This window comes from Taudactylus pleione, unplaced genomic scaffold (genome assembly GCF_031769625.1).
Source record: "Taudactylus pleione unplaced genomic scaffold, aTauple2 ptg000129l, whole genome shotgun sequence".
Classification (NCBI taxonomy): Eukaryota; Metazoa; Chordata; class Amphibia; order Anura; family Myobatrachidae; genus Taudactylus; species Taudactylus pleione.
In genome coordinates, this window is record NW_028284531.1 from 3,192,259 (window position 1) to 3,264,347 (window position 72,089).

Consider the following 72,089-nt stretch of genomic DNA (forward strand, 5'->3'; position numbering starts at 1 on the left):
GATGCAGACTCTGGTCTCATAAAAATATATCCCAACATGCCTATATTTCAGTGGACTAAAAGGCGTGGCCTGCCAGAAACTGGCTTCACATGGTATGGTACATGATTCAAGGATAGTTTAAGCAGATCAGGACTTGGATTAATGATCATACTGTAAATGAGAAATATGTCTATTGAATATTATTGCAGCCAGTGCTTTCAATGTCAATATGGATTTAAGCCTCTGTGGATCCATAAGGAAAGGTAATTTGGAACCTAATGTTCCTATGTACTATTGCAGAGGGGTTATTTGCCAATATAAGATGTGGCTGGTAGGAAATAGATGGGATTCCAGGATGCCTTTAATTCACTTTCTGAGATTTTTTTTTTTTAGCACCACAACTCATATATTTCTCACTATGGTATTCCCAGCTACCTTACGTCCATCAGCATCAATTCTACCTAATGTTAGGTTTCGAGATCAGTAGAAAATATAAATCAATGAAACTGAAAGGACCATGAACATGTCTTTTGTATGTTTCTATATAAAGGGATCTGCTCTGTTAGCAATGTCAGGGAATAAAAGGTAACCTTTTTTCTGTTTTATTGATCCGGAATCTCTATCTGCAGGTCATTCCGTCTCTTTATAGTAAACAATGGAGATGATCAGATTTGTGCAAGTTGTGTCTTTCGAGCTTTCTACCAGTCTACAGAGAACCTTGTTTGTTAGAGGGAAAAAAAGATAACATTAAATAAGTGTATGGAATTACAATCTTATAGTTGGACAGCCTTGATTTACAGTTATTATTGCTATCCAAGTTGTCTCCACTTCTACATGTAAAGATGTGTCCTCATAAACTAAACCTTAGACACCCAGCAACGTGTAGCGATTTGCGTACTTTTTCCTGAATTTTGCATCATATGCTGGGCATGCACTATATTATTATCTGGCCGATTCACTATATATTGACAAATCACCCAAATAACTGTATAGTGTATTGTTGCCACCGACCACTAATTATCGGTCTGTCAGACATGCTGGAAACTTCCAGCATGTCCAAATGATTGATAAGCCGGCCGCATCTGTCAGTGTATGAGCTGCCACGTCCGACCTCCTGACATTTCTCCTGTTCCTTCACAGGGGAGAAACATATACAGTATATTGTGGCCAATGTGAAAAATCTCACATATATATCTCACATATCTGATGGTTTCAGCTTGTCAGATAAAATGTCTGTCAGTCTGACAGACATTTTGTCTGACAGTGTATGCCCAGCATTAGTCGTATACAAATCCACTGATAGGGGCCTATTCAATTGCAGGCGAAATGTAATCAAAAATTTACGGCACTGGGTTTTTCCCGAAGCCACAAGGTATTTGCTATCCAAATGCCTGCGAGAAAATAAGGCGCAGAAATTTCTATAGAAATTAACATGGATTTTTTTTTGCAGCGTCAGAGCAAGTCCAATTTTTCCCAAAGTCGTTATTTAAAGGAAAAATTGTCGGATTTGCTCTAGAAATAATCTCTCTGTGCTGCCACTGAGAGCTTTATCCCGGCACTACAGTATATAGGCTTTTTTTGTAATATAGGTTCCACTTGTATGTGGTAAAATGTGTACACAGCTGATAGCTCAAAAAGTCAGTTAACCTGCTGACTTAAACCAAAAACTTCTCAAAACACAAATTGAGCTGTGCTAGTGTTAAAATAACTAATGTTGCAAAAAGCTGTATAATATGTTTGATTGAGCATATGAACTTCAAAAGGCTTTCTCAATAAACAACATTTATTTATAATTCCATTCCTCCACAAGAATGCATATTATAAGTAAAAGTGTTATAATATCAAACAATTATAATTACGATAAAATGTATCTTTGCAGTTGCCAATACTATGCTACAGTTTATTCAAGCTACTATCATTCTCTCGGTATCCACCTGGGTTTAGCTCCTTATATCCATATACAGGTTAACCAGTTTGCATATAGTCTTGGTAAGTGTCTTAGCAATAAGAACAAAGTGGTATAAAGATGTTGCTCACCATATTCCACCAAGTAATAAATAGCTGGTCAATATGCACTTAGTATCCCGCACTGGGAACAGATAACGTATTCACTGCTGCTCTGGTCAGTAACACTATCCTTTTTGTGGCTGATCTGGGCCCGGTTCTGCAGTAGGGATGGACAACCATCGATGCTCCTGATTCAATGGAAGTACTCCTTCCATCGAATTGCGGGTATTCAATGGTTGCCAATCATCGGAGGCAGCTTTCCGATGCCCATCCAATGGCTGGCTGTTCTATTTCAGCTGCGGACACCCATTAGCTGAGCTGCAGACACCACTTCTTGGTGGACACATGCTGACTGCTTGTGTTCACAGTAAAATCAAATGATTGCGATGCTGTGGATTTGATGTTGGAAGCCCGGCCAGTGTCGGACTGGGACATGAAGGGCTCACAAGGGGAATGCAATGATAGGGGCCCATACTTAGGGGTGTGTCCAGCCTCCAGAGAGGTTTGGGTAACCATTAGAGAGTGCATGAGTTGGGCCTCTGTAAAAATATACAGTATATATAGTAAATACTGCTGGTGCATGCATGATAATGTACCAGATAAATACCAGCAATGCATTGTACAAAATACATCATAATCCTGTGCAGTATAATGTAAGATATGTATAATGTTTAATTCAAGTGCAGAGATTGGAACCTGATGCTTAGAGGAGGGGGTGGACCCCCAGACAGTGGGGCCCACCAGGGGATTCCCCTGTACCCCTATGGGCCAGTCTGACCCTGAGCCCGGCATCCATTCAATTCTGGGCTTCCCATGTCCATCTTTACTCTGCAGTTGCTGGAAGGCTGGCTCCTCAGCACATTGCAGTGGCATGCAGCGTGTCATGATGTCATTAAGTCACAATCGCTCTCCCAAGGCCTGTCGAGAGAGGAGCTGATTGGCCCCTGCATACCCACCCTCTGAATTTGCCAATGGTTGGCCACACAGTCCAACAGGCAGCAGCTGTGTTCTATTCAGCGGAGTGACTGTGTGCAAGGGAAAAGGTACAATGGAGCCCTGGATGTGATATGGGCTCAGTAACAACCGTTTTTTTCATTTGCTTAACAAATGTCATAGTGGTAAGATCTATAATATTTAAAATGATCCATAGCAGTGGTTGAAGTGGGAATTTTAAAGTGGGGGTATGGAAAATTTAGGGGCATACTTATGCGCATGCTGAAGGTTTTGTGCCACAGGAAAAGGGAGTGTGACCACTGAAAAGGTGCATGTCCTTAAGACACTGCGAGTGCGCAAGCCCTGGAGCGAGAGAGAAACTCTCTCGCTCCGGAGCTCACTACAAAAGGGGGGGCTGTCGATGCTGTTCGACAGCTCACCCTGTTTTGTAGGCGGGGCGGGGGGTGGCTACACAAATGGAGGCATTCCTGATGGAACGCATGCCGTTTTGTGGGCGGCCGCACTGACATCAGCAGTGATGTCAGTGGGGAGCTTCCTGCTCAATCAGAGCAGGAAGCTCCCTGGGGCTTGCGGTTGCCTAGACCCAACCTTAAGGTCTCATCGCAAGCCCCGATGGTCGGGATGGTCTTGACCATCACGACCTTCACCCTGGTCGGTCACTAAAGCTGTGGGTAGTAACCCACAGCTTAGCTAGCGACCAGGAGGCCGCACTTAAAAAATCAAGCGGCCGTCCTCATTCAAAGAGAGCGATCGCTTCTTGCGACCGCCTCTGAATGAGGGCCATTATGCCATACAATTGTATTGCTCCTTTTAACACATTGCAGTAGTAGTGCCCCTTATACATTATACATTGTGCCCCTTATACATTATGCCACACAGTAATGCCCCTAGCACATTATAGTAGGGGAGGGAGAGGAGAGGGGGGTTGCAGATACACAAAATCATTTTGTTGCTTTTCCCTCCTGAACAGTGTGGTGTGCATGGTGAGAGTAGCATGTGCTGCCTATAAGGAGAGAAGATAAGTAGCAAGCATTGCCGCCCATGAGGAGAGAAGATAAGTGGCAGGCATAGTGTGACTCTGCACTGCCTCGCCAAGGCAAAGGCAGAATGCCGACAATAACCTAGTCTGAAGGGGGAGACATGGAACACTGCTCCCTGTGTCTTCAATTAATCAATTCCTCCAGCTCAGTACAAGGCAGTGCAAGGCTGGTATCATCAACAGTGGTAGGCTCCCCGACACCCAACAGTGGCTGCAGTCTTAGCATACTACATAAATGCAATTAGATCCCATAATTTTTCAGGCGAATAAAATGGGATTTTAATTTTTGGGTAAATATGCATAGGATCTGTGATAAGATTCATGGATCCTAAGTGTTAACGCCGGTTACTGAAAACAGATAGTTATCTGGCCTTTTTTTGGAGCCTGCTGAGCTACTGAAAAAATGCCCGATAAGCAGGGGCGCAGGGAATTACCCAGGCTCTGATTTTTGGAGGGGTCAGGGTCTGAAGCTACTGCCCCCACTTCCTCCGCCACTGCTCCGCCCCCTTATCTATCAGCAGCCCAGCACACACTACAATAGGACTAGGGAGACTGCTGTCACTGAGCAGAAGCAGTCTCCTCTCCCTGTGCAGAGGTGTGGCGGAGCGATCACTCTGATTGCACCCCTCTCTTCAGACAGCGCTGGTAGCACTTTTTTTTTCTAAGGGGAGCATGGCCACGCCTCCCATGATTAAGCCAAGCCCCAGTGATGAATGCCGCCTTTGGGGTAATTGAATTACCCCCTAAATGTGTTAACAAAACAAAATAAATTTGTATGCAGGAGCTGACATGGATGACAGCAGCACACATATGTAAGAGTTACAAATAATTTAAGGGAAATACTTTTTAGCAGATTTTTTTAATAGTCTAATTGTCTTTGGTGTAGATAATGTGGATGTAAAGTCACATAATCCTCTGGGGTGGATTAAGGACCTCATGTGTCTGCAGCTGATAATTAAAATAAATTTGAGTTTTTCCAATCTGATATAATAAGCTTTTCTCCTTTCCCATGTTATTACCACTTTTCGGATTTAAATGCACTTACCTGGGAACTGTCAAGCTCTGAGACTTAAGTTAGAATTCAGGGCAATATGTCAGGAATACTCATCCATGAATATTTTATTCTACATTTGTTTAACTTTCTGCTGTTAGTATCATGTCAGTGGGGGTTCTAGGGTTGGGCAAGCAGGGCTATTGCCCGGGGCTCTGCGGCCTGAAAGTGCGGCCGCATTCACCACATTGGCATTGACTAATCTGACGGCACCCACCCGCTCTTGCCCGCCACACCGCCGTCATTAAAGACATCATGACGTCTCTCCCATAGATCCGTGGTGGAGCCGTGGTCGGACCGGCGGCAGCGGACGCAGGAGCGGGGCCTAAGGTAAGTATTGTATTTGTATTTTTTATTTTTCAGAAGGGAGGCATGGGGGCATTACTACTGGGTGCATGTCTATAAGGGGGCATTACTACTGGGGGCATGTCTATAAGGGGGCATTACTACTGGGGGCATGTCTATAAGGGGCATTACTACTGGGGACATGTCTGTAGGGGGGCATTACTACTGGTAGCATGTTTATAAGGGGCATTACTACTGGGGGCATATCTATAAGGGGTATTACTACTGGGGGCATGTCTATAAGGGGCATTACTACAGGGGGCATTACTACTGGGGGCGTCTATAAGGGGCATTACTACTGGGGGCATGTCTATAGGGGGGCATTACTACTGGGAGCATGTCTATAAAGGGGCATTACTACTGGGGGCATGTCTATAAGGGGGCATTACTACTGGGGGCATGTCTATTGGGGGCATGTCTATAGGGGGGCATAACTACTGGGAGCATGTCTATAAGGGGGCATTACTACTGGGGGCATGTCTATAAGGGGACATTACTACTGGGGTCATGTCTATAAGGGGGCATTCCTACTGGGAGCACTACTATAGGGGACACTAATGGGGGCATTCCAACTTTGGGCACTACTATAGGTGGCATTCCTACTTTGGGCACTACTATAGGGTGCATTATTACTGGGGCACTACTAATGTGGGCACTACTATAGGGAGCACTACTACTGTGGGCATTGTATTAGGGGCACTACTACTCAGTACTGTGGGCCTTGTGTATAAGGGGCACTAATTTGTGCATTGTGTAAAAGGGGTACCACTGTGTGTCATAACATGAATAAGGGGACTAATGTGTGTCTTAATTTGAATTGGAGATACTGTATTGTAAAAGGAATTACTGCATGTGGCATAATGTGCTATACAGGGCATTACTGCATGTGGCATAATGTGTTATACAGGGCATTACTGCATGTGGCATAATGTGTTATAAAAGCCATTACTGCATGTGGCATAATGTGTTATACAGCGCATTACTATGTGTGGCATAATGTGTTATACAGGGCATTACTGCGTGTGGCATAATGTGTTATACAGGGCATTACTGCGTGTGGCATAATGTGTTTATAAAGGGCATTACTGCATGTGGCATAATATGTTATACAGGGCATTACTGCGTGTGGCATAATGTGTTTATAAAGGGTATTACTGCATGTGGCATAATGTGTTATACAGGGCATTACTGCGTGTGGCATAATGTGTTATAAAGGCCATTACTGCATGTGGTATAATGTGTTATACAGGGCATTACTGCGTGTGGCATAATGTTTTTATAAAGGGCATTACTGCATGTGGCATAATGTATTTATAAAGGGCATTACTGTGTAAGGCGCATTACTGCACATGGAAATTATTCGCCACAAGGGGAGAGCTTGGGGGAAGCACAGCACCTTCAAAAGTGCTGGGCACGCCCCACAGTGTGATGAATTGGGGGTGTTCCACAAGGACATGCCCCCTTTCCTGAAGCGTGTGTGCTTTCAGCGCGTGCAGAGGAATGTCATCTACAAAAAGTTGTTGTTTTTTTTTTGGGGGGGGGGGGACGCAACTGTGAACTTTCGACCTGAGCTCCACAATGTCTAGAACCGGCCCTGATACTATATACTGGGTGTGTATATATATATATATATATATAAGTTCCAATAAGGCAGCACTCTTCACCATACGTGTAGTTGTTAAATGCAGGTGGGTCAGGGTTACAATATTTACCAACCGGCGGCACTCAATTGGAGATACAGGAAGCGAGATGCATGGTAGATTACCAGCATTTCAATGTTTAATCACAACATTTTCCTCAGGGTGCATCTAAGGAAAATGTTGTGATTAAACATTGACACATTGGTAATCTACCACGTATCTCGCTTCCTGTATCTGCAATTGAGTTCCTCCGGTTGGTATATACATATATATATTTATATATATATATATATATATATATTTTTTTTTTTATTTATATACACACACACATACAAACTCACAAACACACACAGTGTTCTCGCCACATTTATTTCTCTGGCTTGCTGGTCACAGCAGATTGCCAGGCTGCATGAGACTGGAGGGCAGAGCAGATCCCTTCCCCAGTAAAGTAAGGGTGCATGGTTCCAGTGGAAACAGTCACTGGTTAACAGTGAAGAAAGTGGACTGTCTGCGTCCACTCTCTGAGTTTCAGCGGCCATGTCTTTGTTACTGGGGAGGCCTTCTGTTTAGCCAGGAAGTGCGGCAGTATCTGAGATAGTACATATGCGATTAGTAAGGTTGTGGTGACTGGCAGAATGTACACCTCAACCTTGCACATCCCTAATATATATATATATATATATATATATATATATATATACATACATATATATATATATATATATGTAGATCCTGTGAGCAAGGGCTTCAAAATTACAAGTGTTATCTTGCTTTTATAAGATTTCCTGAGCTGCAGCAGCTAATTCCCTACTTACTACTTAGAATTTCACAGGCAGCACATTGATATCAATTAGGGGTGTGCACCGGCCACTTTTCGTGTTTTTGTGTTGTGGTTTTGGATCTGGATCTTTCTTCGTATTTTGGATCTGGATTGGTTTTGCCAAAACCACCCTTCCGTGTTTTGGGTTCTGGGTTTTGTGTTTTGGATCTGTATTTTTTTTTAAAAAGCATAAAAACAACTAAAATCACAGAATTTGTGGGTTTTTCTGCTCCTATGCTATTATTAACCTCAATAACCTTAATTTCCACTCATTTCCAGTCTATTCTGAACACCTCACAATAGTGTTTTTATGTCCAAAAGGTTGCACCGAGGTAGCTGGATGACTATGCTAAGCGATACGAGTGGGCGGCACAAACACGTGGCCCATCTAAGAGTGACACTGCAGTGGCAGACAGGGTGGCAGTTTGAAAAACTAGGCCCCAAACAGTACATAATGCAAAGAAAAAAAGAGGTCCACCTACCCTTATGTTGTATAAACAGGACATGCACACTTTAACAAACCAATCACTTCAGTGCCAGGGTCTGCCACACATGGCTGAAATGATTGGTTCATTTGGGCCCCCACAAAACAAGCTGGCAATTAATCTGTCCCTGCACACACTGGCTCTACGGAGGCAAGATGTCGTCCTCATCCTCCTCATCCACCGATTCCTCACCCTCTTCAGTGTTGTTTACATACTCATCCTCACAGAGTATTAATTCGTCCCCGCTGGAATCCACCACCACAGGTCCCTCTGTACGTTCTGGAGGCTGGTCTCCCTGGAAGAGTTGATAATTCATTTTTATGAACATCATCTTCTACACATTTTGTGGAAGCAAACTCCTACGCCTTTCGCTGACAAGGTTCCCGGCTGCACTAAACACTCTATTGGAGTACACACTGGAGGGGGTTTGTACAGAGGCCTCCAAATTTCCTCTTTTTCCTGCCAGTACAGGTACAGACTGTCTGACATGCCTACTTGGATGCTGTCACAGATGTAATCCTCCACCATTCTGTCAATGGTGACAGTATCATATGCAGTGACAGTAGACATGTCAGAAATTGTTGCCAGGTCCTTCAGTCCGGACCAGATGTCCAAACTTGGTCCTGCCTGCCCTGTGTCATTGCCAGCGGGTTGCTTAGGATACCTAAGTTTTTTCCTGGCAGCCCCAGTTGCGGGAGAAAATGATGAAGGAGCTGTTGACATGTCATGTTCCGCCTCAGCTGAGTGTTTCCACCCGCAGGTCTTTGCACCTCTGCAGGCTTGTGTCGGCCAGAAAGAGAGACACCACATAGGATTTAAACCTAGGATCAAGCATGGTGGCCAAAATGTAGTTGTCTGATTTCAACAGATTGACCACCCTGGAATCCTGGCAAAGCGAATGAAGGGCTTCATCCACAAGTCCAACATGACGAGCGGAATCGCTCCATCTTAGCTCCTCCTTCACTTTCTCCAGCTGCTTCTGCAAAAGCCTGATGAGGGGAATGACCTGACTCAAGCTGGCAGTGTCTGAACTGACTTCACGTGTGGCAAGTTCAAAGGGCTGGAGAACCTTGCACAACATGGAAATCATTCTCCACTGCGCTTGAGTCAGGTGCATACCCCCTCCTTTGCCTATGTCATAGGTGGATGTATAGGCTTGAATGGCCTTTTGCTGCTCCTCCATCCTCTGAAGCATATAGAGGGTTGAGTTCCTCCGCGTCACAACCTCTTGCTTCAGGTGAAGGCGGGGCAGGTTCAAGAGTGTTTGCTGGCACTCCAGTCTTCGGCACACAGTCGCTGAATGTCAAAAGTGACCTGAAATTTTTTGGGCCTGCACGCCCCTGTCACCTTTCAGAAAATTCTGCACCACCAAGTTTATTGTGTGAGCAAAACATGGGACATGCTGGAATTTGCCCAGATGTAATGCCTGCACAATATTGGTGGCATTGTCAGTTATCACAAATCCCCAGGAGAGTCTAAGTGGGGTAAGCCACAGTGCAATGATTTCCCTCAGTTTTTCTAAGAGGTTGTCGGCGGTGCGCCTCTTACTGAAACCGGTGGTACACAGCGTAGCCTGCCTTGGAACGAGCTGGTGTTTCTGAGATGCTGCTACTGGTGACGCTGCTGTTGTTGCTGCGTAAGGTGATACATCTACCCAGTGGGCTGTCACAGTCATATAGTCCTTAGTCTGCCCTGTTCCACTTGTCCACATGTCCCTGGTTAAGTGGACATTGGGTACAACCGCATTTTTCAGGACACTGAGGACACTTTTTCTGTCGTTTCTGTACAGTCTCGGTATCGCCTGCCTAGTGAAGTGAAATCTAGACGGGATTTGGAACCGGGGACACACTACCGCCATCTATTGTCTAAATCCTACTGCACCAATGGCAGATACCGGACGCACGTCTAACACCAACAGTCAAGGCCTCAGTTATACGTTTTGTTTCAGGATGACTGCTGTTGTACTTCATCCTCCTCGCTAAGGACTGTTGGAGGTTCAATTGTTTAGTAAAAGTAGTGGTGTTCCTACTTCCTCTCTGGGATGATGAACGACTCCCAGCAGCAACAGCAGCAGCAGTAGGCATACCAATGCTGGATCCTCCAGAGGAATCCTGGATAGGAGAGTAAGTCATGCAAGTGGCCTGCAGGACTACTTCCGATCCTGACTGAGGAAATTGACGAGGAGGGAGTTGACGGTGTGGTTTGCAGGCGCTTGGATAGAACAGGACAAAGGGATTTATGTGTCCCTGGACTGCTTACGGTCTTAGCCAAAGTTTCTGAACTTGACAGTAACTTTTTAAGAACGCGCTGCAGGTGACGTATAAGGGATGATGTTCCTAGATGGTTAACGTCCCTACCCCTACTTATTTCACCTTTACATATGGTACATATGGCAAGACAGTTGTTGTCCGGATTTGGATAGAAATATTGCCAGACCAAAGCGGTGGATTGTTTGGTCTTCTGCCCTGGCATGACCATGATGGGCTTTTTCATCCCACAGACAACAACTGTCTCCCCCGGAGCCTGATTTAAACAAACCACATCACCATCAGAATCCTCCTCGCCAACTTCCTCCTCAGCGCCAGCTACACCAGTATCCTCATCCTGTTGTACTTCAACAGTGACATCTTCAATTTGCATATCAGCAAGTGGACTGTGGGTGCTCCTTTCAGCAATTGCAGGGGGCGTGCAAATGGTGGAAAGAGCCACCTCTTCCCGTCCAGTGCTGGGAAGGTCAGGCATCGCAACTGGCCCCACACTTGGACTCTCCTTGGGGATTTGTGATATCATCTTACAACGCACAGTTCTTCGCTGTTTTTTTCCCAGCTTAAGTCGTTTGATTTTTTTAGCGGGAGGAGGGCTTCCATCATCATGTGAAGCTGAACCACTAGTCATGAACATAGGGAAAGACCTTAGCCGTTCCTTGCCACTCCATGTTATAAATGGCATATTGGCAAATTTACGTTTCTCCTCAGATGATTTAAATGTTATTTTTAAGGTAATTTTCCTGAACTTTGTCATTTGGCATTGTATGTGCCCTCTACTATGACATTGGGAATCAGCCTTAGCAGACGACTTTGATGGCATGTTATCATCTATGTCATGACTAGTGGCAGCAGCCTCAGCACTAGGAGGAAGTGGTTCTTGATCTTTTCCTATTTTATTTTTATCGGAGAAAGTTTGGTCCTCCATTTATGTTATATTGATATATACGTGCGGCTAAGGCGCACACAAACACAGAAAATAATTTTTTATTTTTGTTGGAAACTAGTGCACTTTGTGGGTTACACCACCCTTTAAGAAATGAGCCAGCCGGCTCTTTACTTATGGGACACAGGTGCACGCTTGGCGCTGCTCCTTTGTTGATGCACGTGCAGCTACTGTGCACACAATTCACAAAGACAGAAAAAAAGAATAATTTTTTTTTGTGGAGTGCACTTTGAGGGTTACACCACCCTTTAACAGACAGATGCATGCTTGGCGCTGCTGCTTTGAGGATGCACGTACAGTGCAGACAATGGACGTGCGGCTACTACGCACACAATTCACAAACAGAAAAAATAATTTTTTATTTTGTTTGGAGTGCACTTTGGGGGTTACCCCACCCTTTAACAGATGATCCAGCTGGCCCTTTGCTTATGACACAGGCGCATGCTTGGCGCTACTTTGTTGATGCACTTGCGGCCACAGTGCACACAATTCACAAACACAGAAAATATTTTTTATTTTGTTTGGAGTGCACTTTGAGGGTTACATCACCCTTTAATGGTCAAGCCAGCCAGCCCTTCACTTATGACACAGACGCATGCTTGGCGCTACTTTGTTGATGCACATGCAGCTACTGCGCACACAATTCACAAACACAAAAAATAATTTTAAATTTTTTTTGGAGTGCACTTTTGGGGTTACAGCACCCTTTAATGGACAAGCCAGCTGGCCCTTTACTTATGGGACACAGGCACACGCTTGGCGCTGCTCCTTTGTTGATGCACGTGCAGCCACAGTGCACACAATTCACAAAAACAGTAAATATTATTTTATTTTGTTTGGAGTGCACTTTGAGGGTTACAGCACCCTTTAACGGTCAAGCCAGCCGGCCCTTCACTTATGACACAGGCGCACGCTTGATGCTACTTTATTGATGCACGTGCGGCTACTGTGCACACAATTCACAAACACAAAAAAATATATTTTTTTATTTTTTAAGAAATGGAGTCCACTTTGAGGGTTACAGCACCCTTTAACGGTCAAGCCAGCCGGCCCTTCATTTATGACACAGGCGCACGCTTGACGCTACTTTGTTGATGCACGTGTGGCTACTGCGCACACAATTCACAAACACAAAAAAAATTTAAAAAAAATTTGGAGTGAATTTTGGGGGAGCACCCCTGATGCACAGATCACCTCCTGGACAACACTACAGCACCCCTCTAGGACTACAGCCTTTATGGGACACTGCACAACACAGTCCAGCCAGCCCCTATAGACTTTGGAGTGGGCACAGCCCTTATGGACTACTGACTGCACAACACAGCCCAGCAGGCCCCTATGACAGCAGCACAACACAGCCCAGCTAGCCCCTATGGACAACATCAGCACAACACAGCCCAGTCAACCCCTATGGACTGAGTGGTCACAGCCCCTATGGACAACAGCAGCACAACACAGCCCAGCCAGCCCTAGCTCCCACCCTCCCTCTTCACTGTCCACAGCCAGAGTGAGAAATGGCACCAACGCGTGGGACCTTTTATAGAATCCCGAAGGTGGGATGATGACGTTTTGCCTCGATTTCAGTTCCGAGTCAGGCGGGAAAAGTCGAGCCTGACTCGTATATGACTCGGATCGGGGGGGTTCGGATTTCAGAAATCTGAACCCGCTCATCCCTAATATCAATGTCAGGAATTACATTTAAAAGAAGAATCAGTGCAGTCCTTCATTAGAGTTCCTGATATATTAACATGTGTGTATGCTTACTAAAGCTTAAAGTTGTATTACTACGCATCACAGAATATTTACATTACAATGACTGCAAAGGGGGTGTGTGCAGGAGCAACAGAAAAAGCAATCTCTGTCATTGTGGCTTCAGTTTGGTCCCCATTCAATGGCTGCACAGGGCAACCCTGGGGCTTAAGTGAATGGTGTCATGGAACCATCAACTTTAATATAAACTCTGGCTCCAGTTTAAATGAACTATTGAGTTCTCTCAGAAAGTTTCACCGTCCTCCTTTGCAGATGACCTGATATGCTGTATTTTAGAGCCCAATTTATACCTGAAACTCACTCTAATTAATTTTAAACAAAATGGGCCACATGTCCTTAGCTTTGAAACAAGCTAGCAAAGACTAAGAGGTCTAGTAATTATATTCTAGCTGATGTTTTTTTGAAGAAATTGCCGCATTATTTAAGCATTGAGGCTATTTAAAATTAGGGTACCCCCACAAATGTTAAAGATATCTGTGGAGGTCCCTCAGTTTTCGGCTGCAAAAGCGACAGTGGGCAATATACAAAGTTCCAAAATAGTTTTCTTCATTGCGGGGGCAAGATTTCATTCAATTTTGGAGCCCCTAAATTGCTGAATTTCGCCCCCCTTGGGGGCAACTGTAGTAACATGCCACACCACCTACTTGATGACAGAGATCAGTAAGCCTGAGGGGTCTTTGCTGTTTCTGATTTGGCCTCTGTATGCAAATATCAGTGCTCTCTCCCAGTCTTTTCACTCACAGTCACAACACAAACACAGTGCTACCGCGCAGGTCTGGGAACAAATGCAGCCAAAATCACATCCCTGTACAGGCAATTTATCCAACCAACACCGAGAGAGGAGGATGGTTACCCTCGTGCTGCCGGTAGTTTTGGCATAGGCTTAGGAGCTTATCGCTATAGTGCACTGAACCTCGCTCTAGGACTACAGAGACCATCAATGTGATTTCACCATGAGAACGGCTCGCAGGACCCTATAGTTAATAGGATCGAGCTGACTATGCACTCTGCTTTTCACTATACTGTACACACACCCACCACTGCAAATATTCTGTAGGTATAAAATAAGAACTCCACCCAAATACAGACATAGGGATGCTCAATCCTTCCAAACCAGCAATTCATGCAACAACTAATAATGTATTACATTTAGCACAGTAAGTGCAGTACACATTGCATTAATGCCACACCTAGGAATTATTATGATACACCAGTGGCGTCACAAGGCGGGTGCGGGGGGTGCGGCCCGCACCCAGGTGTCACCCGCCGAGGGGTGACACCAAGGTGCAGGATCCCCCTCAGTGACAGGAGCCGGGTGCTGCACTATAGCATTAAGTGCAGCACTCGGCTCCTGTCAGTGAGGGAGCCCGCACTGCCCATGCCCGCACCTCCTGCACCCCCCGCCGGGCATCACCCCATTGATACCTAATGTATCATTTTGTTAACCACGGCCACGAGCCGGGTTCGCGCTGCGAGGCCACGCCCCTCCCGAAGGCCCGCCATGCGACGCCACGCCTCCAACACACCCCCTCCCGAAGGCCACGCCCCCATTTCGGCAGGTGCCGAGCGCATGGCGTCCCTCCCCGCACCGGGTGTCACCGTGGGGAGGGACGCCACTGTGAGACACCACTACACACACTTTGCTGAGCTGGCTACACTCAGAAGAGGGGACATGCTCAAACTTCACCTTATAATGACCAAATACCAACAACAACAAAACTTTGTTAAAAAAAAAAACAGATTTCAGTAGGATACAGACATGCTACATACAGCTGTATATGTGTATACAACATAGTAATTACTTCACTGTTCATGTTCATTATAGGGGCTCCATTTTATCTCTGCATTCAGCAAATATTACACAGACCCAGCAGGAACTGTTGCCTGGTTTTGATGAATCCTCCCATGAGTCTGCTGCTGCAGGGGCGTCTTAAGAGAGGAGGGGGCCCGTGTGCTTTCCCCATGCTGGGGCCCCCTCCTATCTCCCCGGCGGCCGGTAGCCGACTGGCGCGGCCATTTCCCGGTGTTTTGTGCAGCACTGACCTCCTCCCCCCTTGTTCCAGTGCCTATGCTAACACCTATTGCATATGCTACATTTTCACATTTGTGCCTTCAAAGAGAGATCTTCAAATCCATGCCCAGGCAATCTGTACTTACACATGCACGGTCTGTGGCCAAATACAGTATGTTCAAAAGTCAAACCGGATCCAAACCCGGCAGTAAAATAATAGCACAATAGCTGTCAGTTTAGAATTTAGGGCCTGATTCAGAGTCGCTCGTAAGCGGCCGCTCGTTTGCTCCAAGCGATGTTCGCACAACTGCGCATGCGTACGGCTCGTAATACGCATGCGCAAACCAGTCAGTGCGGTCGAAATTCATGTGCTCGCAAAATAGCGAATGCCTGCTAATTTGAGTGACAGAATGAGGCGTTTGTGGGTGGTAACAGGGGAAGGTGCTTGAAAACGGGGAGTGGTGATCCGAACGCAGGCGTGCCAAACGGTCAGAACGGGCTTTTTAAGGGTGTGCATAATTAGCAAAGCAGCGTCATCGGCCACGTCACTTGGTTGTTTCTTAGCCTGAACTGCTCGCATGATTGCGGTAGGAAAATGTTACCACAAGCACTGCGAGCAGTTCATTCGCCTTTCGATGTACTCGATTAATCAAATAAATAGCGGAGATGACGTAGGATGCGAGCGGCCAGGGGGCGTTTTTTACAAAAAAAGACCGCATGTTTTGTTCACTCGTTCAGACACAGAGGCGTCAACAGACCGCAAAGAGCGAACGGTCAATTTAAATAGCCAGCCCCTTTTTCTGGACGAGCGAGCGCAAATAGCGTCCGGCTCTGAATCAGGCCCTTAGTCTTTGCTATGACGGACTCTTATCAGGGCCACTGTGCCGGCAAGAGAAATTTGATAAATAGCCAAAAAAATAAAAAATTGTATGACCATGATATGCACCAATATAGTTTATGGGGATATTTTACAAAAATTTTTAAAAATAGAGCCTTATATATTTTATACTGTATACTGTATTTACTGCAATACTTTTCACACTGCAGTATTCAACCCAGCATGTTGCTGCACTGCTGATATGCTTTATTCTGAATATTAGAAGACTCTGTTTACACTGTTTTTTAATTGTAATGATGAATGTCCAAGAAAAGTACTTCTTTTTAATTAAACTAATGCCAAGGCAATTTTGTCATTTTTTTCCTAGGTAAGACAGTTTGGTCCAGATGTGAGATTCTCCCATTTTGATGCCAGTACGTTTGTACCTGTTTGAAATGTATGAGTTACAGGAACATTTATTACATTTTTCAGTCTGTTTTAAGCATTTGATTCAAGATTGGCAGTAGCAAAAAAGACAATTGGAATATTTTTCTTTGCTTTGCATGTTTAGCCAGAGATTGACGTTTGGTGGGATTAGAAGAATAACAAATAAGCTTAAACACAAGATTCTAATTAGGGGCTGCAAAACATTTTCAGGTTTAGCAAATTGACGACAAGTCTTATCAAATATTTTGGCGGAGTATGGTTAGAGATGTTTATTTTTTCTAAGTTGTTTTTTCTTTTAAGTTGTTTTGAGTTAGATAGTTTGAGTGTTTATTATGTAAAATAAATTGTATTAATAAAAACAGCACTCATCTGCTAAACTGAATGCTATCTTTGAAGTTCATTGTTTTTATCCATTGTGTATGTTTTTCTTTCTGCAGAAAAGATAATAAAAAACTCAAATTCAGGAAAATTGCTTTTCTAGGGAAAGTATTTTGTTGGTAACTTTATTCTTTTCATGTACTGTACATCATTCTTCATCATTAGTACCACAGATCACTTTAGGCTGTAAAAGATCAGCTCCCAAATACAGTAAGCTTGATGCCATCTTCAATATCCTATGCATGACGGAACAAGTCATAAGTGTCAGTTTGCATGTTACTTCCACATGAAAGTGGCCTCCAGTGCTGAAGATCATAAAGTTTGAAGTCAACTTCACCACAGCTATAATGTTCTGTTTTACATTATATTTTGAAAATAAATAAATATCAAAAAAAGGATTGGTATGTCAGTCAGTGCATCTAAATAGCTGTAAAACACTGTACTGTGTTAGCCAAAGTAAAAAATAAATAACTGGAAATCAAGTTATACCCCTAGTTGGTTGATTTAATAAATATGAGTTAAAAAGAAATATCTATAAGCTAACTGGGATATATGACTTTAATCATTTAGTTGAAAAGCAGGATTTAATAATCAATAGAGACTGCACTACAATGGTAATCACATTCCCACAAGGGAACTTAAGAAAAAATTAAAAGCACCTGAGGCTTGAAAAATAGACAACATACTGCTGCCTACATATATTTCATCCTACATACTGGGATCTTATGGACAAGTAAAATGTACTTAAACAATAGGTATTGCCAAAGCATATCTCACTTCAAATGATAGCAAATAAATAATATTTTTTTTGAATATACATTTTTACATCAGTAACAAAAGTAGAAAGAATTAGTGGATACATAGTTGAAATGTTGTTGAAAGCTTTATTTCGCCCAAGGAAGAGTGTGGTGAATGACCTTTGCGTTCTCTTTCCTTGGATTTGGACTGTTGACTGAGCAGCACCTGGGAAGAGAGAGGAACAAATTGCTCATTCTCTCAGAGACACATACAAATCACTTTACCATATTATTCATGGATAACATATACTGTATCAGACAAGCTTGACACCCTTCTATCTCTATCTTACTTCTCAGAAGTTGAGCAAAGAATTAAAGTGCCACAGTAGAGATATAAACTAGTTTATGACAAATGGCTGCATGTAGCCTTATAAAAACATAACAAATGTAACTCTAATAAATAATGATACAACAGTGTTGGTGTTAAAATTTAGGTATTCAAGTCTGTTTGATAACAATTAACTAGGAAAGAGCAAAAATTATGTCAAGTAAAACTGGGCCTCAAAAACTGACAAATAGGGGAATATCATCCTGGCCACAGACGCACAGTACAAAAGTCACATTACCCTTTTCCATCTCCATGCCTAATGGAGACCCATCTGGCTAGATGATGAGGATGCCACTGTGAAGGAGAATGTACATGCTATACATGACTAATATTTCTGATCTGCCAGACACCCTCACACCCATCACAGCAAGGCTCCCTCCATGAGCCATAGCCACTCCAACAGGAAAAATTAGCTAAAAAAGACCAATTAACACCCTAAAGAAAGCTCAGAGAAAAAGCCCAGAGGAAAACAGAAAGACTGCCATTAGTCAAGTGTACTCCTTAATGGTGAAAAAAGGTGAGTGTCACAACAGCAGATCTTGTCATGGTGGACCACAACTTCCTCCCCAGGATGCTAAAAAAATTGGCGACATCACGTATAACTTTATGACAAACCAAATCAATGGAACTGCCCCACAATTGCAAAGTCAAAACCGCTGTGGAATTATGTGAGACCAGTCCTGGCTAATGGCACTTATTAATGCTAAGGATGTCTATTTACCAAATTCATTACCCCTAAATGAACAATAAGGACATCAAGGACCCCAAGTTCTCAGCTGCCTCAAGCATCGTCCTATGAATGGCATCCCAGCACAAAAGACAGAAACTTAACTATCGGATATGAGCAGAAACTGGGAATTTAGTAGTGTCTGAGGTAATGGGAGAGTTAGACACCCAGTACACAAAAGAATGACCAAACACCAATATGGACCTACAATTCAAAAAAACACCTGTAAAGTAAAGAGTAAACGATAGTCAGTCTGCCAGGCATAAAATAACAACAGCAAAAGGTAACCAACATGTCAAAACAACAAGGGAAGGGAAAGAAAGGGAAGAGAACAGGAGAGAGAAGTGAGGAGAGAAGGGTAAGAAGGCAGGGACCTGATAAGAGGTGGAAAACTCTTGAAAATCCTATTGTGTACCTTTAATTATTTTTTTCATTATGATCCCATATAGAGCAAAAAAACATGTAAAAATCCCTCAATACACCTGTCATGAGCTCATGCTATCTAACAATGAGTTGCTACAGCCTCAGGTCCTTGCATGTGGGGAAAATGGACATATCACTTATACCAGTCTGAATTCCAATGGCCTACCTACCTAATGTCTGAATGTTCTGAACACATAACCTGCCGCAGCCATGGAAGTAGCAGTGCCACTGTGAAATGAGTGTGTGCCATACTCAGAACGAGAAAGCCCCAGGGCAGCAATACAGTGCTTCAAAATGCAAAAGGAACCTCCTACGTCCAGGCACAACATCAAATAAGCTGCACATTGGCAGATGTGTGTGTCACTAGAAATCTGCAGAGAAACCAAATGCCCCCGCCCTAATTGATTTATTTATGAGCACTGCAATCTACACAAAAGAACAGCAGAACCCAAAAGTACATCGCAAAAAGGCATGACAGAATCCATATCAATGGATGGGCCACCAATTCCCACACTAAAAACCCCAAAGAAAATCCCTGGCAACTGCAGGATTAGAACTACCCTACAAATAATGGTTCCAAATGAAACACAACATGGTCTGCTGACCACTCACCTCTTGAACCAAATTCTCATTTTAACTCTCCCACATGGCACAGTAGTTCTTCATAGTATTGGGAGGGATGGCCCATTGGGCAAGTACTTCCATGCTGGCCTGATAACATGCCAAACATAAGATGGACTGGGGTTTACTCGACTCGCTCACGGCACAGCAGTTGAAAATCACTGCTCTAGGGCAACCACAATAGGGAACAGCTCCAAAAGCAGGAGGTAACTTGTCAGACCCTCCCTAACCCTGTCCAAGGGCAAAGGAGCAATGCAGCATGGGAAAGTACAAAAAGCCGCATCAGTTTACTAGTGTAACTGGCTAAGTTCAGATTCAGACTAAGTTTTTTGTCTGCTGGTCCACTCTGTGTACACTTTGACAACTGCCATCCTCGAACAATTCACCAGTGCAGCCATTTTACTAATGCTCACTCCACTGCTGCAAGCACCAAAAATCATTCCATGTTCAAAGTCCATCAGACAGTGTTGTTTCCATTATTTCATGAGTGATACACTTTGGTTAGTTTTTGGATCCGAACTTGGTGGGAAGTCCCATGTTGGGACACGGATACACTTGGAACTCCTAAGTTCAGGTGTGTTCAGTTTCCGGGGAAACCAAACTGCTCATCTCTAGTATACATGGATGCAGGTGTAAACAAATATTATGTAGATCTTAAAATTGTCCTAATTTATGAGAAAAGACATCACCCTGATTATTTCATAGGCCCATATTCAATTTGAGGCGAAAAGTCCGGATCCGCGATACTTTTTCGGTGATGACGTCATTTTCACCTGTTTTGCTTTTACCCCGTATTCAATTTGAAAGCCTTTCCGCCTAGACGGAAAGTCAATGCAATGTATAGGCGAAAAAGTTTTGCCTATGAATAGCAGGTGGAAAAAAGTGCAGAATTGGGGTTTTGGGGTGCAACTTTGCGGGAACCCCCGTGCAGCCTTCAGACAGTCTCCCAAAGGTAAACTGTGTAAAATTTTTTTTTTTAAAAACTAAAAATTACTTTGAAAAAGGGGGCAAAAAAAAAATGTTTGGGGGGAAAAAGTTAAAAACTAGCGAACTTGACTCTGGGGGGGTCCCCAAGTATGCCCCAAGTGTTTTTTTTATTGCAGGTGCTTGCGGCAGGTGGATTTTTCACGATTTTTTCAGCTTCACTTTAGCAACTTTTAAATATGCCGACCCCCATTTTCAAGTACCCCAAATTTGCTGGGATAAGTTATTTTCAGGAAAAAATACTCCTGAATACTATTCTTCACCACTTTTATAGAAAAACGCTATTTAGCAGCTATTGAGTCCGTTTAAAAACACCAAATACCTTCAGCAAGCCAAATCGGGGGGGTACAATAGCTAACCCCCATGTCAGAGCATCTTTTGGGTGGTGTCAGGCTAATTTCCCCAAATCTGACAGTACTTTCCGCCTGTTCAAGTTTCGCCGGGTGCCGTTTTCGCGTACTTTCAAATTGAATGCGGGGCAAAGCGGGCACGCGCGCGATACTTTTCCGCCTACAAAACAGGTGAAGTAGGCGAAAGTATCGCGGCTCGGCTCAAGTTGAATACGGCTCTATATGCAGTATATTATTTTTGTAAAATGTGAAGCCAGGTTCTTTTTAAGGTTTTTTTTTTACAATTGAATATAACTTTTTCCAAACCTTAAGAAAAGGTAATAACTACCTGCTAGCCTAGCCAAATCCTACTGGGCAACAGTGTAATGACTGCCGTATTCATACAGAATGACTTGGCTAGTGACCAATTTATATGAAAATTATTGTGTGAGCTGCCACAAAGTAAGGAAAGTGTGCTGTAAACGTGAATGCACTCAATATTTTAAAAAACATTGTGCCAATTCATTATAATATTAGAATGCTTTTGGTATAAACGCTATGCACAATCATAGCTCCCTATTATTTTGTAATAGAAAGAAAGTTGTACATTGATTCTCCTGTCTGCCCAACTATAACTACACATCAGAAATTCATTAAACAAATATAAAAACTCTGTATTATATTTCTTGTAGTTAAAAAAGGTAAAGCACTTTAGTAGTGTGGTATCTAGTACATTTATTTATTTTTCAACACAGTTGTTTTAAAAAGTGAAATATGTATAGTTCATGTATTGTAGTAACCTCATAGTTATATAAACTAACTATAGTGTTTTCCCAAGGCATAGAGGGGCCTATTCATCAACACTAAAATAAAGGTTTTAAGGACGTTTTCGTTAATTACTGTTTTTTTAGTATTCATTAACACAGAATTACCACAGCTGTAATCAGTGCTGCGCTTGCACCACTTTCGTGAACATTGCGCAGCACTGATTACAGCTGTAGTAAATTAAAGCAGATAGGGAAAAGTATCTATTTTCTGATAAGCTGTCATTGCAAAATTGACAGCTTTTTGGAATAGATACTTATTAAGAGGAGGAATGATGAATTCCTCCGGTAATTAGAGATGTGCACTCACCCCCCGTGTTTTGGTTTTGGATCTGGATCTCCCCTGGTTTTGGATCTGGATTGGTTTTGCTAAAACCTCACCTCCGTGTTTTGTTTTTTCGGTTTTGGATCTGGATTTTTTTTCTTAAAAATCATAAAAACCGCTAAACTCTCATAAAATTAGCCTTTTTTTGTTCTTACAGTATTATTAACCTCAATAACATTTATTTCCACTCATTTCCAGTCAATTTTGACCACCTCACAGCTCACTATATTGTTTTCATACAGTTTAGGCCCAAAATTTGCACCAAGCTAGCTGGTTGATTAAGCTAAGCGGCAGCAGTGGGCAGCACAAACACATGACACTTCAACTTCAAACATGGCATATCAGGAAACACTTTTATTATTCAAGAGAGGCCTGAGGGAGTTGGAGTATGTATGTAGTTGAAGGCAGGGCAGGGACAGGAAGGGTTAATTGGTAGTAAATTGAATTTAATTTTTTGATTCCAAAGAAAATTTATGAGGGAGAAGGGGAGGGGAGGAGGCATTTAGGAAAAAATTTTATACAACCCAGCGCTGATGACAAGTGTGGCTAACATACACACACAATTTTTTTTTTCACACTGGGGGCGAGTGAAGAACACCCCTGAAGGACAGAGAAACCCCTGGACAATGCAGCACTACAGCCAACCAGCCCCTATGGACAGGACAACAGCCAGCCAGCCCCTATAGACAGGACAACAGCCAGCCAGCCCCTCTATAGACAACAGCACAGATCCCAGCTCCCTCCTCCCTCTTCACTCTCCACAGCCGGAATGAAAAAATGGCGACAATCAAGAGACCTTTATAGAATCCAAAACCCACAAGAATCCGACAGTGGGATGATGACGTTTTGCCTCGTTTTCAGATACGAGTCAGGCGGGAAAACTTGAGCCGACTCGGATCTGACTCGGATCCCCGTAGTTCTGGTGGGTTCAGATCTCTGAGATCCGAACCCGCTCATCCCTACCGGTAATTAGGTAGAACTTCATGCAAGTTCTAAAGCTAATTACCTCCATCTAATTTTTAGTAATGATGAATAGGCCCCTTAATAAATTAAGGAGGATCCTTCAAGTAGTAAATAACAGGAGGTTAAATATAATGACAGAGCAAGTCACAAATATGAAGATGGCTTCTGCTTTAATCTGCTTTAATCTGACATTGGGCCTCATGAATATTGGGTAGAGATCAGAGTCGCAGTTCTGATCTCCTGAGGAGAATCGGACAGATCCAAGTCATAGTTCTGATGTTCATGAGGTTCAGAATTTGGATTTTAATTCCCAATTTTGGGTTTTGGATTGCAAAAATTACATTATTTTAGCTGTTTTTAAAAACATTTTATAATTTAAAAAAAAAAAAATCATGAAGATGAATCCAGACCCAAAACCAAATAAAAAAATCAGTGCACATCTCTAATATTAGTAATACAGCATACAGAGCACCAAGCTCAGTGGTCATTTATATAAATGGAAGACTGTGCACATGTATTAAGAGAATGAAACTAAATGTATGTCAGCAGGATCAATGTCGAACACGGAACATTGAACTGCACAGTACTGTTTTAGCATGAATCCCCCCCAGGGACGGACTGGGGCTCTAAATCAGCCCTGGTAATAACTTTTCCAGTGTGCGTTTTTGCAAAAGGGGCCTGACCTTGCCTCACGTGGGCGTGACCTCACCGCATAGGGGACATGGTTAAATCTAAATGGGGCGTGCCACTAGTCACAGGGGCTGGCCTCATGGCACACTCCCGTGTCTCAGTATCCCGGCCGAGCAGTGCGCCAGGAGGCGGAACTCCTTGGCCAGGTTTCAGACCGGACTGGCCCATCAGGCTTCTTGCAGATGGTCAGTTTGGCCCTGAATCCCCCACTCAGCCCTCTTATGGCGCACATCCACTAATAGATATAAATGGATGACTGAACGATAACGACATCGTTATCGTTCAGTCGTCCATTAATCGTGCATGAATCAGGCACTAAAATGTCGGATACGACCAGCGAAGCGCTCCCGACATCAATCATCGCCCAAACATGCCGGTCAATCTGCCGATAATGACAGATTGACCATGTTCGGGGATGATGGAGGGTGCCTACACTGAACGACATATCGCTCAGTGTAGGCACTGCAGGGGATGGGGAACGACGGTACGATTACGATGTCTTAATCGTACTGTCGTTGCCTCAACTGCTAGTGGATGTGCGGCATTAGTTATTAAAGCACTGTAGTTTGATGCTGACATCTACAGTATATCCCCCTATATGTATAATGCTACCCAGATCTGTTGCTTATTCTTAGTAAAACCGTGTTCCTCTGCAAAGCACAGCATCGGGCCACATGAATCCATGGCAGCATTCATAATTTACCCCCTTTGTCTTAACCAAGATAAAATATAATATATTAGGTCAAATTAATCAAATCTCTTCTAATAATTTTTGGCTTTCTGTCATTAAGACACTGCAGGAACCTTTTCATAGTATAACTAATAAGTGGGCAGCAGCTTGCGGTAATGTAAACTTGTTTACAATAAAGTCAAATATCTTTTATCCTGTAGTAGAAGTATATTTATATAATTTTCCTTATAAATTTGTTTTCTTTCACAGTGGCTATGTTTTTGGTGTAGCGATTTAGCAGGGTTTTTTTTTTTATTGGCTAAATTGCTTGAATAACAAAATACTGTATAAGGAAGCTAGAAAGCTAATATTTATTTATTTACTTATCTATTATAACAATGTAAAGGGTAAGTAACTGAAACTGTATTTTGGATGATACAAAATGTACAGCTTCTGGTATACAATGGTATCACAAAATGTTCCTCATAAAAAGTTGAATCAAAAGGCATACAGCACAATCTTTTCTGACACAACAATAAAGCATTATACAGCCAACAGCAGGTAAAACCCATTCAATCACTCGATACCGCAGCAATCAGAACCCATTGATCCAGAAGTTCAACATTGTATGAAAGTGACAGGGCGACTAATCTGTTTTTTTATTTTTCTCCATTGCCTGTAAACAGTATAAGAGCTTTCATTGGCAAGGCCTAACGGTATGTCTCTATACAGGACATGAAGGCCTAGTGACAGCCTGAGGAGCCCAGAGAAGTGTACAAGTGTCATCTTTTATGATACTCTTAATAGGCCAGCGTGATATTTATTTCAGAGATGTAATAGTTTGTTCAGGAAGAGTGTAACAGTGCGAGTTCTCAATAAGATTTTCTGAGCACTGACTGATGACTGAGCAAGCTGCAGTGAACTTTTCCTGTGTCCTGCAGAAACAGCAAAGGCAATGCTCATTTTTCAGGTTAATTGAATGTGGGTGACTACTGTAAGGTTACATAAAAGGGTACGTCAGCTTTGTCAGGTCTAACATTTATGAGTGAGGACAGAATAAAGGGATTAAAAAAAAAATCCCTTATGTCAGCAAGGAGTATGATGTCAATTACAAAAAGCACTTTTCCTATGGTCATTGACTGCCTAACAAGCTGCACCTACTGTAGGCTCTGTCCAGCACTCAGTGGATATAGATAAAGAATTGCTTATATCAATATATTTAAAGGTCCGTCCACTTAAACTGTGTTCTGGTGTATGCACTGCAGGACGACACACCGCGGGCAACAAACATTATTAACTGACGCTATCAAGCAGGCACTCATAAGAACCTCAGCTATCTCATAAGGACCTCAGCTATCTCATAAGGACCTCAGCTATCTCATAAGGACCTCAGCTATCTCATAAGGACCTCAGCTATCTCATAAGGACCTCAGCTATCTCATAAGGACCTCAGCTATCTCATAAGGACCTCAGCTATCTCATAAGGACCTCAGCTATCTCATAAGGACCTCAGCTATCTCATAAGGACCTCAGCTATCTCATAAGGACCTCAGCTATCTCATAAGGACCTCAGTTATCTCATAAGGACCTCAGATAGCTGTAGATAAAGGAAAAAAAACACCACCCTTTGTATATTTTTTACTGACAGTATTACCCTGTAATGTACAGAAGATTTATAATGATGATGTACTTGTGTAGTCGCAATGAAATTTCACTGTATATACCAGGATGATGATGATGAATCTATCTGTATTATTATTATTATTCATTAGGGATTCCTGTTTGAATCATTCACTGATGCACATTGTATACTCAAACACTATACAATGTTCTAATGTGTCATTTCTCAGTGTAAAACCACAGAATATACATCCCAACTGACACGATTTCAACAGGACTGCGCCAATTTAAGGAGATGGTTCCACATGTCAGGAATTTTGGTCTTGGTATCAGGACAGGTGAAAGATATGTCCAGCTGATGGGTGCCCTGGCAATGTCCTGCATACTATTGGCAGGTGCATGTGGCATTAATGCATTTTATGGGAAAGGAAGGGGACAGAATGCTTCCGAAGTGCTGAGCACTCCCCCAAGGATATGTGACATGCCCCAATATAACTCGGCCATGCAACAACATATTGTGGCCACATTTTCGTGTAGAGTGGTCACACCCTCGTCACATGCCTGCCTGATTTGGGACAAGGAAAAAGTTGGGAGGTATGACGCTGGCAAATCCTTTTCTCATGCTTTGTTGGCTACTTTCCTGTTTTTTACCCAGAAAAATTGTTACTCCAGGTCCAAATTGTTACAACAATGATTTTATTAGTGTGCTTTGGCCCAGGATAAAGAAAACAACAGAGCCGTTTGGAGAAAAGGCAGAGTGCCACGAGTGCTACGTTCTGTGCCATGCATAAGGTGCGCTTGGCATGAGGTGCTGTATAATCATTTTCTACCCTCTATTAAATTAAACTGACTCCCTTTGTAGCAACCATGTACACACAGTGGGGGCCAGCTATTTTATTTGGTGAACAAGTATTTATCAGACTGCAGTCAATCAGTTCAGAAGAACGTAGTGACATTAAAAAGACATATACAATAACAAAACATACAGAATGCTCCATTATCTGAACGTTTTTGGAAGGCAGAAGTTTGGCATCAGATCTAGCCAGCATCAGAGGACATTAGGGTACAACTTTGATAAAATAATAAATGGATCTGAGATTGTCTGTTCCGTTTGATCTGTCCTTTTGTTGATTTTACTCATACTGCCTTTGACAATTGATGCTTTTCCTGCTTCCAAGTTCCAGATACTTCTGTCAACAGGAACATGGGGATTGTACTTTTAATGGCGTTAATCTCTGGAATTAGAAATTTCCACAGCTGCACTTTATTTGAACAAAGAACTCACCACATAGACGTTAACTACTTCTTTAATCCTCTGACTGTTGGAGGGCCTGGAATAACTTTGAATTAGGTGCTTTGATAGTTCATTGCTGCCTGTATTCTACTACACTATTAATAAATGGATTTCTTGGCTAATACTATGCCTTCTGTCCCCCGCCTCTCTTTACATTCCATCTATTCTTAAATTGTTAAGTACCACTAACATATCTATTCATCTTTTCAGCTATGTAAAGCATATTAACTGAAGCCGATAATTAGGGCTGGGTGACCGTGTACTATATATTTATCAGCAGCTACCAGTGGGATCTGGTATTATATTCAAATAAATTCTTTAAAGTCATTGTTAAGCAATTATTACATGGGTACTTATTTAAGTGCTTTAACTTTTTTAATGGTCACTTTATACCCTAAACGTGTATATTAACTATTGTTTATCATGAGAACTAATTATTTAGGTTTGAGAGTTGTTTAAAAAAACTAAATAAAACTTAAATCTTGTTGTAATTATGGAACATAACCATTCTCTGGTTCATGTCCACGATTCTTTGGTTAACCATTTATTGGCTATGTGAAGCTGCTGAGGGGAGATTTATAAGTGTGTTTCCCGTGTCACTGGAAGGAATGTGTTTGCAGCCTAGCGGCATAGCCAGGTACTGATAACTGTAATCAGGTGCAGATCTCAGTGGAATAAGCAATAGAGGGAGCAATCTGATCACACAGTATGTATGTTTGCTCTCATTGATAAACATACATATCCACACCTGCCTTTTCAAGGCACTGCAACTTAGATGAGGTAAAGAGGTTTATACAAAGGTTGCATACAATGCTAATACACTGTACTCCAGAGACTTTTATTCCAAGCAAATTCCTGTAGTAAGCAGTGCCTCTAAATCAAGCTTTTTAATTATACGCTGCCCAATACATTATTTTGCAAGTACTCTGATACTTTTTTTAATGGGCAGTTTGAGAGGTATTTTAGCAAATTAAATGTTTGTTTTTTTTAAACTGTAGAGTCGACCGTTTTTTCCACATTCATCATTTTCCCATTAAGCAGATCATTCGTGCTCTGTGGGGTTACAGCTCTCAGTAGTAATACATTTGTGAAGGATCTCTGGAAAGTGAGATACCTACTGTAATATGTTCCTATTTTCAGAGAAGGGGAAAGCTTTAAAAATGAATAAATAACAGTGACTAATGGGTGGGGGGTATACTGTAAGCTTTCCTGCTAGAATCTGAATTAAGAGCAGACCACATAGTAATCTCAGTGACAGGCAAGTATCGGTCGTGTGTAGTCAAATATCTAAATTATAATTATACTGTACTCAGTGGCAAACGCAGGATTTTGAAAGGGGGGTTTCCAAACTGACTGAGATATGTATATATATATATATATATATATATAGTACTTGTGTACTTTACAGACTCATTACCTTATTAAGTGTCCAGCGTCATTCCTTACCACCCAAGTGAGCACAGAGAGGGAATATAACTATGTGGCGAGCGCCCGCAACGGGACAACTTTCACCAAAAGTTCTCTATAATAAGGTAATGAGTCTGTAAAGTACACAAGTACCATATATATATACACACATATATATATATATATATTTTTTTTTTATAGACAGTTCATCATTGCACACACACTGACTACATACTGACACACACACACACACTGACAGACTACACAATGTCACACACATAAACTGACACACACACTGACAAAGACTACACACTGACACACACACAAACTGACAGACTACACAATGTCACACACATATATACTGACACACACACACTGACACACACAAACTGACAAAAACTACACAATGTCACACACACATCTACTGACACACACACTGACACACACACACTGACACACACAAACTGACAAAGACTACACAATGTCACACACACATCTACTGACACACACACACTGACATACACACTGACAAAGACTACACACACACACATCTTTCACTTAAAAAGTTAATGCAGGCAAATAAATAGAGCATAATTTATTAAAGATTCCCACCTCCCCCACCAACAACCCCCGTCCCCTCACCCGGTAGCCACCCCGCACTGGCATAACACCACAAACACATCCCCGCCGGCACCTCCTTTCCTCTGCCGCGCATCCCCACATGTAATAAGCACACCTGTGGGGCGCCAGGGGAAAGCGCCATGGATACAGTCACTGGGTGCAGCCTCTCACGATGCACCATCGGCATAGCCTGGGAAGAGCTACACACTGCAGCTACAGCTCTCTCTTCATCAGCTCGCCCAGCCCAGCCAGTGCAAAAAGCCGGCTGCTCCTTCTTTGCACGCTAATAGAGCGGCGGCCTGGGGGGGTTTCTAGGTACTCGGAAACCCCCCCTGCGTGCGCAGGTGGTACTGTATGACACCTATCTCTGAAGGTCATTTATGAAGAGCATGACTTGTACATCTATACAAACTCAGTACTGCATGTCCTTACAGGTTTTCTTTATAACAGGTACATAGATAGGCACGGGCAGGGTACTTTTTAGGGATATGCATGGTGTAGCCACGCACTCAGGCTGTCCCATCCCCAGACAGCCATGCCTCAAACTCTGCCCGTTCACCTCTTCCTGGCGGCCGGCTGATGACACAACGCTGGATTGGAGCACCCACCAGCCTCACTGCCCCGTCTCCAGGTACACGGCTGGAATCGGTGTCTGCCGATCCCAGTCTACATTGATAATTCGGTTTGGCTCTACGTGCGTGATACGTGGGCTCACACCCCATACGCACGCCTTTGGGTACATGTTTCACTGGTCTAGTTTCTGATCTATCTGCACATCTGATGTTCGAAGACATTGCAGTTCAGCTTGAACATTAGTCAAACTGGTTTTGTCTTAAAACCAATTGCTGTTTTAAATATGCGGCTATCTCATCGAAACTGCACCAGTGCTTGCAAATGGCAGACTACTACTATATATTGTACCAAATGGTTCACGTTTAACTGAAGTGAAATCATTAGTACAACAGGCTTGCCTACCCTCCCGATTTGGCCGGGAGCCTCCCGATTTTCGGGTGCCGCTCCCGGCCCCCTGGAAAGGCAGGCAAGCCTCCCGGAAGCTTGCGACCCTCCCTACCTCCCCCCTGAAAAAAACGGAAACCCCCGTAGCGGGGGGCCCGGTGACGCGATTCGCGCAGAATCGCGTCATCGTGGCCCCGCTCCCTGCTTCACAATGCTGAAAATAACAGCATTGTGAAGAGGGGGCGGAGTCACGATGACGCGATTGTGCGGCCCCGCCCCCAGTGTGCCACCAAATGGTCGCCCCGTCCCCGGCTCCGCCCCCAATGGCCGGCCCCGCCCCCTGCTATTAGCCGACAATCAGCTCCCTCCCGGAAGGCTGGAGCTGATTGTCGGCAAGTATGTAGTACAAAGCACCATTTACTACCAAATATGGATGTTTGCATACGTTTAGTAAGTTTACTTATATCACACCCCTAGTGGTAGGTATTCGTGTGTAGTGTGGATCGTACCTGGTCTTAGAAGGCTCTTTTTGGCTATTTTCCTGACAGAGGAACAGAGAATTCCGAATCCCAAGTACAGGTACAAGGCGAAATAAAGTGACATTTAATGTAACACCCTTTTGGCGCTTACTAGCATGTTAAGGTGCAGCATATGTGAAAAGAGACATATACACTGTATATTTACATGAATATGTATGACTTTGGGTGGAGGCACCTAATTAAATCCCTAGTGAGAGGGTTACATTAGCTTTATTAAACTGCAACATTACATCACTGTAACTGTTTAAGGAACATAAATAGTCAACATGTATATGCACATTTTGCAAACCTGTGTAGGCCACTGTTACTGTAATAATGTAATAGTAATAAATATACAATACGATCCACTAATTAGCATTCACCTTTCACATACATTGTATTATAATATAATATAAGGTCTCGTTAGATAAACAATAGTATATCTCAATACAATTATAGTGGAAGTTGATTTATAGTAAAAAGCAATCCAATAAGCTGCAAAAAAATAGAAACATAGTCTCCACCTAAAATACTTTTTTGGTATACCGGGGTAGTCGTAAGAAAGTATCTGTACTTTGGGCAGTTGGTATATTATGTACTCTATCAATGTAGTTATTGAAAAATAAAAAATAAAAATCGCCTTAGGTGTAATCTACTTACGACCGCAAACTCTCTAGAATTCTCGGAGAACCCCCGGGGGTGGGTGAGATTTTGATTGGTGAGTCGGTTCTAATAACTTGCTGCTAATTGTCAATGGTGGTTCTTAATTATAGTTTATGAGCGCCGGGAGTTGGGTAGATTTCTACCAATTGTGGTGAGTCGGTAGTGCTGCGTGGAGGAACGATGTCAGATCTAAGTGACCAGCAAAACGCCAAGTTGGTTGCACTGTGCCCTCGGTCTGCCAAAGGTTGTGAATGATAATGAAGGCAGTCAGTGCTGTAGAACTCGTTATTTTGCTGACTAGTAATATCCCAAGTCAGTAGTGCTGTGCTCCCGGGCTCACAGGGACAATGGATGGTACCAGCAGAGTTCGTTGCTGCAGGGGCTGTATGATCATCTAGGTCTCCCAGGCTCGCAGTGGTGATAGAAGCGGTCAGACTACCTCGGTATACCAAAAGGTCTTTTAGGTGGAGACTATGTTTCTATTTTTTGCAGCTTATTGAATTGATTTTTACTATAAATCAACTTCACTATAATTGTATTGAGATATACTATTGTTTATCTAACAAGACCTTATATTATATTATACTACAATGTATTTGAAAGGTGAATGCTAATTAGTGGATCGTATTGTATATTTATTACTGCCTGATTTTTAATAGAATGTGAAATTTTACTTTTCTGTGGGACTTCAAGTGATTTTGAGCGTGCAGCCAATTATTTTTTTCTTTTACAAATGTTTTGAAGAAACGGCTCTTTCTTCCCCATTGGCAGCTGCACTCAATCTCCAGTTTAACCCTGATAGCGCTAAGCGTCAACATTTATACATATATTCCTGTAATAATGTAATACTTGAGATCCAGGCCATTGCTATGGGCAACATTATTGGGACTTATCTAGATAAGCTGTGTTTTATCAAGGATGCAATATTCAAAATAGTTTCTAAAAATAAATACTCTTGATACCGTACACTATAGAGGTAACTTTGATAATCTTCATCCAGAATACCGTGTCACGTGACTGTAAAGCCCTGCAGCTACATACACTGAGGCTGTAATACACTTAATATATAGTTATCAGCAAACACAATAAAGACCTATTAGCGCAATAATTCAAATGCATTCAATAACAGTATAAATACCATTCACTTTAAATAGATAATGGAAGGCAAACAAATACTTCACACTATGGGTTTATTCATCATATCTTAATTTCTTCTAAAAGAAGGTGAAAATTAACATTTTCACCTGCTTTTGTAGAAATTACGTTTTCGGGCCATTCATCAAAAAGGTAATGCAGGAGATCTCACAGATATCTCCTGCTTACCTTTCTCTCCCAAAATTGCTCGCTGTCCCCTGCAATCCTAAAAACACCTGTCTCATCTATGCAGCACACCAAAATACCTGACCCAATACTTTAAACCCATTTTCAAATACTTTTTACATTTTCTCCCCAAAAATGACATGACTATTTTAGGGGGTATTAAAATAAATGTGTAATTTTATTTGCATAATTAGTCATTAGGGGGGGGGTGCCCAAAGGGTTCTGAACCAAGTCCCCACTTTTTTACTTAAAAATAGGGATTTTGCACTTTTTTATCTATTTTTGCCTATGCAGTTTTCTCCTAGGTGAAAACTTCCTGGAATTGAATAGGGCGATACTTTGGAAACAGATGAAAACCGCGCATCAGCGAAAAATTTTCACCGATCGCAGCTCTTCGTCTCTAATTGAATACGGCCCTAGGTCGCTAAACTTATTGGTCGCTAAACGGGGAACCACATATACTTAAAACAGGTAATCATTTTTATTTATTCTGAATAAAGAAATGGAAACTCAAACTTCATGCTGCAACTGTGGAGGCTGCCAGGTTGGTGCAGCAGAGAGGGTGGGGGAAGTTTAAGTGGGCGGAACGGGGGGGGGTGTTGGCACGATCGCATCATCGCAGCCACCCCTCCTCGCATTATAATGCTGATATTACCGGCATTGTAAAGCAGGGGGCGGGGCTACGATTACGCGATTCAGCACAAATCGCATAATCGCCCGCCGAACCACCCACTTTCACGGGGGGCTGGAGGCCATTCCGAGGGACTTGCCTACTCCCAATTTTCAGGAGGCTCCCAGCAGTCCCAGGAGAGTAGGCAAGTATGGTGAGGACACATCAGTAAGTACTGGATTTTTTTATTTTTTTATGTGGATCTAGCTTTTTCAAAGTATTTATATAGAGCTGGCTTTTTCAAAGTATTTCATGTGGAACTGGCCTTTACAATATTAAACACTTAACTGGCTAATATTTTTTCCAAAAACCGCTCAGAAATTGTAATTTTTTTTATGATTGAATTAGGCAAAATACATCTATTTAACACTTATCCAACACAATTTAATTTTTTTTTTATGAAACACAGTATACCATAAAAATAGCCATTTTTTAGTGTATACTGTGCATCAACTTGAACTTTAAACTATTTGACCATAATCAAAGAGATTAATGTAATTATTAATATAGCATCCTGACAATAAGTATTGAGGTTAGGGGGAGGGTTAGTATTAGGTGCTAGGGGGAGGGTTAGGTACTCGGGGGGAGGGGTAGGTTTAGGCTTTGGGGGAGGAAGGTTAGGTTTAGGTACTAGGGAGGGAGGGTTAGGTTTAGGTTTAGGCTGCGGGGAGGGAGGGTTAGGGGAAGGGAGAGGAGAGTTTACTTACCTCCTTCTGTCAGGATTGTGACATTGTTTGGATACCGGCATCAAGTTTTAGACTGCCAGGATTCCGAGCACCGGTATCCCGTACCCAACCCGCACAGACTGCTATGTAGCCTATCCTATTCAAGTGAACGCGGGCAAAAAGCACCTCACCCCCCACACCTTACTGGCCGCACAAATGGTGCCACACCCATGTCTTGCATTGACGACAAAAACATTTATTTTTGTTTTTGTTCAGCTTTATCTTTGTGTATCAAGATGAAAGAAAGTGCAGGTTATTTCTAGGAGTTTCCACTACAAAATAATGTCGTTTTCATGAAAATCAGTTCAGTAGTTTTTGCGCCAACCTTAGAACAAACAGGCAGACACAATGTTCTTATAATATTAGCACAGATGATAGATTGATATGTTATAATAACACCAACTCCCACAACTTTGCAAGCCACTGTCACCCCCTCAGGACTGTAACTAGGGTGGTGCGACCTATGCCATGGCACAGGGCACCGCAGGACAAGGGGCACTGTTTGGGACTGTCAATTTTCTATTTATTATCATTCTCACTTCTAGTTTCCTCTTATTTTATCCCCAGCATCTCCTAGCCTCCCCTATCTCTTCCCTGGCCCTTCCCCATGAGGCCATGCCCCTTTTTTGGGTGCGTTATTTCCCTATTTGAAATATAGGGGGGGGGGGCAATGCTCTTTCTGGCACAGGGCACCAAAAAGTGTAGTTCCGGCTCTGCACCCCCTCCCCCCGCACACACACAGCTAGGTGTTCCTGAACCTATTTTAATGAAAAGAAAGCACTGACCATCATACATTGCTTAATCCAACATGGATAACATTTTGCAGAAAAACCACATAAATTGACACATGCAGTTTCTAAGCATCACAAATGATTTCAGAAAACAAATAGTATATGCATTACATCCCATCTGTTCACTGTAATATTTATTATGAACTAGTCATATAAAGCTGTAGGCATGTCTGCAGCACTGGGTTGCCAAATTTGTTCAATACATTTGACAGTTGTTTATAGGAATAAAATAAAATAAAAAAATATATATTTATACATTTATGGTACTGTCCCCTCAAGGGAATCCCCAGGCATATTGTGGTGTTGGATGTAGTTGATATTTTGGCATTTGGGATAGCAAAATAGACGATGCACAAGGAAGTAGTGCTACTGTAGCAGTAAGTATTTTTCTTTTATTGTAATAAACACATACAGTTCATGTATTCTTCATATAGTTTCCAGATAAGGTATCTAATATTAAGAATGTTTTCCAAATAAGGTTTTTTCTACATAATTTGGAATACCATACATAAAATATGCTAAAATAACATTTAAAATCTATCCCAGTATTCCACCACATTCCCTAGCAGCAATAATGTATTTTTTCTTGTTTATGGTTTCCAGAATAGTATGTATAAATTGTTTATATACTGTAGGGTCAGATTACCCATAAGGCAACATATCCATAGAGTTATTTTGTGTATAGAGCAGGGGGTCTTGGAACATCCACCTGTTCTGTCGGTTTCACAAAGCACATCTGTACAGGGGTACTGACAGGCCAACAACATAAGAGTCAGCAGTGCTATTCAGATTTTGGTTTGCACTGGTAGGCCTGGCAGATGAAAATGAGATTGATGTCATCCAGAGTCGTAACTAGACAGTTTGGTGCTCTATGCTAGAATGAGCAAACACACACACACATTTTTTAAATAGGGATATTATACGCATGTCCAAGAAAAGGACATTGCCTCATAGGGAAGAGGCATGGCCTTGTGACATGTCCCCATTTACATCACTTTTGGGTCGTGCCAGGCTCCCCTTGTAAGAATGTAACAGCAGAGTTTCAAATACAATCTAAACTTAAACAGTCTTGATGAATGGCAGTGTCTGCATGAATTAAACTTGGAGAAGGATTCTCTAAAACAGTAGGTAATAAAATAACTTATCGGTCCAATGAATACCAGCAACTCTTGCGCAGCAATGTCCAGAGATCCTCTTCTTGGCTAGTCTCTGCTCACCTGCTTTTCACCAATACCCAGAGACTCCCTCTCTGGCAAGGGACTTGCTATAAAGTGTCATAATCTACATTAGATGATGGCTAGGTCTAGAATCATAGGGGTATATTAACTAAAGTGCAGGTTTTTAGAAGTGTAGATGTTGCCCATAGCACCCAATCAGATTCTACTTAACATTTATCTAGCTCCTCCTAGAAGATAATTGATAGAATTTGATTGGTTGATGTGGCCATTATCTCCACTTCTAAAAGCCTGCACGTTAGTAAATATACCACATACTCTCTTCCCGCTGAACACTTACAGATCAAAGGTAGATAGGAGTTTGCTGAGCCGTGCAGTTCCACAGATATCACTGCATCCTGGCTCAAAGCCTTTCTCCTTTCACTCTCAGTAGTGGATACAGGAAAAGGCACGCTAGATCTTGCATTGCCACTGACTGCAGGAATGGGTAGCCTCAGTGTATTTCTTTCCAAGTTACACTACAGCTCTCCTTGATCTCCACTGATGCTCACTAATACCCCTTTTAAACTGACAGAAGAATCCCAGGTTGATGCACGTGTACATGCATCAACCCTGGATTTTTGTCAATGTAAATGGATCCACCCGGATCCAGAGACCCAGTGATCTAACTCAGGTAACTTGCAGGGTTGAGCACGGGTCGTTCCCGTGTCACTCTGCTGTGTAAACGTTGCGGTCCGGGATGACACAGATCGTGCCACATGCTGCCCAATTGGCTGGCTTCAGAGGCGCTTGGAGATGACATAATCTCTAAGCATCCACTGCAACCAGGGCCGGCCCTTCCAGAACAGAGCATCATTTTTAATGGCATAATTTGATCTTGTGTGATTATTTTTAGTTAAGTATAGTTTAAGTTTATGGGCACATCTATCATCTGACGATAGAAAGTTTACAAATTTTTGTATTAAATGTATTTGCACTTTATTGCACACATCCTTGCAGGAAGATGCTCTGTGCTGCTGCTCATATTTCTGGTCACCCACCATCTACATTATCCGGTTATTCCCCTTAGAGTCACCTATATACAAAGGAGGCAGGCATTTATTGAGCTGAAGCATTATTTATAACAGCCTATCAATTCACCAAGGTCCTGGGGCGGTTGGGCAGGAGCAATTAAAAAAACTGGGTACATTTGAAAATCTACCATGTTTTGCCCACCCCATTAACTTGGTGGTTCTGAATTTTTTTTTTAATTGAAAGGGGCAACCAGGAGATGCTGTCTGTGGCCACAACAATTTCGGGACATTTTTGGGATTCATCAACCGCATGTAGAAGATTTCAGCAGCTGTGGCAGTGCGAATTCCAACATGGCACATTTAGGAAACAAGAGTGGCACTGCAGTGGCAGACAGGATGGCAGTTTAATAAACTATAACAAATATGTTGTCATCTATGCAAAAAGACAGTCAGCAATGCCCCAAACAGTGCATATTGCAAAGAAAAGAGTTGCAAGATGGAATTGTCCTTGGGCCCTTCTACCCACCCTTATGTTGTATATATTAAACAGGACATATACAGTTTAACAAACCAATCAATTTTGCGAAAGGTACTGCCAATTGCGGCTGAAGTTATTGGTTTGTATGGGCCTCCACAAAACAAGCTACCAACAGACAGCTGACAATGCTGGCAATGATCTCTACGTGCACAAACTGGCTCTACAGAGGCAAAATGTTGTCGCCATCATCATCTGATTCCTCATCCTCATCAGTGTGTACATTATCTTCACACAATATTCATTCGTCCCCACTGGAATCCACCATTACAGGTGCCTCTGTGTTTTTTGGATGTAATTGGCTGTAAGAGTCATTCTCATGGAATTTTTAGTTCATTTTGGAGAACATCATCTTTGAGGAAGTAGCCTTCTACGCTGATCACTGACAAGGTTCCCGGCTGTGCTGAAAACTCTTTCTGAGTACACACTGGAGGATGGGCAACTCAAGTAGAGCAAAGGCAGTTCGTGCAAGGGCCTCCAAATTGCCTTTTTTTCCTGCCAGTATAATATGAACTGTGTGACATGCCTTTTTGGATGCTATCATTAAAATAGTCCTCAACCATTCATTGAATGGTGACCATTTCAGATGGAGTCACAGTATAGGTGTCATTAACTGTAGGCAATTCTTTTAGAACCAACCAGATGTCTATACTTGGTTGTGTTGACTCATCTGCATCAGCAGTGGTTTTTGGGAAAGTTTAGTTTTTTCCTGGCAGCCGCACTTGCTGGTGAAACTGAAATAGGAGCTATTGCTGCATCACGTGCCGTTTGACCTGACAATTTGCTTACCAACAGCTCTTTGCATCTTTTCAAATCTTTGTCCATTGGGAAGAAAGACACAAAATATGACTTAAACCTTGGATCAAGCACGGTCACCAAAATGTACAGTATTGCTCCAATTGGAAAATCCTGACAAACCTTGGATCCTGGCAAAGCGATTAAAGAACTTGATCTACAAGTTTGACATGCTTAGCGGAATCGCTTCATTTCAGCTCCTCCTTAAGTTTCTCAAGCTGCTTTTCCAACAGTCTAATTAGAGGAATTACTTGACTGAAGCTGGCAGTGTCTGAACTCATTTCACAGGTGAAGCGTTTTAGCTCCTTGCACAACATGGAAAGTATTCTCCACTGAGCTTGAGTAAGGTACATTACCCCTCTTCTTCCTAGGTCATTGTGTAGCTTTGGATGGCATTTTGCTGTTTCTCCATCCACTGAAGCATATAAAGGGTGGAGTTCAATCTTGTTACTACCTCTTGCTTCAGCTGGTGGCAGGGCAAATTCAACATTTCTTGCAGGTGTTGCAATCTTTTATTACATGCACCTGCTTAATGGCGATAATGTCCAGAAATTTTTGGTGCCACAGAGAGCATCTCCTGCATGGCCCTGTCATTTTAACAATAAAATTGCACCACCAAGTTGATTGTGTGAGCAAAACATGGGACATGTTGGAATTAATCCAGCTGTAATGCTCTCACAATATTGGTGGCATTGTGAGAAATTACAAATCCCGAGGAGCATCCAAGCAGGGTTAGCAATTTTTCCATGGCTTCCCTGAGTTTTTCTAAGAGGTTGTCAGCAGTATACCTCTCAGTGAAACCTATGATACACAGAGCAGCCTACCTCCGAATGATCTGCTGTTTCTTAGATGTTGCTGCTGTTGGTGCTGGTGAAGGTAATACACCCAACCAGTGGTCTATTACAGTCATGTAATCTTTAGTTTTCCCTGTTCACATATCTATGGTTAATTGTATTTTGGAGGACACTAATTATGTTTTTTTAATGTCCCTGTACAGACTGGGAATTGCTTTTCTAGTGAAGTGGAATCTATATGGGACTTGGTAGCGGGGACACAGGACCTCAATTAACTGTCTAAAACCCACTGCATTTATGGCAGATATTGAATGCACATCTAATGCCAGCATAGATGTTTTGGCATCAGTGATCCACTGTGCAACTGGGTGACTGTTGTCAAACTTGCTCCCCCTTGCAAAGGATTGTTTAAGGCTGGGTAAACACCTAAAGATTTTCTGTCCAACCATCCAACTAGTTGATTGGTTGGAATAAAAATCTGGTAAGGTATGAAAGCAAATGACAATCAGCAATTTTGTCCCAAACGCCGGAAAATGTACAAAAACTGTTGTTTAAACAAATTGTTTAGATCAAACATTTAACAAACTTGTCTCAATGACCATTTTCATCTGTTTTCTGGCATTTAGAAGCAAATTGCTGATTTACTCCCATACGTTACCAGATTTTCATTCCAACCAGTCAACTAGTTGGATGGTTGGATAGAAAATCTTTAGGTGTGTACCTAGCCTAAGAGTAAATTTTTTTTAAAAAAAACTACTACTTGTAGTCTTCTTGGTCCCCTTCTGGGATGAAGATCCACTCCCAGCAGCAGACATAGTGCTCAAGGATTCTTCTGAGGAATCCTGGATAGGGGAGGACTCAGTTAGCCTTATCAAATTGGATCGGGATTCCGATCGTGATTGAGAATTTTGTTGATGAAGGTGTTGGTGGTGGAGATGGCAGGTGCTTGGATCTAGCAGAGAGAAGGGAGCAAGCTGACTCTGGACTGCTTGTTGTTACATTTTTAGCCAAAGTTTCTGAATTTGGCAAAACCTTTTGATGAATGCGCTGCAGATTACGTAACATGGAGGAGGTTCCTAGATGGTTAAGGTCCCTACCTCTACTCACTCTGGCTTTACAAATGTTACAGATGGCTTGACAATTGTTGCTGGATTTGGGTAGAAATAATTCCACACATAAGAGGTGGATTTTTTGTCTTATGCTCAGGCATGACAATGGCCCTTTTCTTATCATGAGCAACAACTGTTTACACTGGTGCCTGATTTACACAAACAACATCCTCATCAACGACTTCCTCAACATCCTCAGAATCAACATCCTTATTAGCGTTAGCTACACAAATATTCTCCTCATCCTGGTACACTTCCACAGCAGCATCCTCAGACACACTTAAACTTTCCTCAGGGATTTGTGATGTTACTGAGCGCACAGTAGGTTCCTGTGCCTTAGTGGGTTTAATTTTTTGACAACTCTTCTAGAGTGAGAAGGGCTTACATCATCATAAGAGGCAGAAGAACATGCCTCATTGATAGTTGCAGAACCACCACTCATAAATATAGACCATGGCCTTAGCCTTTCCTTGCCACTTCATGTGGTGAATGGCTTATTGGCAATTTTATGTTTTTCTGCAGCCAACTTTAATGTTTTTTTCTGTACCACTGTAAAATATTGATTCTTTGATTTTAGATGCTCTGACTTAAACCCTCTATGCCCTTGGGCATCTGCTTTAGTAAATGTTGAAAGACTAGTATTGTCATGACTGGTGGCAGCAGCTGCATCAAAAGTCTTTGGTTGTTGCTCCTGCTCTTCTCTTCTAAATTGATCATTATCTATTTTTTCATTTGCAGCTCAGCTCACAGTGCTGGGATTCAAAGGGTTTTGTTGTAAGTGAACAAACTCACAGTGGTACACTGTGGTAAAGCACACAGAACAGTGCAAGTAACAACAGAACCAAATATATTATTTTAAACTTTATTTTATACTTTTTTTTTCAACTGACATCTCTTGGAGTCGCAGTGCTTATGCAAAGTTAGTGAGTGCAGTGGGCTATGGCCTGTGGAGTCACTGCAACACCAGTCTGTGATAGGACATGGAGTGGTTGGACACAGTGGCTGGATGGACTACACAGCGCAGCCACTGGGTGGAACTGTACAACAAATATATAAATTTTTTTAATTTTTAATAACTTTTTTTAAACTTTGTTTGTAAATTACACTGAGGTGTCACACCACTTGCAGTGTGATACAACCTGCAGCATCACAGTGCTTATATGGGTACAGTGAGATACAGAAGCATACACTGGGGTACGGCCTGCAGCATCATAGTGCTTATATGGATACACTGGGGTACAGCCTGCAGCATCACAGTGCTTATATGGATACATTAGGGTACGGCCTGCAGCGTCATAGTGCTCATATGGATACACTAGTGTACGGAAGCACATGCTGGGGAATGGTGTGCAGCCTCACAGTGCTTACATAGATACACTGGCGTATGGCCTGCAACACCACAGTGCTAATACGGATACACTGTGGTACAGCCTGCAGTGTCACAGTGCTTATATGGATACACTGGGGTGTGGAAGCATACACTGGGGTAGGGCCTGCAGCATCACAGTGCTCATATGGATACACTGGAGTATGGAAACATACACTGGGGTACAGCCCGCCACGTCACAGTGCTTATATGTATACACTGGGGTGGGTTACGGCCGGCAGCGTCACAGTGCTTATATGGATACACTGGGGGGGGGGGTTTGGCTGGCAGCGTCACAGTGCTTATATGGATATACTGGCGTGCAGCACAAAAAAAAAAATACTTTTTACTTTTTGTTACTTATCATTTGTTTTAACTTTTCTTGAATTTTTTTAACAGCCCCTGGATGGACAGCACAGCCCTGTATGATCAGCACACTAGATGGACAACACACCCCTGGATGGACAGCATACTGGATGGACAGCACACCCCTGGATGGACAGCACAGCACACTCCTGGATGGATGGACCCCTGGAATGGACAGCACACCCCTGGATGGAAAGCACACCCCTGGATCGACAGCACACCCCTGGATGGATTGACCCCTGGATGGAAAGCACTCCCCTGGGTGGACAGCACAGCACACCCCTGGATGGATGGACCTCTGGATGGAAAGCACACCCCTGGATGGACAGCACAGCACACCCCTTGATGGACAGCACACTAGATGGACAGCACAGCACACCCCTGGATGGACGGATGGACAGCACACTGGATAGACAGCACACCACTGAATGACAGCACACCCCTGGATGGACAGCACAACTCTGAATGGGCAACACAACACACACAGCCCAGACAGCACAGCCCTCCCTGCACAGACTCAGCAAGCAAATGGCAATCACCGCCTGTAGGGATTTATATGAAATCTAAATCCTGCGAGAATCATAAGCGGGATTGATGACATTTTGCCTCGTTTTGGATTTCGAGTCCGGTGGGAAAACCCTAGCCTGACTCGGATTCGACTCAGAATACCAATGTTCTCTGAGAACCGGTCCGCTCATCTCTAGTATAAATGTGATACTCAAGTAAGCAGTATCATGGCATGAAGTGTCTTCCACACCAAAGCGTATTATTCTATTCCACCGCTTCAGTGCAGGTTTCACTGTTATTCAACAGAGAAGTAAAGCAGGATCGTTGCACACAGAATATATTACAATATCTAATAACTTTCACCACAATAATGTTTTATACAATTTATTTAACTGGAAACTTGACTGGGTAGACTTCTTTTGCTGAAACAACTTCTGGTTAATCAGCATAAACAATTGTACCTTACAATAAATGCTTTGTAATGTTACACTTATGCAGTTGTATTACCCCTATGATAAAACACTTCTATAGCAACACAAATTTCTTATACTTACAACCAATTTAAAGCATTACACAATAACAGATCACAGTGTCAACAATATTTTACATGGAACAAGGCAGTTAATATATTAACTTTAACCTGGGGCCCCATAAAGTAAGATATATCAGTTCAGTACGATGGAGCTCGGTGGTGCACTCGCCAGAACATATTTCCTCCTTCTAGACTCTTTATCAGATTTACGGAGTCTGCAATTTATATATGTTACACAGCACATACTGTGTTTGCTAAACTGTGCTGAATTAAGGACTTAAAGTGTCTAATGGTTCTTATCCACTAGTAGACATAGAAACGACAGCACTATTACGACATTGTAATCGTGCTGTCGTTTCACAGTCTGTGACGTGCCTATACTGAACGTTCAGTCGTTCAGTGTAGGCACATCCATCATCCCCGTTCGTGATCGTCAGGTTTACCAGCATGTACGGACGATGATAAATGCCGAAAAAGACCAGCGGGCGCGCACATCGCTGGCTGTTTCTGACATAAAAGTGCCCAATGCATGCACGATTTGCACGCGACTGAACGATAACAACGTCGTTATCGTTCAATTGCCTGCATATATCGCTAAATGGAATTACCCCTTTAGTTTTGCATAGAAATAGTCGGAACACACTGATGTGATCTCAGTTGTTACTTTGTAAACATCCCAGCATTAGCAACAAAGTTTCATTAGTACTGTGCTCTAGTAAGTCTCTGAGAATATTATTACTGGAAAGTTTGCTGGCTGAAAAGATGTTAATAAGACTCTGGCGCTGATCCTAGGTTAGGGCTGAACACTATACCCTCCTTGTTTTGACGGATATTTATTTTCATTACACTGCCTAGTCCTGGCTCCTCCTAAAAGATGCAGCTATTAGCTCTGTGCAATCAGCTGACTGACTCTCTATATTCTTTTCTGACACTCTCAGAGGAACTATATATGTGCTCCTGGGAGTTATCATTTTATGAATAAATATTGCTTATTATTGTATTTTTGTCTTAGCTCATGAACACCTAGCGCCTTTGCGGTAATTTTTGGTTTAACTGTCAGAGGAACTGTCTGTTACATTATGGCAGTAACTCGGTGGTATTAACAACACTGTTTTGGGAAGCGACAAATAGTTGAGGCTAAGCTTTGTTCAGCTAAAGGGTTACACTGTCTCTGGCGTTGTCCCTCTCTAATATGGACTTGGGCTGTGTCTGGATAGTAATGCAGGACTACTGACCTGTACCATACACTAACGCTGGCTCCAACTGATAACTGAGGGCTGGCAAGATGTCCTCTTTATCTGCAGCCACTGCTCTCACCAACTGACTGGATACCTTCTTCTGCCACCCACCAAGTGTCTCAGTGTCCGTCACAGAAGAAGCCCTCTGGTCACCGGGAAAAACCACTGGGAATCGTGTGAAACATACACAATGTGCAGCTCCTTCCCCCCACAGTTACCTCACCACAGCGCAGCCGCCAACTGCTGTTTTCTCTAGTTCAAATCCTTGTGCCAGCCACAGTACTCACTGGTCCCCTAATGACCACCACTCCTGAGGGGGTAGTGCAAAAAGTCCCTGAACTCTAATGAAAATAGTTATATCATGCCTTATATTAGAAAATGTCAGGAGTCACATTCTAACTTTACATATTTGTAGGAACACCTCAACATGGGTATGCACACAGGGTCTTGGTGGGGTGCCACATAAAGCAGAAGCATTACTAGCTAACAATGATAAAGCAGTCTTTGGCAACTAGCATTTTGTGCAAATTCTGGAGAGGTTGTGCAGTTGTAATAATGAGGTATAGTGAATGGTAGCAGTGGTCAATCCAAGGGGTTGGGCATGATTAGGGTAATTGCCCCCTCCTACCCGGAACACTACTCTCCCATCCACTACCTCTGTGTCTGCTCTAGCAGCACACAGAGTGCCAGTGTGCAGCACACCAGAGGTGCTGTTGATGGGCTGGGGAAGGTCCAGGGAGATTGTTGCGCTGAACAGCAGCAGTCTCTGCTCTCTCCCTCTCCCTGCCCTGGGCACGAGGAAAGTGTTATGGAGGGAGACTTATTATAAGTCAGTCTAGTGTCTGTAATTGATTAGTAAAGATGTGTTTTCTGCAGCTCCTCTTCCTGTTATTTCGTGCTGATCTGGCATTATCTACTTGGTGTAAGATGAGTGGCAGTGATGGCATTGTGCATCCTTCAAATCAATCTTCCGGTCTTCGATAAGTACCTCTCGGACTCTTGGGAGTTGGCAGTTTGGCGTCAAGCCCAAGAAGTTACAAACACCCTTCTGCAATGAGGCTGTTGATAAGACATGGCCCCTACACACGGAACAATATAGGCAACAATACAATCTTGTTAACGATTTCCCTTGAGCTCCTGAACACTCCTGGACACATGGAACGATTGTACAAACGATTAAATGATATAGATGGGTTAACAACTGCAAATCGTTAACAATATATCATTTGGCAGCAAACAAACTCACGATGCATCGTCTGTCTCCCCCTGTCGGCTGGCACACAATGGTGGAGGGGAGTGGTCAGGAAAAGTGATGACCGTTCATCGTCCATGAAATTGTTCATCGTGTGTATAAATGGAATGAAGTGTGTCAAATCATGAAAAACAGGTTGTGATCTTTCTGCATGTTCAAAAGATCACAGACCCCAACCAACAACTAGCGGGAGCACGCATCGGCACTGTTATCGTGCCTACGCATGGCAGACTTTGAACAATTTGTCGTTAAAAATAAGTCAAACGGCAATATCGTTTCAAATATCGAACCATGTATAGCCATCTTAACACTTTGGTGATTGATTAGGAGGAGGGTAGAGAGGACCCTGTAGTATTGACTGCAAAAGTATATGAAATCTGTCTCCCTGTAAAGAAAGTGATTATGTACAGATATGCATTCAATACAATATGCAGGGCCCTGCCGAATGTATTCAGGCATATGTGACACAACTGAAGTTGTTATCAGTAAAAAGTGACTGTGGAGCAATCACTGATGAGTTAATATGGGACAGACTAGGTTTGTGCTATATCATATACAACAATACCACATGCACTTACCTTCTAAGGGACTGGATCTACCATACATATATGTATGTTGCACGAACAATTCATTAAGAACATGCAGGGGTATAAAAAAAGAGACCATCTAACATCAAGCACAGCCACAACAACGTTGTTAGAATTGTGGTAGCTGCCATTACTTTAAACCCCCCAAAATGTCCCATGTATAACTAGCACTATAATGCTTGTGGCAAATTATTATTATTTTTTATTGCCAGTCATTTATATAGCGCACACATATTCTGCAGCGCTTTTGCAGAGAATATTTGGCCATTCACATCAGTCCCTGCCCCAGTGGAGCTTACAATTATTATTATTATTATCATTTATTTATATTGCACCACAAGTGTTCCGCAGTGCCTTACAAAGTACATAAAAAATAAGTAAACAGTGACTTACAATACAATACAAAGCAGGACATGGACATGTATAATAAACATTGCTATATTAGCGACCTTTACGCCCACATAAGCAGTCAAGTGTTAGTTGCCCTAGTGGGGAGTAAGAGATAAATTAAATTACAGTAGGGAGAAGCACAAGAGGGTAGAGGGCCCTGCTCGAAAGAGCTTACATTCTTTAAGGGAGGGGCAGACAAACAGGAGTGACACTTCCTTTGTGAAAATGTGGACCTAAGAGCCATTAAGGGTGAGATCTTCATCATCCTGACTGGCAGAGATTCACAATGCCATCAAAATAAAAATTTATATGGGCACCAAGGGCAACATATTGTCCAGAGACCACCTGTTTCACACTCAAATGTTGTGAATGATGTCTCAAGCTCAATGAACATTATAACCTATGGTGGTCAGGTGATCAAGATCCGAAGTGTGGCTATAAACAACATCACCAACTGTCCATTAACCTTTAATATTGTTGATGGTGATGTCAAATCACTACTAGGTCTGCCAGACAGCATCACGTTTGGTTTGATAACATTAGGAGCTGATGTGCATGTTCTTATTCTACATATCCTTGAACTTAAAGACTGTACTGATTTGTATGATAACTCTTCCATTGGAAAGCTACCTGGGACATATCATATACATCTGAATAAAGCCGTGGCTTCCACTATCTTTGCCCCAAGGCGTGTACCATAAGCGATAAAGGAAATGGTCGTTGATGAACTCAATTGCATGACTGCACTGAGTGTTATAACACCTGTGGAGAAAGCTACTCCATGGATATCTGCAATGGTGGTGACTGTGAAATAGGATGGATCCGATCGCATCAACATCTAAACAAGTGAAAATGCGTCCGTATCATCCTTTAAAAAACATTTGAACATGTTATTTCTCATATGCCCAATGACAAAGTTTTCACTATATTAGATGTCAAATTGTGTTTTGGCAGATCATTTTAGACGAGGAATCTCCCATACTGACCAATTTCAAGACGCCACTGGGGAGATATGCCTATCTATGCATGACTTATGGAATTTGCACTGGCATTGAAGTTTTCTAGTTTTATATGGAACATTTGTTTGAGGGTTTTTCTTACAAGATTATTGTGGATGACATACTGGTTTGGGGTTCTTCCATGGAGGAATATGACCAGTGCATTCTCCTGGTATTACGCAGATGCAGGTCCCTCCACATGACATTTAACCCTGACAAGTGATGTTTATATGTGGCCAAAGTCCCTTATATGGAGCTACTTCCTCACATCCCATGGTGTTAAGCCAGACCCTGCAAAGACTAGGGCATTAATTTACAACTAATACCCACACTATCGTTCCAGCGTTTCTTGGTCATGATCAACTAGCTCTCTAAATTTCTGTCTCACTGCAGTGAAGTAACTGTGCCCCTGCTCCAGTTGTTGCATATAGATGCTGCATGGTAATGAGAATCCGTCAATGCTGTTGTGGCCTATTTAATATGATCACGAGCAGTCCAGTATTGCATTTCCTGACATTTACCTCCCAGTGTTGATGTCTGTGCTTCTCATGGATATAGTACTATGGCCATGCAGCAAGATAAAGCTGTCATTTTTGCCTCCAGGGCCCTCACTAAAACAAAGACACAGTATGCACAAATTGAAAAGGAGTTCAAGCAATGATGCTTGAGCGCAAGAAGTTCCATGATTTTATTTATAGTCATTCTGTCATTGTAGAAATAGATTACCAGCCTCTCGTTACCAGAGCCGGCCCTAACCAATTTGGTGCCCTAGGCACAATTTTGGCAGGTGCTCCCACCAGCAAATATATATATATATATATATATATATATATTTATATATATAGGTACAAGTCCTGGTCGCACTCCATTAACATAATCCACAGGCTGGATTGCTTGGTACATAAACATAGGTAGAAATAGTAAAAAAGGAGCCAGCACATCCGGTTAAATGCAAAAAGTGTATTAATATTCAATAGCAGCAAAAAGCATGAAAATGTTCACCATAATGGCACATACACATACAGATGGTCAGGTACCAAACAAAAAGAACCAGGGTGGTCAGATACACTTGCCAAAGCCATCATAGTACATGGGAACATGAAATCAGTTGTCCATCCGACAGCTGTTTTGGCGCATCCAGCGCCTTCATCAAGGACATCATAACTGACATACCTTGGTAGCATATATACCCAACATCATATGAGACAATCTCACTCACCTGCGGGGAGGCGCACACCCGCAGGCATCTCCATACAATCCAGAAGTAACCGCTCAATACACGTGCAGCATGCCACGTGTAAACAATCAGAACACCAGACGTCATACCATATGAAATAGAGTGGATAGGTATTTTTCTGACATCAGTACATCAGCCAGTGACTCAGACCAGTCTCAACCTAAATCTGGTTTAGGAGGTTCGGTGACGAGGAGCAGACGCCAAGAACCAAAAGGCCAATCAGAAGGGGTGGTGGAGGAGGTTCCCAAAAATGTAAAAACAGGGACAAGGAGCAGAAAGAAGCAGTAATATTTAATTTATCTACATACCCATTGTCCACCACTGAGATGGCCGTTTTATCTAGTGGTCTTTCTTTTGTTAAGACTCATAAACAACAAGTCTTTGAGTTTGAGGTAGAGCTTTAACGTTTTCATCGCTCCCTCAAACTCAAAGGCTATTTAAACAGACATAAGAGTACGTCTGTTGAAAATAAGAGCTTTAAGCCTAAAAGTTGTTTTGACCCTCCTGGGACTAATGCCTCCATTGAGACGTTTATTAACTTGGTGAAAAGAGATACACTGCCATTTATCAGTAAACAGAAGATGTCATATTCTAACTTGACATGAATAGAGAATCAGGCATTGATGTCTTTGAAGAACAACTCTGAGATAATTATCCGTTCTTCAGATAAAGGTGGATCGATAGTGGTTCTTAATAGAACAGATTACATAGGAGAGATCAAGAGACAACTATCATATGATTTGTGCTATAAGGCACTTAGTTATGATCCAACCTATGTATACAAAAAGGAAATTGATGGGATTATTAATCTCGATCTTTTAAATGGTTGGATTGATGAGTCTACAAGGCAATTTCTTAAACAGTCTCACCCAAGAATACCGTTGATATATGTCTTGCCTAAAATACACAAGACCTTGGTGAGGCCGTCTGGTAGACCCATCATATCCTCCGTTGGTTCATTATGTCAACCCCTCTCTCAGTATATTGATTTCTGGTTGCAGCCAGTGGTTCAAAATACTAAATATTACCTTAAGGACACAACTGACTTCCTTAAAAAAATTGGACAAGTTAGGCCCTATACCTAAGGGTAGCCTATTGGTTACTCTGGACATAACAAGTCTATATACCAACAGTGATCATGTTGATGGTATTGAGTCTGTCAGGAGTTTAATTTCCAACAGTCCACACTACACAGGTCCTTGTGTTGAGTTTTTATTATTATTAATGGATATAGTTTTGCGTAAAAAATATTTTTTGTTTTAAAATTCTTTTTATTTACAACTCAGAGGGACTGCGATGGGGTCCAATATGGCCCCATCGTATGCAAATTTATATATGCATATGTATGAAAATCAACACATCATGTCGCATTCCATTTTTTCAGAATTTATTTTCTTTTATGCACGTTATATAGATGACCTGTTTGTAGTGTGGACTGGAGAACTGAACTCCTGACTCAATTCATAGACACTCTCAATTGTTTGGACACCAAGATTAGGTTTACATTGGCTTTTAGCAATATTACTATCAACTGTCTTGATGTTTGTGTGTCCAATTGTGATGGTATACTGTTTACTAAAATTTATCGTAAGGAGACTGATAAAAAACACTCTCCTTATGGCTGATAGTTTCCATCCAGCACCATTGAAGAAAGGGCTTCCTTTCTCGCAGTTGTTGCGAGTAGTGCGCATTACCTCTGTTGCTGATGACTTATCTTCAGCATTGTGGGAGATGGGACAGAGATTCATTGATAGAGGCTATCCAGATGTTGAAATTGATGATGATATTACCAGATGCCTGAATATTAACCATGAGGACACACTGGTTACTAAACAACCAAAATCTGAAAAGGATCGGATGATTGTTTCATCAACATATTCAATTGCTTCCAGACATATTCGGGACACGATCTTATGCCACTGGCATATATTGCACTGATGAAATTATTGGTCAAAATTGTATGAATAAACCCCTCTTTTGCTATAAGAGAAGTGAGAACTTTAAAGACGTGCTTGCCAAGTCGGATATAGGGCCCATAAAGAATAAAAATTGGTTACTCGCTAAAAATGCCATTATGGTACCAAACATGAAATCCGACACCATCTTGACTGTAATAGTCGATTTGTGGTATACTTGATCAGGTGTCCCTGCAATTCTTTCTATGTGGGAAAGACCATTCGCGCACGAAAGGAGAGGATCGCTTTACATACAAGCCCTTATCTTAGTGGATCTCAACACACCACCAGTGGCGAGACATTTTGCCACACTTGGACACACACTGAGAGACTTTAAATGCATGCCAAATGATCATATCCCCCCTCTGAGATGTGGGGGTGATAGGAATAGGGCATTGTTACAGAAGGGATGCTATTGGATTGACCGCTTAAACACTGTTGTACCCAACGGGCTTAATGAGGGACAATACTTAAATTGCTTTCTTTAAAATAACTTATGCGGTGATATATGGTTCTAGATTGTTTTCAGATTGATTGATTATTATCTGTATATGTGTACATTTGTTTTGCTGCATCCATGTTCTATGTTATCTATGTGTTTGTATATATGTATGTTTGTATTTTGTATTATAATGTGTTTATCGTGGCATCATTTATATCCATTCATTGACCAATTCACTGGTAAGCGCTGTTTATTATAATGCATTTAATGGTTAACGGTTAATATGTATGCGGCTGTGCCAGTTTGGCACAGCGCATTACCTGATGGACTGGTTGTTTGCTTAACAATGCTGGTTGCTATTGTTTACTGCTGTCATGACTCCCGCGACATCACTTCCTGGTATGACTTCCGGTGTTCCGGTTGTTTACACGTGGCATGCTGCACGTGTATTGAGCAGTTACTTCTGGATTGTATGGAGATGGCTCCGGGTGCAAACCTCCCCGCAGGTGAGTGAGATTGTCTCATATGATGTTGGGTATATATGCTGTCATGGTATGTCAGTTATGAAACAGCTGTCGGACGGACAACTGATTTCATGTTCCCATGCACTATGATGGCTTTGGCTAGTGTATCTGACCACCCTGGTTTTTTTTGTTTGGTACCTGACCGCCTGTATGTATATGTCCCATATATGGGAGAAGCGGCACTCCAGGGGTCTTATATAAGCAGGTAACAAAGATGCTCAGTCAAGGCAGTGTCATTAGAAATGTCAGATTTATTAATCTTTTTCATTCATGAGTGCCGGATCCCTGCAGCGATAGATAGATAGATAGATAGATAGATAGATAGATAGATAGATAGATAGATAGATAGATAGATAGATAGATAATCCCGGATGATGGGCTGTGGCCCAAAAACATTGGATTAAAATGTATTGAATTTACATTAAGACTCTGAGAGCCACCATTTCCTTACTGCACTACATAGGACTCTAGGGTCCAAGGAGGGCACTAGTACTGTACATGCTTACATGAGAATTACACAAAGGAGTGCCAGAACTTTGCTAATATATCTATATCTATCTATCTATCTATATTATCTACTTTTATATTTTTATATCTTGGCACCCACTGTTGTTATTTTTCTTAGAGTGCCCATTTCTCCTACGAATATATATAGATATAAATAGATATATCTATATATATATTGTATAAATATATAATATGATATATAAACATATATATAGGATTGATATATATATATATATATATATATAGATAGATAGAGATAGAAATTATGTATGTATGGATAGATAGATAGATAGATAGATAGATAGCGAAAAAAGATTTTGGCACCCCTTGATGGAATAAACCTTCATATTTCTATGTTCAGATCACATTTCATTTAAATGTGGGCCTGGAACATAACTCTTGGCATGCATAACCGATATAAATAGTTGTGTTGTATAGTTTGTAATAATCTAGTTCTAGGTGGAATAGTAAATTTGGGCTTCCTTTTCAAAAGTGTTCCATTATGCATCAGAACATACAGAATCCTTAGTAATAAAACACAATGGCCCCCGACAGAAAAATAAACAAACACATTGGCCCCAACAGGAAAAAATAAAACACATTAGCACACATAGGAAAAAAATAACCAAACACATTGGCCCAATAGGAAAAAAAAATACACATAGACCCCTGCAGAAAAGAAAACAAATACATTGGTACAGATAATGTAGGATTTTTTTTTTTAAATGGCCCCTACAGTACTTAAAAAAAAAAACACAGGCTTCGCATGAAAAAGACGAATACACACATACTGGCAGGTTACATATAGAGACACACAGAAGGGTTACATATAGAGACATACAGGCTGGGTTACATGAAGAGACACACAGAAGATGGATGTTCTGGTCAAGTAAACTGTGGAGGTATATAAGGTGGGTGAGTGCGTATGTGGATGGTGAGTAGAGGTGGTATGTAAGAAGCTTTTTGGGCATAAAGCCCTGCCTAGACCATCTATTAGATCAAGCTGAACACCATCTGTCTCACATGCCCACCCCCTTCAATCGCATGGTACAGTACACCTTCCCACCAGATTTTCCTTCAAAATTCTGTCTGACCCACATGGCCCCAGGTTCCCCATAACATACCCCTCTGTAGCCAGGTATTTCCCACCTGCATGCCCTAAATACCCACAGCATCTGCCACCTGCCAGTAGTGTTTGCATCATGCCCCCAAGTGCCCAAAATGCTCCCAAAATTTGCCCCCTGGCAGCATGTTAACCACATGCCCCCCTGTGCCCTAAATGTTTGTGACATGCCCCACTTTGTGCCCAAAAATAACCACAGCATTTGCTCCCCAGCAGCATCCTCCCCACATACCCCTTGGCCCAAATACCGTATGCCCCCAGTATCTTTGACATGTTCATTCCACAGCAAGTTTTTCACCAAATGCCCAGTGCCCAAAACTCCCCCAGCATCTGTCTCCCCAGCAGCATCTTCCCCACATTCCCCCCTGTGCCCAAATGCCCCCAGCTGTCCCCTAACTGCATGCTCCACCTATTCCCCAAAACTCTATAACATGCCCCTTACACATCGGTGTGTTCTCTGCATGCCCCACTTTTGTGCCACAAATGCCCCCAGCATTTGTGACAAGCCCCCCACAGCAGCATGATTCCCAAATACCTAGAGTCTCCCTGACATGACCCTATGTGTGCCCTATATGCTACAACTATTTGCCCTCTATCTGCATGTTCCCAACATGTCCCCCTGTGCACTCTCCACAGCAGTGGGCTCTCCACATGTCCCACATCCCTGTCAGCTTCTTACCTTACTCTTCTCTAGTGATGAACTTGACAGCAGTCCGCAAAAACTATGCTGCTGCAGCTGGAGGATCCGGGGACACTGTATGTACTATATGAGATCGGTCACATGAACTGATCACATGATCGGATAACATGGGGTATATTTGCTAAAAATTATCTATCCGTTACCGCCCCCTGAGACCCGGCGCCTGTCTGCCACCCCATGGCATTCCCTGCGGCATGACGATGGTGGTGCGGCCTCCTCACAGTGGCACTCTGCAGAATGCGTACCCAGCGTAGTGATTGGTCCGGTCCTCACCGCGATGCCAGAGTCACCTGACCGGCTGCGCAGCCCGATTGTGGCAGTGGAGTATCAGGAGGAGCTGCAGAACCATGGATGTCCCTAGGCATTCCAGTCGCCCCCAAGGCATTTGCTGAGAATGCCTATGCCTAGGGCCGGCTCTGCTCAATACCATTCTAAGCAATACCAACAATGTAAGAAGGAAAAATCCTCCCCCCAGGGAAGCGCTGCTCAATCAGATTTTAAGCAATAATATATTTAATTGTATACAAATACATATTAAAACAGTAAAAAAAAAACATATGTATAAAAAAAGGAAAATTGCAATATCAAATATCCATAGCTCCACAATGTAATGCAACCTTCTCAGTATTCAGGATAGTTATCTTATTAAATCCATGTAAAATGTTAATATTTGTCCATGTTAGTGGTTTAATCATGCAACTTTAGTAAAGTCCATCCTTTGTTAGTAATGTTAGAAACAGAGCTCAACTAATATTGAGGCTTAGTTAGTGTACAGTCATCATATACCATGGTCATATATCAGGCTCAGGAAGCCGCTGACAGGAACAAAAGGCAGAGAAATGCATTATCCTAACTTTCCCGTGGTCTGAGGAGTTTGCATAATCATTTACTACTGCATGCTGGAAACAACTAAAGGTACCGGTACCTAGGTTCAATGAACTGCTTATAGGATTGGATCCCCTGCAAGGCTGCAACACTAACAGCCACAGGTTGAAGTTTGTAGCAAACGCTGAGTGGGAAGATTACATAATCACATAATTGAAACCCCCATTTAGTAACGAGTTTTATAACCAAAACGAGTGATACATTTCACTGTGTATGATAAATTGTGCTCCAGCCAATCAGCTCCCTACAGTCATTTTTCTAACAGTTGACAGTTGGGAGCTGATTGGCTGGAGCACCATTTATCATACACAGTGACATTTATCACTCGTTTGGTGATAAAACTCGTTACTAAATGGGGGCCTGATCCTGATATATGACCATGGTATATGATGATTTTACACTAACAGTCCAATCAGCAAAGCCAGGAAAGTGTTCTAGAGTTGGGTCTGATCTTTACTTATCTCAACTTGAGAAATACTCCCAGATATGTGCTCCCCTCATCTGCACAGCATTTGATATCTAGGTGCACCCCCATGGTGATTCATATTGCAAAGTGTAAGCTTCAACCACAGGTAGAACAAAATGTGCAAAATGCTCTAACTACAGTACTTCCCTGGTCAACCAGTGCATATGGAAACCCCAGAAGGGTAGAACAAAATGTGCAAAATGCTCTATCTACAGTACTTCCCTGGTCAACCAGTGCATATGGAAACCCCAGAAGGGTTTGACAAACTTGGCCCAACAGCTACATCATCAAGGCTGATAGTGTCCTATTAGGTCGCAACAGGCGCCAATTACTGAGTGTCCCTGAAGCTCTGTCTAGGTCCAATTTACCAGTCAATCATGACAGAGATTGTGCTACTCCATGCAGGGACTCAATACCCAACACTCCTACCATGATCTCTTATGATCCCATACTTACACCTTGTGCATGATGATTCGCAGGATGAGTCTTCCCAATTGGCCTCATTTTTCATTAACAGATCTAGCAGGATTTCCAGGCCCAATCCCAAGTTCAAAGACTTTGACCCCTGTTCACCTTAATCTTGGCACTTATATGCATATATATTTTTAGTTATGTGGCTGTCAAACTGATATCACTGAGTGATCCCTGTCCCTTGTCCCAGAAGCTATTTGGTTATCAAGAACTATCTACAAGTCTGACCTAAAGTGCAGCCATCTGTAACTTCTGCCCACTTGTCACTTCATAGTACATGATGTGTAATCATATTGTCATTGTCTGTATATGCTCATATGGGCCATGCTGGTATAATAATATTGACAGAATGAATTGGTAGTGCCTGAGGATACCAGGATGTTGGTATAGGTTAGGGATCATTCCAATATTTAATCTATGCAATGTATGCACTACTGGTATTAGATATACACCTTATGGTATATAGTTATGCACTATGAGCTTGGTACTTTGTGATCTTTTTTAAGTGCACATGGAGTATAAGAAAGTAAATTGCAATGTTGTATACAATAAAAAATGGACATGTAGCACCAGGAGCTAGTCCTACTGTCTAGGACTAGTTTTGGTCTCATACTTGTTCTTATGTGATTATTGTGGCCGAGTATACAATTTCCCTACTTTATCTGATCAACTAGTGCATATTTAGTGAGAAGTGATGAAAAAATAGTAGACTAAGGTAAAGTCCAATGATTTTCTATTAAATCAGCAAAAAAAATTTTTTTTTTTCCCTTGTTTATTCTTGGGAAATGTCAGCTTCAGAGTACTTATGCATAGCTAAAACAAAGGAGCCAATTGATAAATGCTTTGCAGCAAGGAAAGAGGTTACATGGTTACATAGATATAACCGTGAAGACTGCAGGTTTGGTTCTCTGTCCAGCTGGCACACAGCCACCAGCTACTCTACATGCACATTGCCTCTAAACACAGCTGATCTAAGCTCAATGAGTGTATCTCCATACATCCCTCTAGTATTAGTGAGAGTATGGTTAACAGGCCCAGGACAACGCTGCAGTGCTAATCTGCCATTGTCCTATAACAAAAAAACTTTTCCGATGCTTGGTTACCAATTAAACATAATCCCTTAGAGAATGAGTTCTCTGTGCAATCTACCCTGCCATCACCATCTCATTCATAAATGAATCCAGGCTGAATTTCTAGACTTTAGGGAACAAACTGTAGAAAGTTTAGAAAGAAAATATTCTTGACAAAAAGAGACCTTGAAGCTGAGACGTGGTTTGATTGCCATTCTTTTAGACAAATCTATTGTGACATCTTGTTGTATTGCTTGCCTGAAGAATACATTTCTCTCTGTTTTTAGTCTTCTTTCATATAAACTCTTTTCTTCAAATTGTTCCCTAGTACATGGAAGCTGAAGAGAATTGTTTACCATGAAGGATGTTTCCTATTTTTTTATTCCATTAGATACCTAGAGGTCTTTGCAGTGGCAGGAATTCAGTTGTCCTTCCTGTAACATGTTGGATAAGGAGTGCTCTGCTCTGCCTTATATCCAAATAGCAGCAGAGCTGGCGGTCTCTAGAACCTGCTGTGGCTCAGCAGGAGGCTTGCGCCTACACTCCCTGTTGACGTGTCTTTCCACCATAACGTTCCATGAGACTGGATGTGCCCTCTGAGATTTCCAGGCATAAGAGCCATACAGAGCTCTACAGAGTACCACAAGTACCCTATACTATCACCACTATTACTAAGGGGCACAGTGCCACTAAACACCGGAGCATACACCATCCGGCTGCCCAGCGCACTACAATACCCAACCAGAACATAACTTGGTGTAACGGGGTTTAGAGGGTACTTGTTGGTACTCTCCAGTCTATGTGACAATTGAGGCCTTCTCCGGGAGAACTACCTCCCCAAGCGGCATTTTACATTGGTGTGATCTGATTTGCCACAGTGCTTCCTCAGAATAGAGGACCTGGTACTCAAGGCCAACTCTTCATCCAATCACCACCATACTTGGGTTAAATCAAATGTTAAACACTATGGGTCTCATTCAGACTCGCTCGCAAGCGCTATACGCTCACAAGCGGGTCGATGGTTGTGCATTGCGCACACGCGGCGTGCACAATGCGCGTGCGCAAGCCCCTTAGCAAGTGAGAAATTCACTCGCTCTGGTGCTCGCTACAAACGGGGCGGCTGTTGATGTTGATCGACAGCTCGCCCGTTTTGTAGGCGGGGTGGGGGGGTGGCTGGACAAACGGAGGCATTCCTGAAGGAATGCCTGCCATTTGTGGGTGGCCCTACTGACATCACAAGTGATGTCAGTAGTGAGCTTCCGGCTCTACTAGAGCCGGAAGCTCAGTGGGGCTTGTGGCAGATGAGACCCTACCACAAGGGTCTCGTCACAAGCCCGATGGTCACGATGGTCGTGACCATCACCTTGCCACTCACAAAAACTGTGGGTGGTCACCCACAGCTTAGGGATCGGCCAGAAGGCCGGCTTTTAAAAAAAAGCGTCTGCCCTCATTCAGAGAGAGCGCTCGCTTTTTGCGAGCGGCTCTGAATGAGCTCCTATATAGAAGTCTGATTCCACTCATGGATGACATCATATGGGGCAATTCTAGGCTAAGGTTCAGTTACGAGAACTCTATTCATGACTACATTTTTTACAAATACATTGTGAAATTCTATCTGTTGAATGGCAAAGCAAAAGTATAGCTCAAAAATTGTATCATGGAAATGTTGCACCGCTGCAATGTGTCTAGTTACTTCAGTAAGTATAATCTATTTTCAGTATTGTACTCTAAAATATTGAATGTCTGGGTTAGTGTTACCTGGACAGACCTGTAGGGGTATACAATTTCTGCTAGTGATGCATAGATGAGTTCATTTCTGGTCACAATTCACTTATCAGCCATGCGTAGTGTTTGGGTTTTCCTAAACAGCAGCTGAATATATTTATGAGTACATTAGCTCCAGTATTATACATTGTTCATCACTGCTGTTACTTAAAATTAAGCTCATAAGACTCCTATCAGCTTTAATATGTTCCCTAACAATGCATTTGTACCAGCTTGCCTTATCTATAAAACCGCATAGTTTCATTAGACTTTAAAAAGGGATTTTGTTTTTTACCATTTATCAGTTGAAAACAAGTCCAGGTTTCCAGGTTTTGTTACTAGCTTGAAATACATATACTTAATTGACTAGTTTCTACTTTGATGTATGGGGCTTAAATAGAGCTACGAAATTGTATGATCCAAATGCCTTTAATACCATTTGCAGCTCCAGGCAGCGTTAGTCCAAGCCTGATGGTTTGGTAAATGGCTAATTTTAGATAGAGGCACAGCTGTATCTGTATGTAATCCTGTGTGACTCACACTGTTATACAGACAGACATGAAGATTGCGGGAACTCTAAATGGCATCGTGACCATGCTCTACCAGTTTCAAATGTGAGATAATGACACCCAAATAATGACATGATGGTACAAGGTCAGCTAACTACTGGTAGCACAAAATATCCTGGGCTTGCACAGATTTGTTCTCAGTACTTGAATATTAACCAAATGCACAGTGTTTTATTATACTGATACAATATATTAAAGATGAGCAATACTGTAGCAAAATATAATGCAAATTAAATATTGCTGCAATATAATCTGCAACTTTCATTTAGATTTGCCATTTGGTGGAATGGGCAGTGCACACTGTGGGCCTGATTCAGCAAGGATCACAGTTGCTTATGCACAGCAATTGTTCTGCGCATGCATACGCATCGCAGTCCGTGTGCATGAACCAGCCGCTGCGATCAGAATTGTGAACGCAGTGGAGATGCAGACCCATCTTAGAGTGATTGACAGGAAGTGCCGTTTGTCCGTGGTGACGGGGGAGTGGTTGGGCGAACGCAGGTGTGCCAGTACGTTTTTCAACGCCGTTGCATGGGTGTGCATGAATGATCCACTGCGATCCCAGATGCAGCCTCAGGCCTCATAGTGTGCGCTGAAGTAAGCAATTCCTGAGTGAGGTCCGACCTGCCTCAACTGTGCGCCTGGGTCCGATGTTACTCTATGTTACTGATTGTTTTGCTATGTTGCCAAAGTATACGGATGTGAGTAAAGGGAAGTGGGCGTCCTTATGTTAGGCTGCAATCGCAATGCGAATGCAAACATTTACATATCACCACTGATATTAGCAACTGCGTTGCGTGCGTATAAGCAGAATAGCGATCCATGCTGAATCACGCCCTGTGTTTGTCAATTTACATTTGCCACAACAAAGGTCTATTTCTAGTTCTGTATGGTGTAGCAAAAATAATAGGTGGACTCTAAGCACCACATATAAAGCCAAAGTATGCCGATTGGGGAATGAGGAGGATATGCCGCTAGATACTTTAGACAGTTTTGTTAAAGTTCACTTCATAAAGGGTATTTTCAACAATTAATATATTGGTTGGTAGATATGTAAAAAAATAATTCTACAGCCAAAGGGTGTGTAACCACGTGGACCAATGCAAAGTAAGCAATTAGTATATCCAATCACATTCCTCCATCTATAATTTGTCAGATGAATCTGTGTAGAGGGCACTGGCAACATCATTTTCACTGCCGGGCCCCCGAAGATGTTGCAAAAACTTTGTAATAGACCCTAGCCCTCCATCATAGCAACTCTAGTCATGGCTGAAAGACACAATTGTCATGCCCGGATGTTTATTGGCTTCAACTGTAGGAACTAGGGCCCTCATTCAGAGCCGCTCGCTAGCGGCCGTGCGCTCGTTCCGAGTGATGTTCGCACATCTGCGCATGCGTACGGTTTTTAGTACGCATGCACGAACCAGTCAGTGCGGCCGAAAATCGTTTGTACGCTATATAGCGAGTGCCTGCTATTTTGAGTGACAGAATGAGGCGTATGTGGGTGGTAACAGAGGAAGGTGTTTGAAAATGGGGGAGTGGAATTCGAACGCAGGCGTGCTTAAAGGTCAAAACGGGCGTTTTAAGGGAGTGCATAATTAATACAGCAGCGTCATTGACCACGCCACTTGGTTTTTTTTAACTCAGAACAGCTCGCAAAATAGCGGTTGAAAAAACCAACCACAAGAATAGCGAGCAGTTCATACGCTGTACGATGTACTCGATTAATCTAATAAATAGCGGACATGACGTATGGTGCGAGCGGCCAGGGGGCGTTTTTATCAAATAAACGAGCGTATGTTTTGCTCGCTCGTTCAGACTTAGAGGTGTGAACAGACTGCAATTTGCGAACGGATCATTTGAATAGCCACCCCTTGTTTTTGAACGAACGACCGCAAATAGCGAACGGCTCTGAATCAGGCCCTAGGTCTGGAGGGCTAAGGGTAGAGGATGACAAGAAACAGGAAGGCAATATATAGGTCCTCTTCATACGTCTCTCCCAGGTGTTGGTGAGACCTACCCCATTGCGCAGAGTCTAGTCCACCTGATGGTATTCATCAGTGACCCCTCCAAGCAGGATGTGGGTTTCGCTGCACCAAGTGAACAGGTCACGGCCCTCGGGGCAGGTATCTGGAGAAAACACAAAGATAGATATGGGAGGACAATATAAGCACTGACAAAGCAAGAAATGTTAAGGTATGGAATTAAGGGCATGATTCAGAGACGTACGCTCTGAAAGAGCGCTCGCTCTGAATCCAGGCGTTTGTTTTTGTGCGGCCTCCTGGCCGCTCACATAGCTGTGGGTGACCACCCACAGCTATTGCGAGCGGCCAGGATGATGGTCGCAATGGTCAAGACCATCGCGACCATCGGGGCTTGCGATGAGACCCTTGTGGTAGGGTCTCGTGGCCGCAAGCCCCAGAGAGCTTCTGGCTCTAATAGAGCCGGAAGCTCTCCCACTGGTGATGTCAGTGGGGCCGCCCACAAACTGCAGGCATTTGCATGGAAACGCCTCCATTTGTGAAGCCACCCCCCCTGCCGAACTGGTGATCAACATCGACAGCCACCCCTTTTGTAGTGAGCCACGGAGTGAGAGAATTTCTCTCTCGCTCCGGGGCTTGCGCATGCACAGTGCGGCCGCTGCGAGTGCACAGAGCACACCATTGACCCGCTCGCAAGCGCTCAAGCGCTTGCGAGCAGGTCTGCATCAGGCCCTAAGTCACTGAAGTTCCAGTCGTATAGACTGACAAGAGATTTGATAGAATGTAGATACAAGAGATTGACGCAGACTAGCAATGGAGACTGATATGCTAGTAGCGATGGTAGTCACCACTGGTATGAGGCGCTGAACAGCAATGGTAGTCAGCACTTGGTATGAGACGCTGAATAGAGATGGTAGTCAGCACATTGTATGAGACGCTGGATAGCGATGGTAGTCAACACTTGGTATGAGACGCTGAATAGCGATGGTATGTGACGCTGAATAGCGGTGGTAGTCAGCACTGGTATGTGACGCTGAAGAGTGGTGGTAGTTAGCACTTGTATGAGACGTTCAATAGCAATGGTAGCCAGCACTGGTATGAGACGCTGAATAGCGATGGTAGTCAGCACTTTTATGAGACACTGAATAGGGATGGTAGTAAGCACTTGGTATGAGACTCTGAATAGCAATGGTAGTCAGCACTTGGTATGAGACGCTGGGGGTGGTCGGAAAAATGCAGGCGTGACTGTACGTTTTAACACCGATTCATGGGCGTACATAAATTAGCCACTGTGATTGCATACGGAGAATGAGAGCTCTCTGTGTGCAAGGAGACTTGCAGTCTCTGAGGCTGGTCACACCTGTTATAAATGCTGCATGACTGCCCGATGTGCATCGATGATACTAATGTTTACGCAAAAGAGCAACATTGGATAAATATGAGACGCAACAGTATTTGCACCCCTTGCATTGCAACATGGTTAGTCCAGGTACACAGTTTCGCTGCACCAAGTGAACAGGTCACGGCCCTCGGGGCAGGTATCTGGAGAAAACACAGAGATAGATATGGGAGGACAATATAAGCACTGACAAAGCAGGAAATGTTAAGGTATGGAATTAAGGGCCTGATTCAGAGACGTACGCTCTGAAAGAGCGCTCGCTCTGAATCCAGGCGTTTTTTTTTTTTTTTTTTTGTGCGGCCTCCTGGCCGCTCACATAGCTGTGGGTGACCACCCACAGCTATTGCGAGCGACCAGGATGATGGTCGCAATGGTCAAGACCATCGCGACCATCGGGGCTTGCGATGAGACCCTTGTGGTAGGGTCTCGTGGCCGCAAGCCCCAGAGAGCTTCTGGCTCTAATAGAGCCAGAAGCTCTCCCACTGGTGATGTCAGTGATGCACCCCTTGCATTGCAACATGGTTAGTCCAGGTACACAGTTATTTGCTTTATCTTACTATATTCCCAAATCTGAATCAGTATGTCGGTTTTCATGGTTTCATTAGTTTTTTATTTTGTTTACCTCATAACTTGTGTCTTTGGTATACAGCCATACTTGTCAACTCTCCCTGATTGTCAGTGAGACTCCTTGAAATAGTAGCAATCTCCATGACTCCCTGAAGAGTCTAGCTATCTCCCTGATTGCACCTTACCCCCATTATGTAGCTGTTATATATTAACAACAAAAAAACTAGATATATACGTTCAAATTAGATCATTAGTATAATGTCCCTGCATTGGTTATAACTTTAAGGCACAATGATCCCAATGGCTACATGTATTTTCTGAATAGTATTAAACTAAAAACTTAGACAGCGCTGACAAGGATAACAAAATAATGCATAACCAATAAAAACTGATTACTTATAAAGGGGTCACAGATAGAATCCACTACTTACTCAGCCTTTTGTGTGTGCATGCAAGCAGTGCCAATTCAGCACCACCACAAGCCATTTCTTTTGGTTCAAATAACGGCAACCACTCTGGACGCTCACCCACGTGTGCATCCGCGGTTTCATTAACGGCAACCAATCTAGACGCTCAGCCATGTGTGCCTGACCGGTAAACCAGGTTCCCTCAGTCAGCACCTGTGTGCCAGGCTCCCTCCCTATATTCATACGGAGGTGGAGATCGGGAATCTCGCCGGACATCATAGAGTCTGGTGCTCCTGTGCTGCATGTCACACTTATGGGGAGACGGAGATTAAGAAAGCACACAGGCTTTACAGTCCAGGCGGTATCCTGTGTAACAAAGATGGAGGTAAAAGTAACCAATATTTGCACCTCTATTGAGACTGATAAACAGCTGATAAATAGCTTTTGTATTAACCTCAGTGATAAGTGCAACTAACGCCTTACCCAATTAAAGTTGGAACTGTGTAACCATCTGCAAACCATTTTGCCTCAAGGCTAACCATTTCAACATTAGGAACATTTAACCAACTGTATATTGCCAAAATATCTGGTTTCTAATATTGTGCTCATCTGACACCCATCGTGGGATTGATTATTTTCAACAAAGATCAGTTGCTGAAGCTGGTATCCAGTATTTTCTGAATAGTATCAGTGTGTTTTCATCAACAAGTAGATCTTACTAACTGCTTTGGGGTTCATTTATATTAGGATGTAAGGCAATTTTATGACACGCCTCCCATATTTAACAGTAAACGCCCACTTTAAAACCTTTAAAACACGCTCATAGGTGTTGCTTTCACAATCTCCCTGAAATACTTTTTCAGAAGTAGGCAAGTATGGATACAGTATTTTGGACAAACTATAAAAAGTCTAAATACTGTACAAGGTTCTTAGAACATAGGAGGAATATACTTAAAAATTGTTTATTACACAGTGTGTCTCGTCATGTCACTTCTGAACATTCAGGAAAGGTCAGAGGGCCTGATTCAGACCCGGTCACAAGTGCTGAGCGCTTGCAACCGGGTCGATGTTTGCCCACTGGGTATGCGCACGACGGAGCCGGCTCCGTCGTGCATATGCGCAAGATCTGGCTAGCGATGGGTGCTCCGTCACTCCAGGTCTCGCACCAAAGGGGGCGAGCTGTCGATGGTAATTGACAGCTTGCCCCATTTGGTAGGCGGGCAGGGGGGGTGGCTGGCCGAACGGAGGCATTCCCGAAGGAACGCTTGCCATTTGGGGGCGGCCCCACTGACATCACCAGTGATGTCAGTGGGAGAGCTTCCAGCTCTATTAGAGCCAGAAGCTCTCTGGGGCTTGCGGCCACAAGACCCTACCACAAGGGTCTCGTCGAAAGCCCAATGGTCGCAATGGTCTTGACCATCGCGACCATTATCCTGGCCGCTCGCTATAGCTGTGGGTGGTCACCCACAGCTATGCGAGCGGCCAGGAGGCCGCACAAAAAAAAAAAAAAAACGCCCTGATTCAGAGCGAGCACTCATTCAGAGCGTCCGTCTCTGAATCAGGCTCAGAGTATTAACGTTACAAGGTATTGAAAAAGTGTCACCAACAGTTAGAGGTGGTGACAGGTTTAACTTATTGTGTAGGAGAGAAGTCTACTGGATGTTTACCTTAAGTACTCTGGCTCCAAATGGACTTAATGAGAATATAGAGATGAATAATATAGGATAAGTCTTTCTTATTGCGGAGCTCGCTAAATCCCCCTGTAACCACTTTTCTAATTGATAGTGTGTGGTTATTGTGATCACAAATGTTGAGATATAATATAGATATGCATATGCTTTGGTTTATGACAATTTAAGCATATATATCAAACTAAGCGGATATATTTCTATTGGGTAGTGATTATCTGTTATATTTTATTTCTTGAGAAATGGATAAGCCATCAAATTAATTTTAAATTAAGATCAAATAAATCTGCAGAATTCAAATAAACAATATATTTGTAATACAAATAAATATTACAAATGTTTAACTGCTTGAATTTAAACCTGGGACCTGCTGCTATGGGGACCATTGGCTCAAACTGTTGAGCCACAGAGCTAAGCCTGTTTAGTGCTCTGCTTTTAGGTATATTTATAGTTCTGAACCACTGAATTTATCTTTTGAACTTGAGAGTGATGTAATATTGAATAATATTGTGCATACATACAGCTTTGATTTAAATATAAAGCTGTTTTAATTAAAACTGATTCAGAGTTCTACTCTAATGCAAACATTTGCATTCGTGAATTTTGCCGCTGAGCAATTGCTAAAATATGGTAATGCATCAACCAGCAGTGCCCTTGTAGCTGCCCGCAACTACATAGACAAACACAGCATTTGACAGAGATCCTCAAAACATCGACTGCTCTAGTGAGTCTATGGTTACTCAGGATGGATGTGGTAATTGAGACACTGGAGCTTTGTTCTCTGCATGCACGATCTCAGACGCTGGCTAGTACACGCCCCCGCATGCCCGTGTTTTTGCCGGAACTCTCTGTAAGCACCCACAGAATGGTCTCTTCCTTTCAACCAATTGCAAGTGAATCCTCCCAGCCAGTGTAATCGCAATTCATTTCCAGAACTTGCGCAATGCAGCTGTGATGCATGCAGAAAACACTGATAATCGCTCAACTGCGTGCTCATCAGAATAGCGCTCGACTCTAATTAAGCTAAATATGCAGTAGAAGAAACCATGATTATACTGGAGAGAAGCAAAAAATGCAACATTTACATTCAATAATATCATATCCTAATAAATTTTGTGTTATACAATGCATAACATATAGTGCTTGAGCGGAAAGGACGACATAATGAAACACAGAGAAGCTTAGTGCAATTAGAGCTCAGGTGCTGCTCCTGCATAGAGATCTAATCCATAAGGATTACTAGATACTTATCAGGCTTTGGCTTTTCTTTTACCTATGCATCATTTAACTTGTATTTCTGTAAGAAAGGCTGTGCATTCATTGTATATAAAGCATGTTCAAGGAATATAAGGTCCATACAGTGCCTTTGATTTTGCTTTAATGACAAAACCTCAAACTCTCTCCATTAAACTACAAATATGGGAATAAAGTATGGAGAACGAAAAAAAATAAGAATCACACAATGTAATCTTTTCTAATTTGGTCCTCTTCCGATGAATATGGATTTCAATCACACAAGATACTGTATTATTAACACCAGTGGTATCTATTGGCTTGCATCCCAACTTTTATAAACAATTTCGAGCTATACAGATGTGTCTCATGTTATTAAAACATTTATTATGCAAATGTGCAATATTATTGGCATCTATAAACAACCAGATACATTTCTGACACTTTTCTTTTAATAGAAAGAAACATTGCAATGGATTTAAATATGGAAAATTTGAAACTGCAAAATCTCATTAGAAATATATATTTTTTATTATTAACCCTCTGCCCAACATTTCTTATCAAAGCACATTTCTGCAATTACATGCTTATATTATTTCTATATATATATTATCCTGGATATATTGGTATTTGGTACAGTACCTGCTTGTTATTTTCTGTATACAACAGCAATAGAGCTCTTTGACCTTTACTGTACAAAATGATAAACTGCTCTCCATTGGAGGGGGGATAGGAGATTATCCACTCCTCCACAAACATTATTTCATTTCTTCATTATCTCTGACTTTGATATAGTATACAGAGACTTTCGTATTAAAAAAACAAATGTTTCAAAAGGGTGTGTAGGTACACAAAGGCTCACGGATACTGTTTATCATAATGTGGAATTGTTTGCTCTTAATATTTTTTAATAGTCACATACTGCTAATAAAGGGCTTGCTGCTACCAAAATACTATGATGCGTAGCCAAGTCATTTATAAGTTCTGAATGCTATACAGTGTAGCCTTGTGTGCAGTATAGGGCACACATGTAAATCTGCTACTGTAGTAACTTTAAGGGATACATATACTAAAGGTCGATTTTAACCAATTAAAAATCTATCTAAACTGATAACATCGATGTTGTATTTCATGGCTATATCACACATACTAACACTTATAAATCAATATCAAATAATCATCTGTTAGTAAATGTGTGATTTAGCCTCTGAAACCCAACTTCGATGTTGATCGATTTTTGACCTATAGTAAATCTACCCATAATAGTCAGACCAAATCTACATTGATTTAACCAGTATTTGATAATTAATGCTGCAGATCATTTATATGCATTTAAACAGGGCAATGCATTTAAACAGGGCAATACTGAGAGGTCCTGAATTTAGGGAACAGGCAACTGCACTGGCACTGCATACAGATGGTGCCCTGGTCAGAACTGATCCAAGGGCAGCAATGATAATCACTGTAACATCATGCTGAAAAACAAATCTGCATGTCCTGCACTATTATTATTATTATTATTATTATTACATTTTATTTATAGGGCACCACAAGTGGTCCGCAGCGCTGTACATACAGTAAATGGTACACAGAACATTACATTACAATACAGTAACCAAAATATAAACAGAACACAAGTAACAATTAGCAACACAATTCTCCATACACAGTACAGCTCTGAAGGTGAAGGCTGTCATAGAAGTGCTAGAGAAGAAGGCTGTGAGACAGTGGGCAGGAGGACCCTGCTCCTAGGAGCTTACAATCTAGGGGGCATTAGACTATCCCACTGTGAAAGTGGAAACTGAAGGATTGTGTGGATTCTCAGAGCACTAAGAAGATTCAGAAACGTGTATCAGACCCTTGGTACCCGAGCCCCAGCACCATACTACACTCTCTCTTTTGCTGTTGGACAGTACACCAATTTTATACATCCTGTAATTGTCAACAGCATTCTTTCTGTTTTACAAATGCAAACCCATTTCCTAATAGTGCCATGTTTGCTTACAATTCTTATGTACTAATAATATACCCATTCCAACATGCAACATGATTACCAATTCTGAAATTACTCAACTGAACAACAATGACTTTACAGTACCTACCTAATATTCTATGTGAACATCCTGCTGTGTCTAGTAAAAATTGGACAGAAACTAAGGACAAGAACTAATTCAAATCATAATTGAATCTTAAAGGTGTATATGTTTTATGGTCCACATGCAGCAGACAGACAGCTTTTACAACCGAGGCAAGATAACATTGGGCCAAGACCAATAATAATGACCAGAACCTCACCACCAAGCAGGTCAATAGTTCTCTAAAGAGACAGGGGGAAAGAGAGAAAACAATCAGGTAAAGTTATGGACAGGTTAATCATTTGAATCTATCTTACATGAAACTATAATAGTTATCTTTCATACCTAATGTTAAGGTCTCTGAATGAATGTTTATGTTAAACTGGCATTAACCATTCTTTAACAAATACTATTTAATTCACTTCATTATGTTTCTAGTGGACAATGATGGAACTGAACAATGGGAGTCCCCAGAGCAGCAATATTTTGCACTGTCCCCCTTGAATGTGCACCTTTAGATTGTGTGACTGTACAAACCATTAGGTACACGCAGTCACCTGACCCAATTATTCAGGCCACTTAGTTTATGAGACCCAATGATTGACTGAAGGGGCTGTAACTCTGAGCCCCCTTACTGCTCTGACTCCATTTGTACTTTTTAGAAGCCAACGCTGGCTGCATGATTCCTAATGCGGCAGATCTGCTTTCTCCACCTATAGTATACTTCATACTCTCACTTGAAGGTGAAGGAACCAATCGGGAGAAAGGGGTCAGACTATAGATACAAAAAGAAGCAACAGGCTGCTGTGGTAACTAGGTAACACAAGGGTGAGAGAGTGCAAGTTACAGAATTGGAGGAAAAATGTTGTCATTATTTTCTGATATCATTTACTATGATATGATTCACCTCTAATTAGTTTATTGCTTATTTTACACAGTATTTAGTCATCATTTAGCGTAGAGTCTATGACGAAACCACCCTAATGCTGATACCTTTTAAATTATTTTATCCAAGACTGGACTACTGCGTTGTGATCTTGCTCCAATTTGGCATTTGAAAAAGGAACTTGGAATAGACATTGTGATTAAGAATTTCTAACTGCATTTTTCACAGGATGGAATTAGCATTTAAGACTAATTGGAGTAAGTAACTAAATGGATTAAAGCAGTAGGCCAGAATTGGCAGCATAAAGCAGAATGTATTCTTTATGCTTCTTATTTTAAATTGTTTAATACTCAAAATACTTTCATGAACCTAACAGAAGAACTTTGCTCTTATTAGACAATCTTCTGGCTGGTATCCTATAACCATCTAAGTGAACACATTGTATTGTTCACTCCTGTCTTAACAATCTCTCAGTTAATAAGGTTGTTAATTGAGTTTACTGAACTTTTCATAGTTCTGGCAGAACTATGCATAGCTCAAGGGCCTAATGATCTGCACATCGTTCATTTGCCAGCTTTTCTAAAATAGCCGAAGATGTTTAATCTAAAAGGTCAAATTAGAAGAGTAAGAAAAAAAACTTGAATAAATTTGTACTTTTAAAAGTATGGCTGCGAGGGTCATATTTGTTCACATTACTGGTCAAGATCCTTTAAATGTGTCTTTTACATTTCATTTGTAATTTTTTTTTAAATCAATGTGTCCCAAACTTAAGTGCCATCACACTATGATAACGTCATACAATATGATGTACCAGTAAGAAAGGAGAGAGAGCAGATGTGTCCACATACATCTTACCTCCATGCACAACAAGTTGCGTTAAACATAAAACGTGAGCGCCGTGTGACTCGGTAGTGCTGAGCGTCTTTTCGGCAACTTTTTGTCTTCACATGCAGCTTATTCACAAAGCAAATATGACGCACAAGCAACTTCTGCTGATTAAAATGATATGCAGCATGCCTTTATTATGTGTGCGACTGCGGGTACATCTGCATGCTAAATACTATGTTATAGTGACAGCGGATGTGATACTGTAACATAGTATTTTGCATGCAGATACAGCCACAGTAGCTGTGACAATGTATCGTAGTACCTGTTATTAGAAAATTTCCCAAAGATGTCTCCTGTATTGAAACTTATCTCTCCCCCCTCCTTTCTCTGCTCTGCCAACTGCAGAGGGTGTGGGGAGGGGGGTTAGGTTTAGGCACCCCCAGGAGTTTTAGAGTTAGGCACCACCAAGGGAGGGTCGGGGGGAGAGGGGAGGGTTACCCTACTTACCACGTCCTGTCGGGAGCTTCCAGCGTCGGTAGGAGAACCAATGGCTATTCAGCCGTTGGTATTTCATACTGATTCCTTCACAGAAACAATTTTTCTTAGAGACCCTATAAGAGAACATGTCAGGGAATATTGCTTGGAGCTCCTTTATGATAATGCACACTGATGAGGGGGGGAGCTTATGTGGCTAACAAAGGGTTTGGCAGCACCAGGGCAAAAAGTTGTGGCACTGAACTCAAGGATCAACAACTGTGCTGCAGTTTGCCACCATTGTTTCTTGCCTCTTATTTAGAAGCAAAGGTCTGGAATAGACAGTAGTCAGAAAATGTGCATGTCACTGAACAGTATCATTCTTTTGTCAAGAGAGTTTGTGAAGAAATAGTTCCCTTCAAGTACTAAGACAGCTGCACAACTACCAATGTCAGGATGCTTTGTTTTACAGCAGGTAAGGAACATACCTGTGGGGACAGAAACTGGATTGATCTAGCCTATTGCATTAAAAAAAAAAGATCTCTTCAAGAGTACATGAAAAATGTTATGCCAATAGTAAAGCCTTAGTAAAGGCACAATTACAACATAAAGTTAAAAAGTAGACAAGTGTCTGTTTTCTCTTAAACTCCCTAATGGTTGATATGTGCATTATACCTTAAAGACTTATCATGACTAAAACTTATCTAAAATAAACACACAGACAACTGGAGTTGGATTTAAAAGTAAAGGTCAAATTTTATTTGACATCAAATTATTAATATTAATTAAAGATCGAATTAGGGCTTCATTAAAATAGATCTTGCAAATTGAAATTGATTGCCAATTTAAATTAATTGAGCTTAAAGTTAGTATGGTGGCAGACAACAAAGAAAGGACACTCCAACAAAAACACACGCAGACCAAACACATCACTCATTTTTGTTCAACTCTCCAGAAAAA